The sequence below is a fragment of the Esox lucius genome, chromosome 20, assembly GCF_011004845.1.
Source record: "Esox lucius isolate fEsoLuc1 chromosome 20, fEsoLuc1.pri, whole genome shotgun sequence".
In the NCBI taxonomy this organism is placed as follows: Eukaryota; Metazoa; Chordata; class Actinopteri; order Esociformes; family Esocidae; genus Esox; species Esox lucius.
The window spans coordinates 4,987,988-5,060,076 of record NC_047588.1 but is presented as its reverse complement, the minus strand read 5'-3'; the positions used below and the strand labels follow the sequence as shown (position 1 = coordinate 5,060,076).

At 41.9% G+C, this 72,089-nt stretch overlaps 1 protein-coding gene across 1 annotated transcript; it reads left to right on the top strand.

Annotated features, from left to right (window-relative positions):
• Positions 1 to 23,775: 23,775 nt before the first annotated feature.
• Positions 23,776 to 70,500, top strand: eif3ea (eukaryotic translation initiation factor 3, subunit E, a). Its single transcript, XM_010905497.4, has 13 exons — positions 23,776 to 23,897; positions 24,577 to 24,694; positions 24,980 to 25,097; positions 32,226 to 32,268; positions 35,096 to 35,200; positions 47,886 to 48,011; positions 48,286 to 48,410; positions 51,671 to 51,797; positions 52,774 to 52,875; positions 62,188 to 62,297; positions 67,874 to 67,976; positions 68,635 to 68,769; positions 70,290 to 70,500. The coding sequence occupies exons 1-13, from the start codon at positions 23,808 to 23,810 to the stop codon at positions 70,323 to 70,325; spliced, it is 1,338 nt and encodes a 445-aa protein (XP_010903799.2). The 5' UTR covers positions 23,776 to 23,807; the 3' UTR covers positions 70,326 to 70,500.
• The last annotated feature ends 1,589 nt before the right edge of the window (positions 70,501 to 72,089 follow it).

Here is a 72,089-nt window from a genome sequence, read left to right as displayed (position 1 = left end):
TACACAGACAGTGTGTGGTGTCAGGCCCTCCAGCTGGAAAGGTCTGCTTTGGGTTGACCCCAATCTCCTGGTGCGGTCTCCAGAGACCAGCTCCAAGGTTCCAGTGTCTATTCTAGTCTGACTTGGACTTGGTCCTCCCCTTCTGGAAGGTTCCAGACTGTAACCCATTTAAGGCGAGAACAGAATACATTAGGGTAAATAATTGGCTGTGCATGTTTATGTATGTATTTACACCCTCAGTGTCAAAGGGGGTAGAGCGCGTAGGCGTGCATTCTGCATTCACAAGTACATTTTGAGGAGTCCCCACCACAAAGTTTCCAGACGGAAAGAAGGAACTTCCACAAAAACCAGGGCTCCTACTGAAAACAGTTTTGCCCTTCGACATCACAATTCCGTCACAAGGATTCCAACATGATAGGCAAGACCACCCGTGTTTTAGGTAGGATGGAACTTTAAACCGTTGCCGCAGCAGGCACGGCAGTATATGTTTGGATGTCAACGTTGGACATGTTAGCATTGGTTGTGAGTTATAGCTTCACAGAGTTCATCAGTAAAGTATTGTAGCCTATAGAAGGATATTCCTAAAGTTGTCTGCCCTAAAATCTAAAGACCTCAGAGCTGTTCAAGTCCAAAAAGGCTCAAGTTTAGTAAACTGAAATGACTAATGCAGGCAGGTCCCCTATTTGCTGTGTAAGTGTTTCCCTCTGGTTGGAACCTCAACGTGTTAATCACCTTAGCTCTCACAGTTTCCTAAAACGTCCACCAAACCAAAATTAGGAATGATTCACCAAAAAACACATCATCCTAATTCAGTTTTTCAGAGTAGGGAAATAAACTGGTAAAGAGGTCCAGTGAGGGAAGGTGATATAGCTTTCAATGTAATACTGAAACGTGATATTTGGGTTACATTTTGGAATTTCAGTGATTACATTTGTGAAATTTACATGCTACATTATTCAAATTCAGCTCACTATCCCCCAAAGCTTAGTATCCGTCTAAAGGGAAATGTAAATAACTTCTAAAAGAACATGTTTTCCCTTCAACAGAAAACAGATTCTATGTTTAGAGGAGAGAGTATTGCCTTGCTTGGATTTTTCCTACATACTGCCATGGCACCTTCATTAAAAACACTAGTGGGTTGAAATACGAGAAACTGAAGCAATTTAGCTTTTTTTTCACAATATTCTTCATAAATTAGGATGTAGCATGTGGTATTTAACATATATGGTTGAAAATGATTTATTGGCTGCAGTTTTGTAAATGTACTTTTTCCCTTCTCAAGCATAGTTTGTAAATACTGTACTGTGGCGTGTTTTGTTTTACCTTGAATAATTATGTCAAATAGGTCAAATACAAAATATACTATTATTTGAAAGAAAAGCATACATCGTAACAGTCCATAAGGGTGAGATGTCATAATATTCATAATATTTCACATGGCAAGGTTATAGGTGAAATATATCCTATGATTTCAAAAAATTGAGGAAGACCAATCTCTGCATAAAATAGACTACACAGTAAAACCAAACCATTTAGCTAGTGATTTATTTATATTAAACCTTGAATAATCATTTAACAGGCATTTTCATGGATGGACTGCTAAGCAGGGTGCCAAAAATGACAAAAAAATTTCCCTAAGAGAATGTTGGTATATTGTTTAGGAAAAGGTTTGCATTGTTTTATTATTGTTTTATACTTATATTTTTTCAATATTCATGCTTTATTTTGATTGTGCATAAACATTATACTTTTACCCATGTAATCTTACCTTTAAAACACCTTGGACTGCATTTCATTATAATAAATGTTCTATGGTTATAAACTTTGATACATTTTGATTCAATCAGACAATGGTCCAAATGGTTCAGAAAGGGTGCAATGTGAAATATAAAATGAGATATCAAGGTGCACAGTACTCTGCCTCGGTGTAGCTGCCTTGCAGTGCAGTCATGTCATGGGGGCCAGCAATTTCAATCTCTATAAATTAGATCACAAATGTATTTAATTAGTAAATAAACGATCACTAAGATTGTTAAAACGACTGTTGTCCTAGGCAGGTACAGTGGAGAGAACAACCAAGATTTGATACACTGTATTTGATAAATTTTTCAGGTTTTCCTACGTACAAAGCATGTAAAGGTCTGTAATTTCTATCATAGGTACACTTCAACTGTGAGAGACGGAATCTAAAACAAAAATCCAGAAAATCACATTGTATGATTTTTATTTGCATGACATAAGTATTTGATCACCTACCAACCAGTAAGAATTCCGGCTCTCACAGACCTGTTAGTTTTTCTTTAAGAAGCCCTCCTGTTCTCCACTCATTACCTGTATTAACTGCAACTGTTTGAACTTGTTACCTGTATAAAAGACACCTGTCCACACATTCAATCAAACAGACTCCAACCTCTCCACAATGGCCAAGACCAGAAAGCTGTGTAAGGACATCAGGGATAAAATTGTAGACCAGCCCAAGGCTGGGATGGGCTACAGGACAATAGGCAAGCAGCTTGGTGAGAAGGCAACAACTGTTGGCGCAATTATTAGAAAATGGAAGAAGTTCAAGATGACGGTCAATCTCCCTCGGTCTGGGGCTCCATGCAAGATCTCACCTTGTGGGGCACGCAAGGTCCCCCTGCTCAAGCCTGTCAAGCATGTCCAGGCCCGTCTGAAGTTTGCCAATGACCATCTGGATGATCCAGAGGAAGAATGAGAGAGGGTCATGTGGCCTGATGAGACAAAAATAGAGCTTTTTAGTCTAAACTCCACTCGCCGTGTTTGGAGGAAGAAGAAGGATGAGTACAACCCCAAGAACACCATTCCAACCGTGAAGCATGGAGGTGGAAACATCATTCTTTGGGGATGCTTTTCTGCAAAGGGGACAGGACGACTGCACCATATTGAGGGGAGGATGTATCGCGAGATCTTGGCCAACAACCTCCTTCCCTCAGTAAGAGCATTGAAGATGGGTTGTGACTGAGTCTTCCAGCATGACAACGACCCCAAACACACAGCCAGGGCAACTAAGGAGTGGCTCCATAAGAGGCATTTCAAGGTCCTGGAGTGGCCTAGCCAATCTCCAGACTTGAACCCAATAGAAAATCTTTGGAGGGAGCTGAAAGTCCGTATTGCCCAGCGACAGCCCCGAAACCTGAAGGATCTGGAGAAGGTCTGTATGGAGGAGTGGGCCAAAATCCCTGCTGCAGTGTGTGCAAATCTGGTCAAGAAACGTATGATCTCTGTAATTGCAAACAAAGGTTTCTGTACCAAACATACTTAAGTCATGCAATTAAATGCTAATTCATTATTTAAAAATTATACAATGTGATTTTCTGGATTTTTGTTTTAGATTCCGTCACTCACAGTTGAAGAGTATCTATGATAAAAATGACTGACTTCTACATGCTTTGTAAGAGGGAAAACCTGCAAAATCGGCATGTGTATCAAAAACTTGTTCTCCCCACTATATGTCAGGTTTAGGAGTTCTTTACTTTTTTATCAATGCGTTCATTTGCTGGCACTTATTTATCCATTGATGAGTGTCAGAAGGTATTTCTTTTCCCAATTGTGTCTGAAAGATTGTCTACAATTTTTTTTTATTCAAAATCCAGGGTAGAGGATACAAAAGAGACTCAAGCAGTGACTGGTGTTTTTCTCCAACTCTTTTTTTCATGTTCTACAAGTTTAAAGAGTATTGAATTTGAGCCAGGGTTGGCTGTGTCAGAAGCACCCAGTAAAACAGCATCGGCCACGGTGAGTTGTGTCTGTTTATGACTCATTTCTACCTGCTGTCAGAGGGCAGAGAGAGCTTCACAGTAACAACGGGGCAATTGTTTAGGGCTATAGGACAGTGCTGTGTGGTTGTCAAGCAAACAAAGTACTAGTGGGACCGATTAGAGATGGACCATTTAGTAGCTGATATTGGCTCTTCACTGCTAGGTATGGCCAACACATGGGCATCTTTATGAGGCAGCTGCTAAAGTGAGGGGAAAAAAATTGTGACTTCGCTCAGTCGTTCAGACGCTACTAAGTTTTTAGGCAGAAATCCAACATTATACATTTTCCCGATAATTATTTTTTCGAATTAAAGGGAAAACTTTATGTTTATGTTTATTTAAATGATTTCCTTAGCTTTTTTGCTTTGTGTAGAGTCACAGACTTTAAGGTTTGTGAACTCTGTTTGATACTTGTTGAAGAAACATTGGTGGGTTCTGGAGGAGGGCCAATGTTTAAAATTTCAACAAGTTTACTTGGCAAAAATCTCCCTCTTTATATATGAAATGTTTCACTGTATCAACACTACAGTAAAATTATAGGAATCTTGAAAGGTTTACAACGTAGTGATGGTCACTTTTGAGTGGGCCTATGGAGGAAAAAGGCTGACAACACATTTCTATATAATTGCGCATTTAGGACACACACTGTACATGGTAAAACATCTTCCATAGACATCACTAGAGAATAATTCACAATGGAAGGAGTTGTACACTATTGTTGTATACATATATAATTTACTCTAACTTAATATTCTCATGGCAACTAGGGAGTTCTTCAGATCCAAAAATTGAAAGGTTCTTGACTTCCCAAGATAATCTCCAGATTTGAATCCAATTGAATCAAAGCAAAAGAAAATCTCAAAATAAATAACAATTGAATGTGGCTTTTGTACCGGCCTGTCTCATCAGCAGAAAAGAAACCCTTTCATGATGGACAGCTCCACTATCCACCTCTCAGAATAAACAACCTTTCCTTTAACTAGAGACAGTGTAGGTACTAATTCACTTGTCATCTCACGTCTGGACTACTGCAACTCACTGTTGGTGGGGCTCCCTGGTTGTGCCATCAAACCTTGCAACTTATTCAGAATCCATGATCTCCCTTGAAGGTCTATTGCTCAGGTCTGTTTCCTGTTGAACCTTACATCAACTACAAAACTATGGTGCTTGTTCACAGAGAATCAAACAAAATCTCCCTCCCCATCTTCAGGCAATCCGCAAACCCTACATCCCAACAAACTCGCTACGGGAGGGCAGCTTCGGCTCAGCCGAGTCAAAGTACTTCCCTGACTTTGCACTGGAATGGGTGAACTCTGCCTTAAACCTAGGATAGTACCTGCCCATTTACTTATGGAACCCTACTATTTTGAAGAGTATCTACAATATGGACCATTGTGGGTGGTGAGAAGGTGGGGGGTCAAGAGATGTGATGGATCTGTGGGGACTAAAGTGGGACAAGAGTGGGTTTTAGTTCATCCTTTGAGACTTAGAGACCATTATGCAGTATGTCTTCCTGCTTATTAAGAAGATAAATGCACATTTCTTTATCATTTGCCAATTATGATTTTGTACAATATACATGTAATAAAATGTGGAATACATGTAATTAGATTATTATTTAAAAATACTATTTGTCATGTTTGAGATGAATAAGACAACTGCAGTCAACTGCTGACTGATCAAACGACAAATCTTTTATCATAACGATTCAGTATTTTTGCAGATCAGTCAGCCTTCCATAATGTGGAGGAACAAAACTGCCAAAATCAAAAATAAATGTATGTATCAAGAAATGTCCCTATTTATTTATTTTCTTGAGCATTCACTTCTGTATTTTATTTTTATATTAATTAATTTCCGTAATATTTTTTTTAGTATGCATTTATTTCCACATTTGTTTATTTATGTATTTCCTTGTCCTGAAGCTAATCAGCATCTGTCAATGAAAGTAACTCATGGTGTCACCTTACTCCAATTGGATGAATGCGTACGATGAGTTTACATGCCTTGGTTGCTTTGTCTACATTAGTGCACAAATGGCTAAATGCAGGCAGGTAATTTGATTCTTGGTTAACTTAGCTGAAAATGCTAGGGCTGATTATTTACTTTTACATATGGAGGCTCTGTATGACCATTTGTTCTATTTAGATGTGGACACAGAAATTGACCCTATAGAGTTCAACAATTTGGCGGAAAGGTCATCGCTGGATTATGGACCGTGGAAATCGGCCTGGGTCCAGGGGCCGCTGACCATTGGGGGCCTCAGGCTACAAGGCACTCCGATAACGGCCGATAATGATCCGAGGCCCTTATGACAATCTATTGTGAATGCAAAATGCAAATAGATATAGCTTGAATATGTGAGCCCTTCAACCCATCAAGTGCCCCCTGACTACCAGGGCTCCACTTCAACCCATACCAGACCAAGGTCCCCTGGCTCCACTTGAACCCTTACCAGACCAACTTGCCCTGGCTCCACCTCCACCCATACCAGACAAAGGTCCCCTGGCTCCACTTCAACCCATACCAGACCAAGATCCCCTGGCTCCACTTCAACCCATACCACACCAAGGTCCCCTGGCTCCACTTCAACTCATACCAGGGCCCCTCGGCTCCACTTCAACCCATACCAGACCAAGGTCCCCTGGCTCCATTTCAACCCATACCAGACCAAAGCCCCCTGGCTCCACTTCAACCCATATCAGGGCCCCTCGGCTCCACCACAACCCATACCAGGGCCCCTCGGCTCCACCACAACCCATACCAGGGCCCCTCGGCTCCACCACAACCCATACCAGACCAAGGACCCCTGGCTCCACTTCAACCCATACCAGGGCCCCTCGGCTCCACCACAACCCATACCAGGGCCCCTCGGCTCCATCACAACCCATACCAGACCAAAGACCCCTGGCTCCACTTCAACCCATACCAGGGTCCCTTGGCTTCACCTCAACTCATACCAGGACTCCTCCACAAACAATACTAAGGCCCCTCCACAACCTATACCAGGGTTCCTCCACAACCTATACAGGGGCCCCTTGGTCCAACCACAACCAATACCAGAATGTTTTAGATATTCAATCTATTTAAATGTTAGTATGCACTGATGAACCAAAACATTATGACCCCTCACATGTGAAGCAAGTAACGTTGATCTCCTATCAAGGTGATGAAGAGTTCAAGGCGTTGCCCTGGCCTCCAAATTCCCCAGAACTCAATCAGATTGAGCATCTGTGGAATGTTCTGAACCATCAAGTCCAATCCACTGGAGCTCCACCTCACAACTTACACGGCTTGAAGGATCGGCTTTTAATGTCTTGGTGCCAGATTCCACAGCACACCTTCATGGGTGTTGAGAGTCCATGCCTCAATGAGTTGGCACACGGAGGACCAGCGGCATATTAGACATGTTGTCATAATGTTTTGGATCATCAGTGTATATTATATACAATATATTTTAATAAGATACTGTATTCACATTAATGTGAGCCAATAATAATAATAAATAATATAATTATTATTATTGGTGGTGTTCAGAGCTACTTAGTAGATGTTGTAGTTGTAGTAGTTCTATGCTATGATTGTCCTCAGGCTCACTTGTAAGTCACAAAAGATAAAACAAAGCCTTGGCTAGGCAACTTAATTTTAATGTATATATTTTTTTATTTTAATATGAACTTGATATAAATGTACATTATATAATTTTCAAAATATTAAGGCTATACTAATGCTTCAGATTAGTATGATTTGAAATAACTAACGTGGAACATCACCTCGCTGGCGGGGAAGGAGCCTGAGATCGTGCATGAGGTTGAGAGGTTCCGACTAGAGATAGTCGGGATCACCTCCACGCACAGCTTTGGCTCTGGAACCACACTCCTTGAGAGAGGATGGACTCTTCACCACTCTGGAGTTGCCCATGGTGAGAGGCGGCGGGCTGGTGTGGGTTTGCTTATAGCTCCCCAGCTCTGCCGCCATGTGTTGGAGTTTACCCCGGTGAACGAGAGGGTCGTTTCCCTGTGCCTACGGGTTGGGGATAGGTCTCTCACTGTTGTTTGTGCCTACGGGCCAAACGGCAGTGCAGAGTATCCAACCTTCTTGGAGTCTCTGGGAGGGGTGCTGGAAAGTGCTCCGACTGGGGACCCCATCGTTCTACTGGGGGACTTCAACACCCACGTGGGCAACGACAGTGACACCTGGAGGGGCGGGATTGGGAGGAACGGCCTCCCTGATCTGAACCCGAGCGGTGTTCAGTTATTGGACTTCTGTGCTAGTCACAGGTTGTCCATAACGAACACCATGTTCAAGCATAAGGGTGTCCATCAGTGCACGTGGCACCAGGACACCCTAGGCCGAAAGGTCGATGATCGACTTTGTTGTCGTTTCATCTGACCTGCGGCCGTATGTCTTGGACACTCGGGTGAAGAGAGGGGCGGAGCTGTCAACTGATCACCACCTGGTGGTGAGTTGGATCCGATGGCGGGGGGAGGAAGCTGGACTGTAAGGGTCTGCTGGGAACGTCTGGCCGAGTCTCCTGTCAGAGAGATCTTTAACTCCCACCTCTGGCAGAGCTTCGACTGGATCCCGAGGGAGACTGGAGATATTGAGTCAGAGTGGACCATGTTCTCCACCGCTATTGTCGAAGCGGCCGCTCAGAGCTGTGGTCGTAAGGTCTCCGGTGCCTGTCGAGGCGGCAATCCCCGACCCTGGTGGTGGACACCGGAAGTAAGGGATGCCGTCAAGCTGAAGAAGGAGTCCTATCAGGCCTGGTTGGCTTGTGGGACTCCTGAGGCAGCTGACGGGTAACGGCAGGCCAAGCGGACTGCAGCCCGGGTGGTTGTGGAGGCAAAAACACGGGCCTGGGAAGAGTTCGGTGAGGCCATGGAGAAGGACAATCGGCTGGCCTCGAAGAGATTCTGTCAAACCGTCCGGCGCCTCAGGAGAGGGAAACAGTGCTCTACCAATGCTGTTTACAGTAGAGGTGGGCAGCTGTTGACCTCAACTGAGGATGTCGTCGGGCAGTGGAAGGAGTACTTCAAGGAACTCCTCAATCCCGCCATCACGTCTTCCATTGAGGAAGCAGAGGATGAGGGCTCAGAGGTGGACTCGTCCATCACCCGGGCTGAAGTCACAAAGGTAGTCAAGAAACTCCTCGGTGGCAAGGCAGCGGGGGTGGATGAGATCCGCCCTGAGTACCTCAAGTCTCTGGATGTTGTTGGGCTGTCTTGGTTGATCATATGGAAAACTCCAATGATCCTCTTCAAAAAGCCTTTGAAGCCATAATTGACTCAATGGGTTTCATCCAACATGTCTCAGGTCCAACACATTGCCAAAATCATACCTTAGATTTAGTCCTATCACGAGAAATAGATATTGTAGATCTAATAATTTACCCCCAAAATCCTGGATTATCGGATCACTGTCTTATTACATTTACCGTTAAAACAAGAAATCCACATGCCCCCCAAACAATGAGTTTCAAAAGCTGTACTTTAAATTCTCGGACTACAAATAAATTCCTTGATATTCTTACTAGTTCGCTCATTAATGACAGAGTAAATAAATCTGTAAACGATCAAATCGAGGATCTAAACTCAATACTGCGAAATACATTAGACATAGTTGCACCACTAAAAACTAAAGAAATACGCAACAAGAAACTTGCTCCCTGGTACACCGACAATACTAGAGCACTTAAGCGAGCCTCCAGAAAATTGGAGCGAAAGTGGCGCTCCACCAAGTTGGAAGTATTTAGACTAGCCTGGATAGACAGTACAGTACAATACCGAAAATCACTCACGTCTGCTCGATCAGCTTATTTCTCCAACCTGATTGAGGCGAACAAAAACAATCCAAAATTTCTCTTTGATACAGTTGCAAAGTTAACAAAAAAGCAAAAGCTTAGCAAGTGAAGTGGGTCTTCACTTTAGTTGTAATGAATACATTAACTACTTTGATGAAAAGATCGTCACCATTAGAAAACAAATAACTAACTCCTTAAATAGTTATGGTCCTTAAAAATCTCAGTTGTCCAAAACATTTCCTGAACCTCCCTGACCAGGTGTCAATGGGGACACTTGAATTTTTTGATACCGTATCGCTCGACACATTTACAAAATTTGTAATGAGTTCTAAACCCACAAACTCTCAGCTAGACCCAATTCCTACAAAATTACTTAAGGAGTTATTTCCTGTGCTAGGTCAGCCAATGCTGAACATAATAAATTGCTCCCTTTCCTCCGGATGCGTACCAAACTCACTAAAAATTGCGGAAATTAAGCCTCTTCTAAAAAAATCTAATCTAGATCCCGACATATTAAACAATTATAGGTCAATATCGAACCTCCCGTTCCTCTCAAAAATCTTAGAAAAATGTGTTTCCCAACAACTGAATGCCTTCCTAAAGACAAAAAACATTTATGAAATATTCCAATCTGGTTTTAGATCCCATCATAGTACTGAGACTGCACTCGTGAAGGTAACAAATGACCTTCTAATGGCCTCGGACAAAGGTTCCGCATCCGTCCTGTTGCTTCTTGATCTTAGTGCTGCTTTTGACACTATTGATCACTCCCTTCTCTTAGAGAGACTGGAAACCAATATTGGGCTACGTGGACATGTTCTAGCCTGGTTTAAATCTTATTTATCTGAAAGATATCAGTTCGTTAGTGTGGATGGCATATCCTCTGACAAGTCAAAGGTATGCTTTGGAGTTCCTCAAGGCTCGGTTCTGGGCCCATTATTGTTCTCACTATACTTGCTCCCTCTGGGCGATGTAATCCGAAATCACAATATTAACTTTCACTGTTATGCTGATGACACACAGTTATATATTACAATGAAGCATGGAGAAGCCCCTAAATTAGCTATTTTGGAAGCATGCATTTCAGATATTAGGAAGTGGATGACAGAGAATTTCTTGCTCTTAAACTCAAATAAAACAGAAATGCTCCTTTTAGGACCCAAAAAACAAAGAGCGTTGCTAGCAGATCTCACTGTGAACCTCGACAGCTGCATGGTCGTATCCCAAAAAACTGTAAAAAACCTTGGCGTTACCCTTGACCCTGACCTTTCCTTTGAGGAACATATAAAATATGTCTCAAGAGTTGCTTATTTTCATCTTTGAAACATCGCAGAAATTTTTAACTTTCTATCAAAAACTGATGCAGAAAAATTAATCCACGCTTTCGTTACTTCTAGATTAGATTACTGCAATGCTCTTCTCTCTGGTTATCCAGACAAATGAATAAATAAACTTCAATTAGTGCTGCACACGGCTGCTAGAATCCTAACTAGAACAAAAAAATTTGAACACATTACTCCTGTCCTGGCATGCTTACATTGGCTGCCTGTTAGGGTTAGGGCTGATTTAAGGTTTTACTCTTAACCTATAAATCAATACATGGACTTGCTCCTACTTACCTTGCTGAAATGATCCAGCCATATATACCTACACGTAACCTTAGATCGCAAGACGCAGGCCTTTTAATTGTACCTAGAATTTCTAAACAAACAATTGGCGGCAGGGCCTTTTCTCATAGAGCTCCACTCCTGTGGAATGATCTGCCAATTAAGGTTAGAAATGCAAACTCAGTGCAAACTTTCAAGTGTCTACTAAAAACTCATCTCTACAGCACGGTTTATAATTAGGTGTAGCCTGGCCCGGGGGCGTGAAGGTGACCAGTAGGCTTGATACTGTCCACCCTTGCTGTCTTGCCAAGTGGGCTCTCGTCGCCACTGGGATGCCCTCCCTCCAATGCCTTTCGTGGGAAGAGTCACTGGCTTGTTGTTGACTCTCTGTTGCGCACTTGTGCAATTGGGCTGTACGCCGCTAGCAATACTCGGCCCTCATTCAGGGGGGTTGCGGTTGGTGGGTGTCCCTTTGGTTGATGCCTGGCAATGTGGTTGGATTGATTTCCTGCCTGTTGGGCCCTGTCCGGGGCCTCCCCCGGGTAGGGCCACAGTGTCACCGGACCCCCCCGTCTCAGTTCCAAGGTGTTACGCTGCTATATTATTGTGCTGGGGGATATGAGGGATGTACTACTAACTTTTCTCAGTTTCCTCCAATTTTAAAATTTAGAAGGAGATGAGGTCCTGGTCCACACCTGCGGATTACCTGGTTTGGGGGGCCCGTTGCTGTCCCTGTCCTTGTCCACCTGGTCATACTTCTGACCTAGTCTAAATTCAAATAGACTCTGGAATTAGCCCAGAGAAATGTATTTATTATTCCAATTGGACTCTTAATATCTCACCCGGCACAGCCAGAAGAGGACTGGTCACCCCTCTGAGCCTGGGTCCTCTCTAGGTTTCTTCCTAAAATTCGACCTTAGGGAGTTTTTCCTAGCCACTGAAATTCAACACTACTGTTGTTTGCTCCTTGAGGTTTAAGGCCGTGTGTCTCTATAAAGCACTTTGTGACAACTGCTGTTGTAAAAAGGGCTTTATAAATACATTTGATTGATTGATTGGTTGACACGCCTGGGCAACATTGCGTGGCAGTCGGGGACAATGCCTCTGGGATGGCAGACCGGGGTGGTGGTCCCTCTTTTTAAGAAGGGGGACCGGAGGGTGTGTTCCAACTACAGGGGGATCACACTTCTCAGTCTCCCCGGGAAAGTCTATTCCAGGGTACTGGAGAGGAGAATATGGCCGATAGTAGGATTCAGGAGAAACAGTGTGGTTTTTGTCCGGACTGTGGAACACTGGACCGCTCTATACCCTCTACGGGGTGCTGGAGGGTTCATGGGAGTTTGCCCAACCAATCCACATGTTTTGTGGATTTGGAGAAGGCATTCGACTGTGTCCCTCGCGGCATCCTGTGGAGGGTGCTTCAGGAATATGGGGTCCTGGGTCCTTTGCTAAGGGCTGTCAGGTCCCTGTACGACCGAAGCAGGAGCTTGGTCCGCATTGCCGGCAGTAAGCTGGCCTGGGAACGCCTCGGTGTCCCCCCGGAAGAGCTAGAGGAAGTGTCTAGGGAGAGGGAAGTCTGGGCATCTCTGCTTAGACTGCTGCCCCCGCGACCCGGCCCTGGATAAGCGGAAGAAGTTGGATGTATGGATAGTACATTTCCTAACACCAATTTGGGCAGAATTTGTGCAGGAAGAAAATTGTAGGCCACCGTTATGTTTAAAAAAAATTATAATCAATGAATGCATTCTGATATGTACATTTTGTCCAATCAAATTAAAGTTGCTCTTTGAACATTTTGAGAGTGACAACAGTTAGTTTTGTTTAACTTAGCATGGCATCGGTTCAATAAGTAATTTAAGGGTTGTATTTCTTTTTTTAAAGAAAAGGAAGCAAGATATAATTGGAATTCCCATAGATTTCAAAGTTTTTCATTAATAAACATATGAGTTTGGGGGTGGGTGGGTGGAGGTCCTTCAAAGACACTTGTGCCCGGGGCCTCAAAGAAAGTAGATCCTCAGTGAGCTCAACCAACTTTTGACAGCGATTGAAAATATTTTTTAAGTAATGTAGTCTATACATCCGCAGCTTAGATAGGTTAGATTACATTTTGCTTGACGTTTAAACTGATATTGAAAAGGTATTGTGTTTGCAAGAGCTAACAAATATCTAGTTTAAAAGTTAGCACCCACTTCTTTCTCTAACATCCACCAGCTCCATGATGTCTTCATGGAGGAGTGGAAGAGGACTCCAGTGTCAACCTTCCTTTTTGACTTTTTTGGAAAGGAAAGAAAAAGGTACAGCTTTTCCAGAGCTGTATATATACACTGCGTGCACATTTATTAGGCAAATCGTTTTCCACAAGATTTATTTTATTGTTGAACAAAAGCAATGCTCTCAGTCAATGTAAAATATAATTGAACCTCAAACCTCAATGTTTAACAAAGGAAAAATGAGTTTTGATCTTTCTCATGGGAATACATAATTGTGCAGAATTATTAGGCAAGAATTAGTGTGCAGAATTATTAGGCAACTAAATTACAATTATAATTTTCCAACTCACTTGTTTATTCTAAATCTTTAGAGCAAGTGCAACAAATAAGTAACACAAAATGAAAATTTTCAAAAATATTCAGTATATAGCCACCCTTTTTTATCAATAATTGCCATGAGCCTTCCATCCATGCAGTCTGTCAGTTTCTTGATCTGTTCATGATCAACCTTCGCTGAAGCAACAACCACAGCCTCCCAAATGCTGTTCAAATAGGTCTTCCCTGACTGTAAATCTTAAGTTTGAGAAAGGTCCACAAGTTCTCAATAGGATTTAAGTCCGGTAAGGAAAGGGGTAAGGGGGCCATGTCATTATTCGGGCATGTTTGAGGCCCTTGCTTGCCAAGCCGTGGAGTACTTGGATGCATGTGATGGAGCATTGTCCTGGATAAAGAACATGGCCTTCTTGAATGTTGAGGACTTCTTCCTGTACCACTGCTTGAAGAAAGTATCTTCCAGAAACTGGCAGTAGGTATGGGAGTTGAGTTTCAGTCCATCTTCAACCCGAAAAGGTCCAACTACCTCATCCTTAATGATAGCAGCCCATACCAGTACCCAGGGGCATTGGACTGGGGGGAAAAGGGGTACTAAGTATATAGGGCCCTAATGTGTAGAGGGGCCCTCAAAAATGTTTGAAACTTGAATAAAGTGGGGAGGGGCCCTCAGAGACCGCCTATGTACAGGGCCCAGAATTTTGTGCTACATCCATGCCAGTACCCCTCCTAATGGACACACTGGAGGATAATGTGTTCTTGGTAGTTTCACATTTAATTCTTCACAAGTCTTTGGCAATTCTTATTATTTTTCTTCTCCTTACATTTTTTGCAGTTGACTATTCGCAACAAAACGTGTGAGTGTCTGGTGGTCACGCCTCAATAGTTTAGATATTTCAAGAGTGTTGAATCTGTCTGAAAGGCATTTTACAATTTATGACTTTTCAGTGTCAGTTAAATCTCTTTTTGGCCCTAATAATTATGCACACCTTGATATTAGGTATTATTCACTGTTGCCACACCCTCCCTCATTACACAAATACATGTCACCTGAAAATGATTCAATCCAATGAGCATTCAAGTTTATATGGTTTGTGCATAGAAATTATAATATGATCAGAATACCCTAATAATAAATCTAATAATTGTGCAGGCAGTGTATATATATACATACATTGATCAGCCATAACATTATGACCACCTGCCTAATATTTTATAGATCCCCGTTTCACCGCCAAAACTGCCCTGACCCATCAAGGCATGGAGTCCACTAGACCTCTCAAGGTGTGCAGTGTTATCTGGCACCAAGACATTAGCAGCAAGACACGAGCAAACCAAACAGTGTTCTTTTTAAATGTTTACTTATAAAACACAAAAATATAAATGGTACGCATGGTCAAAAAACTGTGTTGCTTCTAACGTCTCTAACTTCAAACTAAACTAACTACATCCAATCAAATACACTATGATGTAGTGCTATCTGAATGGAAGCTCAAAATACTGAAATATTATCAGACCTAAACATTACTAAATCATGCATTTTAAACTAATACATTTCTTATGAGTTTTCATGAGTTTTTTTGGGGGGGGGGATAATTTTAACTGTTTTTAAACTAAATTATTATTTCAGATGAATTAGTCCCTACTTACATTACCCGGCCCCTAAATGGTTAGGCAGGAGGACTAAACAATTATAATCTTAAACACTGGGAGCCAAACAATTTCTAAATGTTTCTTCTTTCTTCACTCTTCTGACGTCGCCTCTTCCAACAAGCAACGTTTGTTTACAGGCCTTTCCAGAGTGCTGGTCTTAGTCTTTATCTTCACTCTTCGCACTGTTCCATTGGAGTCCGGCAACGTTTCAACTACCTTTCCCATGAGCCAGGAGTTCCGTGGGAAAGAACTGTCGACTAGTAGCACAACATCTCCCGTCATGAAGTTTCTTCTTGGCTTCAGCCATTTCTGGCGCTCCTGAAGAAGTGGAAGGTATTCACGCGTCCATCTAGTCCAAAATAAATCCACAAGATATTGGACTTGCTTTCATCTCTTTCTTGTGTACATGTCATCTTTGCTGAATATTCCTGAAGGCATATTGGGTTGAGATTTCAACAGCAATAAGTGATTGGGTGTTAGAGGTTCTACGTCGTTCACATCATCTGAAACATTTGTAAGCGGCCTGCCGTTGATGATGCTTTCAACCTCGCACATTATTATCAGAAGACAATCATTGTTCAATCCTTGCTCTTTCAAAGGGAATTAAGAATCTCTCGCCAGTCCGAATTTGTCGTTCCCAAACTCCGCAGTGGTGCGAAGCGGCTGGGCTGTTGAGTATCCACTTTATTCCACTTTGGCTGAAAGGCTTTTTTCAATCTTGTCATTGTCCAGCTGTTTGAATGGCTTCTCTCAACTCTCTTTCAGCGGCCACACAACTGATGGGGACTGACCTCTCCTGCACATAAAGCGACAAATTGCATTAATGCAGGAGTCTGTGTCGAGGCTATCTGCAACTTCAATGTGCACCGCTTGGAGAGTGAGACAAGTAAAGATCTACCTTTTGACTGTACCCCGGCCCCGCTTGACATCAAACGGCCTGAAGAAATCAACGCGATGACTGACATCTTCGATCCACCCTTTCCAATCTTCAGCGTGTTTTCCGCCAATGTTCTCGTCCCATCCATATTGTTCTTTACAAAGATCTTTCAGCAGAAGTTTAGCGGGCAAGATGACGGAAGCCTAAAAGCCATGGGGGTCGTAGGTGGAATTCACAACTTATAAAATGCCTCTTCTGGTCATCGGCTTATCTTGCAGCTTCATAATGTATGTGAAAGTATCCGTTTCTGTGTCCCACTGTACACCGAGTGTCCTCTCGACTGGCAAAGCATCATGTCTTAGATCCAGGTCTTTCACTTCGCTGGCTCTATGTCCTTCAGGGATTGACATCAACATCTTCCTGCTATTGCTCATCCACTTTGTTAGAGAGAAGCCTCCGCTGGCACACAGGGTACGAAGACCTCTAGCTAAGGTCACCGCATCTTCTTCTTTAGCTACACTCTTCAAACAGTCATCTATATAGAGGTTCCGCAGGACTGTCTGGACAACTTCTGGAGCTTCAGCCTTGTGATCTTCAGCAGTTCTTTTCAGTGCACATGAGGCAACACTTGGTGAGGAAGTGGCTCCGAAAAGGTGCACGGTCATTCAGAATTCCTCCATAGGCTCGTTCAACTTGCCGTTGGGCCACCAAAGAAAACGGAGTAGGTCTGCATCACGTTCCAGCACCTTAACCTGATAAAACATCGACTCGATGTCCTCCATCATAGTTACTGGCTCCTCACGAAATCTTAAATGGACACACACTAACGTGTTAGTCAAGTCCTTGGAGCAGCTCACTATTCAGAGACCTATCCTGAAATGAACCTGTGCAGTCGAAGACCACCCGCAGCTTTCTTTTCTTCGGGTGATACACCCAGTGATGTGGTATGTAAAACAGCCTGTTGTCGTCACGGTTCAGCTGTTGGACTGGAACTTGGACAGCGTAGCCTTTGCCAATGATGGTCTCCATAAAGCCCTTGTACTCTTCAAAGAATTCAGGATTATTCTTGAACTTTCTTAGCACTTTAACAGGCTATGCGCTGTTCTGCCACACAACGGTTATTCAGCATTTGGAGCTTCTCATTCCTGAGTGGCAGTCCAATGCTGTAATGCCCGTTTTCCAAGGTTGTCGTTTTCTGCACAGACTGCAAAAACTGTTTGTCTTCATGAGACATCTCCTCTCGATCATCGTAGTTACGTTCTGGAAAATCAGTGTTATACTGTTGGACCAGCAGCTTCTCAATCTCCATCCCAGTGATTCTGTTTACTGAAAACATAGGCGTTTCATTCATTGCATCATCCAGTTCCTTTCTTACGGGCTCATTCACAACCCAGCCAATGGCAGTCTTCACAACATAAGGGCCTCCATCCTCAGCATTAACAATGTGCCATGGCTTCATTGCTCTTGAACAGTTAGCTCCAATAAGCAGGCCTACATCCGCTTCTATCTCTGGCAAGCGTACTTCATGGAGATAAGGCCTCTTCTGGATATCTGACTGTTTAGGTATATTCTCGGTGTGAACAGGAATGTTGCTATGAGTGAACACCTTTGGTAGCTCTATGAACTTGGTGTCTTCCAGCCCGCACACTTCCAGGTCTGTTAGGACGAAACTGTTCATGAGCTTCTGTTCTCCAGGTTTGTCTTGACCCATGCTAAGAAGTATTCGTGTTGGTTTCCGTTTAATGTTTAGTTTCTTTTGCAGGTCTTCTGTGCAGAACGTTGCTGTACAGCCCCGGGTCCAGAAAGGCATATGTTTCAAAACACTAGTCACTCTTTTTCGACTTGATCTTCACCGGTACTATTGACAGCACACATTCCGCTTCTCCGGCCCCCGTGAGGCTACAGGACTCTTGTAGAATAGAAACTTGAGCACACGATAATTCACTTCCATGATGACCATCTTTCTTTTTAGGTGAGACAGAACTTTCCTCTTTTATTATGTGGATGTTTTAAAGCACATTCTTTACACTCAATTCTTCTTTTGCAGAATTTGCTAAGATGACCAGGAACTAAGCATCCGAAACATAAGCCCTTTATTTTCAAAAAATTCACACGCTCCTTATGTGGTTGGTTTTTGATTTTGCTGCATGAGGCAAGGGTGTGAGATTGCTGGCAGTACAAACACAGCTTCTCAAAGGCACTCACAGGTTTACTTGAGTTTGCTGGCTTAACATGCGTTTCCTGAGGCCCTTTAGTTTCAGTGGAAACATTGGTCGCGAAACTGCTTCCACGGACCTCTTTCCTTCCATAATGCTTTTCCCTTTGGTCAGTCTTTCCACTTGGAGTTGGGGGGCTGTCTGAGATGTTACCAAAGAGGGGATCCCTCGCTATTCTAGCTTGGCGGTCTATGTAGCTCACCAAATCAGCAAACTTTACGCTCCTGCCTCTTCGCTCTTTCATGTCATAAGCTTCATCACGCCAATGTTCCTTCATTTTGTACAGTAACTTAGACACCACTGTGAGTAGGTTGGTTGGGTTGTCCATCTCCTCTAAGAACTCGATGTCTTCCATAGTATTGCGACATCCAATCAAAAACATTGCATAGGCACTCAATGCTTTCCCATCATCAGACTTCACTTGAGGCCTTTTGAGTGCTTTGTCAATGTATGCGCTGGCAATCCGTAATTCATCCCCACAGTGCTTATGAAGTAGTCTCTTTGCCTCGCAGTAGCCTTTGTTAGGGGTCATGTGAGCACAGCTGCGAACAAGCTCTTGAGTTTCACCGGCCGTAAATTGTTCCAAGAAGTACAATTTATCTTGATCATTGCTGGTTTTCTGCTCTATTGCGTGCTCAAACGACCTCATGAAAGACTTGTATTGCAGGGCATCACCCTTGAACACAGGAATGTATTTTGTTGGCAGATGAGATAGCTGTTGTTTTACAAGTAGCTCAGTGATTACATTCTGTTTTTGCATAACTGCTAGTATGTCATCACCTCTGTTAGCTTGAGCATTAGGCACATAATTGGAGACTGGTTGAGGATGTTGTTGTATTCAGGAGTGCTGTTTGTGGTTGAACATGTAGGTTCGTATTAGCTTGTTGTGGCTGCATAATGCTCGTTCTTTCATTCATGTGTCCACCATCGTGGCCTTTGTGTGGTCACGTAGCTACTCAAACCATCGTCAGATCTCTCATATTCTTTAAGCACCCTTAATTTTGCTTTGCTCTCAACTAACTCTATCCATCTCTAACTCTTCCTTTTCATCTTTGATTCTAGCTGCTTCAAACTCAAGCTGTTGCATATTCTTTAGCGCTGCAGCACGTTCGAGCAGGGCTGCATGTTCCGCTTCCTATTTAGCTTTTGTTGACGATACTCATGACACAGCTGATGTGCGACTTACTTGTGATCCATATGGGCTAACATGTGCAACATCGCTGATCCCCACCTGTGAAACACTGTCATTTGGCTTAACAGTTTCTTGCAAATTATCGACCACATTATTTTCTTGCGATACATTTTCCACTGGCAGTATGGGTTCGTGCTCAGTTGTAATCCACTTTTTTGTCCTTTTCATAAATCCTCTAATTGTTGCCATTTTAGGTTTGAACCAGTTCTCTTCATCATGTTTTTTCATCTTCAGTCAAAAGATTTGCAACTCTGTTGTTGAGCCTGTTAAACTCATTTAGTGACGTTGCAAAATAATTTTCCATTATTTGAGCATCACTCATCATTGTCTCTCTCTCTTTTATTTTGCTTGTCAGAGTTCCTAATGTTCTTCTCCTCAATGCAATGCAATCTCTCTTCTACTGCCTTCTCTATTAGCTTACGTGACATTCCCTGTTCCATTGTATCCTCGATACATTTATGTTCATCTTCCTCAGCCATCTTAAAAATTGCAGAGTTAATGCTCTAGTCGAATGCAAACGTTTCAAGCACTTTCTTTAAAGGCTTTTCTTAATAAACCGACTGCAAAACAACTTCTTAACTGTCGCCTTAACTCCACATTGACTGAATCAGAGCTTGTTATCAGCATATGTTTTGCAGGGAGAAGTTGACCTACTTTCGTTTTCTTTCAAACTCACTCATTATCTTCGTGCGTCTGTATCACGACTTTCTTTGACAATCCACATATTCAAAAAGTAGTATTTGCCACCGTATCTTGGAGAATGCCTTGGAGGATCACCTGTTTCAATGCTGGTTCCTTTGGTAAGTTCCCGACCTTTTCTCCTCCTCTCAGTCTTCTGAAGAAAGCAGTCCACACTTCAGCGTGCAGCGTCACTTCTCCGTTAGCAGACAGGCTAACTAGCTGTTAGCACGACAACTAGCCGTTAGCTAGCGGAGCGAAGGAAAGTCTGACATACAGCGGTAAAACTGCGGCCTGGTGACGGTCCGTAGCGGGCCTCTGGGGCAGACCGGTCCGGCTCCATTGCTCGTTTGTGGCGCTAAAGTCTGATACACTGCTTCCTCATCCAGCAACAAGCTAGCCACGTCCTTCTCGTTATCCCAGTAATCCAGCATAGCATTTTCGTTTAGCCCGTTTTTTGACTAAATGTTGTAGCACCTAGTTGCTTCTAATTCTTCTGTGCCACCTTTTGAAGTCAGTCTAACTACAACCAGTATTTGAAATACGAGCAAACCAAACTGTGTTCTTTTTCTTTTTTTTTTCTTTTTAAATGTTTACTTATAAAACACAAAATTATACATGGTACGCACAGTCAAAAAACGGTGTTGCTTCTAACGTATCTAACTTCAAACTAAACTAACTACATCCAATCAGTTACACTATGACGTAGTGCTATCTGACTGGAAGCTCAAAATACTGAAATATTATCAGACCTAAACATTACTAAATCATGCATTTTAAACCAATACATTTCTTATGAGTTTTCATGAAATAGTTTCTCTTTTTTTTCCTTTTTACCATTTTAACTGTTTTTAAACTAAATTATTATTTCAGATGAACTAGTCCCTATTTGGCTCTTACAGGTACTGACCACTGCAGACTGGGAACACCATACAAGGGCTGCAGTTTTGGAGATGCTCTGACCCAGTCTTCTAGCCATCTCAATTTGGCCCTTGTCTAAGTTGCTCAGATCCTTATACTTGCCCATTTTTCCTGCTTCTAACACATCAGCTTTGAGGACAGAATGTTCACTTGCTAACTAATATATCTCACCCACTGACAGGTGCCATGATAACAAGATTATCAGTGTCATTCACTTCACCTGTAAGTGGTCATAATGTTATGGCTGATCAGTATATATATATATATATATATTTGTTGGTAGTGGGTGACTGAGTTGAGCAGTAGGGCATAGTGGTTGTCTGGCAATAGCTATCACCGCAACACCAAAGGATGTATTTTAGGTTTCCCCATTAACTCAACCTTGTATGTAATGTAGTTAATTGTGGGGTATTTAAATTCCTGTACATAATTATTAATCCCTTAATTTAAATGAAAATAATTACATCTGTTAGCTTTGCTATCAGTAAAGTTTTGTACATTTTATTGTCAGGATTTGTTTTAGCAGGCTTGGCTAACATGATCTCCTAAATAGTCATTGGGTGATATTCAACACCAGTGAAGCCGACAGGGGGGGACAACTGTGAATGTTGGGGGGGGGGGGGGGGCATTTGGTTGGCTTACATATAATTATTAATTTGTCAGTCAGTGTTGTATACAGTTGTCTACTGTCGAAAAGGTTAACCGTTTTTAAACAGAAGAATTGCATTGATGAAGGGATTCATGTTTTTTACTCTTTGCTGTTTTTTTAAACCCTTTTATGTAAAAATTGTTTGTTCTACCAACAGCCAATCAATGATACCCTAACACCTACAGCCAATCAGGGTGATACCCTAAACACCAGTGCCAACATAACTTTGTTAAAGCTGCACTAGATGGGATTTATTTAGTAAAAAAAAAAAGTTAAGTGAGGGTGGAATGTCATTTTTATCATTTTTGGAGCATGCCGCTACTTCCCAGCCAATCGTCTTCTGCGAGGCAGGCTTTTCTCCTAGGCTTATTTTACCAGGATGATATTATATATAGCATAACTATGCCATAAGGGGCGAAGTTTGCTTACTGTTAGAAACTATAATGGCAGCTAGAGACCAGGACAACAAACTGTCAATTCTTCCCTTGTCTACTACAGCATAAATTACAAAATTAGCAAATCTAAAGAAGGCTTAGACCAACTCTCTGTAGCTAACTAACAGAAACACTAAGCTAACATTAGCAAGGCTAAGAAGAACGTCATCGAACTCTGAGTTAGTGCATTTTATTGGAACAGGTAATTCAATTTTTCATATTTTTATTCGGAACATGATTCTCTATTGGCCATTGGTGGAGAATCGCTTTCTGACGGATGAGTAATTGCAAAATGCTGTAATTGTTTTTTACTGAAAAAAAACATACATAGTAGAGCTTAAAAATTATCAAATTTAACCAATAGATGTGTCTAACTACAGTAATGTAGCTATCTGGCTAAAATATTGCTAGCATGCAACCAAAACTAGGAGCACAGAAATGGAAGGACAAATCTAAAAGAGAACGTCTAAATATGTGTAGCAGTTCAGTAATGACTGATTGGGACTGAGTATGTTATTAATTGAAAATATGTGACATCATTAATTACCTGTGTTGAAAACAAAAAGATTTGAATGTGGCCTAGTTATTAATTAAAGCATTAAACAATAAAATGTTTATGACCGTTTTTTGGACAGTAATTTAATTACTATTCATAAAAATTTTGGCCCGTGGTTTGGGTCCTAAATGTTAAATTCTGTCCCAGGCCCTCACATTCCTGTCGGCGTCCCTGTTCAACACATTTTCAACATAGGGACTCGCCAAGGATCCAAAATTGCACTCTTCATGTTCACAGTCTTTTTTTATTTCCCTGTGCTGTGGCTGATTGTTCAAGTCCCGCCTCCTTATTAGCTTAAAGACAAAGAAATACGGATATAAATAAAATAAATAAAAGATTAAGGAAATAGATATATAAAAATAAATGCAGAACTGAATGATCACGTAAATAAATGAATATGGAAATACTGAAAGGAATAATTAGGCAAATAATCATTTAAGTTCAAATTAATTTCACGTTTCACAAATGTGTCAGTAATATTTATGAATTTGTGTAGATTTGCATATATTTCTATTGCTTAATACAATTACCATTAAATATGTATTTAATCATATGTCGAAATCAAAGAAAAATAAATGTCTCATTTATTTATTTTTCTTTGATTTCGACAGTTCCGTTCCTCCATACCCTAACACGAGATCCAAACCGCAATGTAATATGGGTAAATTGCGACCTTTTGACTGATCAACAAATAACAATGAGTGGTTATTTATCGCACAAGGTGATTTATAGATCAGTCGTGGGCAAGTGCATGCCTTCATGCTCATGTCGTTTTGGTTATCTGAACGTAGCCCATATTTCTTCTTTGGCCAATCCGTGGAGGTACTGATGCTGAAAGTGAAGTTAATTGGTCCTTTACGTTACACGTGCACGCATCTACTTCCTCCTTTCTTGCGGCAAAAATGGCGGAATACGACCTAACCACCAAAATTGCTCATTTTTTGGACAGACATCTCGTCTTTCCTTTGCTTGAATTCCTTTCTGTCAAAGAGGTAAATACGTATGATAGGTAAAGGTATATATATCACCTACATTTTGGGTAGGTTTTTGTTTATAACCCATTTTAATAAGGTAAACGCCACGTGGGTGGTGGAGTCGCCCCATGAATTGCCCTCGCGCTATTTCACTTCCAGCAGCACAGACAGCTGAGCAACCTAGCATGCTAACAAACATATGCTTCGTCTATTAGCTTGTGGGCTAACGATATACAGAGTGTGACCTACATTAACAGCTGGTTTCGGGTTATTTTTTAGTTACTTATTGAGTAAAATGTTTAACTACACTAATCCTAATACTGTATATACTTGAATTAGATCCGTAACATTCGTGTTTGCGTAGACTAGTTACTATTAGCCGCTAACTTGTTTTCCAACCCGTGCTGAATTGTTTCCTGAAAGATAGCCTTCTTCTTCTAGCTAGCTACATAACATAACAGAAGCTGGCTATGCTTAATAACAGACCGAGTTTATGATGTTTTAGGTTATGTTTTAACTTCTATAACTAAGTGCAGATCTTAGTGACAATTTACTTTGTATACCATGTTGTGTTAGTTGCTCGTCTCGGATAGTTATCATTGTATGTAATTGTCCGCAGTTCTCCTGAAAACGTGGTAGTTAGAGAAATCGGGATTTCATTCCATTACACAATATCTGACATTTTCATCTTCTTTAGATCTACAATGAGAAGGAACTGCTTCATGGGAAATTGGATCTTCTCAGTGAGACCAACATGGTGGACTTTGCCATGGATGTTCACAAAAACCTTTTCCCTGAGAAAGAGATCCCTGCCAGTAAGTACCCTATTAGCTATGGAACTGTACACATCCACACTCGTGTGTCTAGAAATGTATGTTTGCATTTATCTCAGGATGAGCACTTTTGAGCGCCTAACATGTAAATAAGGTCATGCAGCCCTCGCTGTAGCACTACACACAACTTTGTTTAATTCAGTGCATCAGACACATCACTTAAAACAAAACACCTTTTACTCTACATACCTATTGTCAGAATGTTGCTTTATTTTTCTGTGTATTCCATTGAGCCAAGCCTCTCACAGTGTCTCTGTCCATGTGAAGCCCTAAGGGAGAAGAGAATCACTGTGGTTGCTCAGTTGAAACAGTTGCAGGGTGAGACAGAACCCATTGTGAAGATGTTTGAGGACCCAGAGACCACGAGGCAGATGCAGTCAACCCGGTGAGCCAAACCCTCCCGCCCCGCTATGTGACTGGCAGATGGTGGCAGTAGCATCTTATAGAATGCGAACCATTGATATCTACCTCATGATAATTGATAAAATATTTGAGCTCTTGTGTTTTTGTTGCTGTGTTTTTGCTGTCCAACAAGAAAAAGTATGAGAACCCTTAGCAAATTACCTGATTCCTATGTCTGTAACCTAACAACAACCACAGACAGTCTGCTGTTAAAGTAATGACTCACACAATTACACATTGTAATTTCTTTATTGAGCACACCGTCTAAACATTCAGTGTAGGGTGGAGAAAGTGGGATCCCTTGGATTTAATAACTGTTTGACTTTCCTTTGGCTGCTGTAACCTCAACCAAATGTTTTCTGTAGTTGTGGATCTGCACAACATTCAGGATATGTTTTGGACCATTCATTTATTCCGTACACCAATATCTTTGGATGTCTGTTGTGTATCGATATCTTGAGGTCATGCCACAGCATCTAAATCGAGTTGAGGTCAGGATTCAGACTGGGCCACTCAAAGGCATATTTTCTTCTTGGGAAATAATTGTTCCGTCAATGATAGTGTGCTGTCCAGGCCCTGAGGCAGCAAAGCAGGCCCAAACCATGATGCTTCCTCCAGCATACTTTACATTTTTCTCCACAGTTTTGTGTGTTCCTTCCAGTCAACTAAACTTTGATTCAAACTGTCCACAGAATATTTTGTTGGGAGCCAAATTGAGCTCCGATGTATTGAACGTAACTGGAATATTTCAAAACCAACTTAACTGTATGAAAACAAGAAATCAGGCAAGCCTGGTTCAGTCAGGCCTGCAATAAAACGTGTTCACCGTGGCTGCCCTCTCAAGAATCGAGCCTGGTCGCCCACTTGAAAAGCATTGTCATTAACCATTGCGCCATTGAACATCACACATGCCGGGCATTAGTATAGCCTCATCGCATTATATTATTTTCAAGTTTGAATATTTTGTTAGACACAATTAACTAGCAGTAAACTGAGTAAGGTTTCTTAAGTTTCCCTCCACCACAAATAGTATCTATGAATTGTATGTCTTTTGCCACTAGCCGTTTTAACTGCTTTATAAGCCATTCGTGAGTGACATTGATACAATAACTACTGTATCAATATAGGTGATGATAACTGATTTTTTCGTCAGGTGAAAAGACAAGAGAATCGTGTAGCCAGCAAGGTTTTTGTCTGTCCTGAACAAATCCTCTTTTGCCACTGGCTGTTTTAACAGCTAATTAGCCATTTGTGACTGACATAGATACAGTATCTATCGATATGTGATGATAACTAGTGATGGCCATTCGAGGCTTAATTCGCTTCATTCAAGCGTTATTTTAGCAGCAGGATGTTATGCTGGCAGTGATTTTCTTTATCACAATAAAAGCCGTACTTGAAATGTATAAGGCAATATAGTTAACAATCTAGTCTGTGAAAAAGAACCGACGAGAATAACATTGGAATGGACATTAAACAGAAAATGTACAGACAAGATTAACTATATTAACATATATTTCTATGATGGCTTATTTTGAAAAAGAAAATCTGTTAGCACTGCTAGCATAATATCTTGCTGCTAGAAGAACAGTAATGAAGCCTTGAATGGCCATCAGTAACTATAACTGACTTTTTTGTGAAATGAAAAGACGAGAGAATCGTGAAGCCAGCAAAGCGTTTGTCTATCCTGAACAAATCCTTATATCCCCCAGACCCATTTTATTTCAGGCTTTGTTCAAGTCATCTTTTCTGTTGGTGTGGGGGCGGGGCTTTATCTGGGTATTGAATTATCGATTTTAGCCTTTCCACTTACTGCTTTCCCAATGTAACCTGTGGAGAGAAGTTTAAGAATTGTATACGCTCCTAGGGAGAGTAGTAATAGGGTGGAACTTTCTCCATTTATGGACACCTTTTTTACTGCGGACTGATGAGCATCACATCATTTGCAGATACTTTTCAAACCCTTTCCGGGTTTATGCAATTCAACATTTATCTTAGGTCTTCTGGGATCGTTTTTGTTCAAAACCTGGTTCATATCAGGCAATACTTCTAGTGACTATCAAACCCAACATTTTAGTTTTTTATAGGACATGGCAGCAGGCAGCTCTAACCAACACCTCAAATCTTGTCTCATTAATTGGGGTCAGTTTAATTGACTCCAGTTAGCTTTTGGAGGTCATTAGCAAGGGATCCACCCTGCACTCTGAATGTTTACAAGGTCTGTTCAATACAGACATGAAAACGTATAATTGGTTGTGTTATTAGTCTAAACAGCCTATTGTTGTGACTTAGATGATCAAAACTTCAAATTTAATGCCGACATCCAGGTACAAACACTAATTGAGATGTTTGTCTGGATATCATGCTTTAGCGATGACTATTTAGTAGTGACAAAATTTTTTTTTCCTAATCTTGCACAATGCTCTATCCAAAATGACTTAAAATGTTTTATTGTTAGAAGTGATTCACAATTCCAGTGTGCTTAAGGAACATGTAAAATACAGAGTAAGGAGTAATCGGCAATGGTAAAACATTACAGAGAATCCTGTTGCAGGCAGCTTTAACTCAAGTACGCAGACCGGATCACTACTGAAATAAATAGATTGGCTGGGGATGCGTTTTATTAGAAGTTTATTGTGGATAAATATTTGTTGTGGCCCTACAATGCTTTCTGTACCGGGGCTTTAGGGTTTAACTCAGCAACTGCATAAAAGAAGGCTGATGCACAATTCTGTGGTGAATTCTTATTCAGGTCATTTAGTCAGCTCTGACTTGTCGTGATTATAATAGTCTGGTTAAACTCAAGTCCTCATCCTTTACTCTGCATCTTGGCGCGAGTCGGTTCTGTTCATCAAAGGGCACTTTTCATCCGCATGCCAATCTGGAATTCTTTGTTAAAATGTTGGGGTTTGAGGCATGTTTGTTTATTAAAGCAGACATCTCATACTAGCCATTATACCATTGCAATGGAAGTTTTGAAGCATTGTGAATGTATGTTGCTTTTTCTGGGAGCGCTGTCTGTTGTGCTGCTATTCTGATTTCTGGTTGAGTAATCGTACTTCGCGGGCAGTGTCATGTTTCTGTCTCTTGTTATGCAGGGATTTGTTTGGATACCATTGGATTTGTAAAACAATACACGACTTGTACCGGGCCACCGAAAAACTATCTTCACAAAACCAGAAGGGCATACTAAGGCCCGTTTTAGCGTTACATGCAATTATTTGCTGAAGTTAGGCCCTGCTCTGGATGCTATTGTGTGTTTTTGGTATGATTTGGACTTATACCGATGATCATTGCTGACTGGGTACTGGCACAGAGGTTCAATATTTGAATCCCCTAGTCCTATCCACTTGGGTTAAGGCTGTCAGATTTTCACCTAATTATTTGTGTTGGCGAGACAGCCTGCCATGTAAGCAGCACTGTTTCCAAAATGTCTCATTAGTAGGCCTGTTCTCAAGTTAATATCTCTAGGAACCCAATTCAATATAGCCTTGTTGGCTTAACGTTTGAGTTAGGGGTGTAACAGTACAGTAAAACCACGTTTCGGGTATGTACCTACATTGCACGATTGATATATTGTTTTTAATCAGTCTAATATACATTTTCAGCTCAATGTAAGCAAGCAGGCTTTTCTGGCTATCAAGTCACTCAAAGAAATTGTCATTTGCTATCTCATTTGCTCATTATGAACCATAACAACAAGGAAACGGCAATAGCGTTGCTCTCCACTCACTATTCGACGGACAAAATTTTTATATTCTTAGTCAGGATGACAAGGATGTCTACATTGTCTGCTATTTGGGCAGGCTTGTTTGCTGTCACCATGTCCCCTGCTGTTGAACACTCTTGGTACAGATATCGCTGGTTTTATTTATGTATCACCGTGCCTGCTGGGCTAGTTCAGACTCTCACTCCACCTTCTTGAACGGGGAGTCCAAATTCTTTCCAAACAGGTGATTTAAGCGATAATGGAGGATCTTCTAATTCCTTCTTGCTGTTGCTTTCTGTTTCAACATGTACTTGCCTTAGTTGACGAACGGTTGTATTTTGAATTAATTGGCTGGGAAAACTTTGCCCACGCATAACCTTAAAAAATAACTACAATATGCTATATTTTCACTGAGTTCGGAGACAACACTAGTACTCAACATTTTGTGTTTTTAATTCATTTGCCCTAATGCGCATTTGGTTCACTTTTGTACCTTGTATTGAACCGAGTGGAGTTGTACTGAATGGTTTGGTTCTTAGGTTTGTACTGTTATGGCCTTATAATGAATTAATACTAATGTTCTTTTATTTGTTTTCAGGATTTTCATTACTGTCTCACATTACGGATTTTAAGTTGCGAAAATCATTAAATTTGCTGGGTTTGTCAACCCTTTGGTGCCAACCATAGCTGCAGTTCTGTTCACAGTTTTTAAAGTAATGGCTAACAGCTTATTGTTTAGGGAAGTGTTTCCCGTCAGACTATTGGTTGGGATATGACGAAATACCTTAGCATGAAATTTCACGATTCCAGAATCTGCAAAAAGTCATGCATCATCATCATCTCAACTTGAAGCAAATGCTTGTGGTAAAGTGTATGCGAGTTGGTTTGCTTGCATCCAAAGTTGGAATTTAAATTGAGCATGGGCTGGCCACATTTTAAATCACATGGGCGGCAATCATTTGGATTTTCAGTGAAGACAGGAAATAAGTGTTTTTGACTAGACTTAAGACCATGTGCAAGTTAAGTAAATTGACAATTCCCTACAACAATGCCACCACAACAAAAATGAACGTTATTCAGAAATGAACATTTAAACCATGTACTGTTAAGTGCAATATTAATGCATTGGTTTTCAGAAATACAAGGATTTCCAAGAGTTGATTAAAATAAACGCATGCTTTTGCGCTGTCATTCTTTGTTGTTATTGACTTAACTTTTGTAAACTAAGCTGTACCGTGAGCCCTGAACCATGAAATGCACCAAACGGTGAGGTAAAATAACTGTCCCGTCCCTACCTTCTGTTTAGGCCGCGGTGTGCGCTGCTTTAGCAAGGCAACTGCCCTAATTACTCATGTACGTGCCTCCGGATAAGATCATCTGCAAAATGTCCTGTAAATGAATGTGCAGTACATGCCTACACCTTAACATTTGCATGTGGTCTTCGTGTTGGGACTGTGATTTGGAACTTTGTTTTGGGAATGTCATGACTAGGGTTCGACCAATATGTTTTTTTCAGGACCGATAACAATTATTAGTGAACACGGAAACCATTGACCGATATTTGGGGCTGATATACAATGTCGGAAAAAATTAAGGGACCGTTGCACGTTTTTCTTTCCTTTCCAAAAAAGTTGGAAAGGAAGGTTTTGAGTGAGGAACAGAAGGGTTAAATTTAGGAAACCACTGCAAATTGAACGCTTCTGTTCCTCACTCAGCGTTCCTTTTCAACTTTTTTGGGAAGGAAAGAAAAGGGTGCAGTGGAGCTGTATATTTCCAGTAAAAGTTATTTTTTACCGTAAAAATTAAGTACTAGAAAACAGAACCGTTTATTCATTACATTTTGAAGAATAAAGTGCAGGGAGCTCAGAGCAGAACTTGAAAAATGAATAAAGTAAAACGTTTCAGTAACTTAAACTTTGCTGTGGTGTAGCCATCTGCAATGAAATGGGGGTTTCAAAATAAAATGAGGGTCAAAGAAATAAAACACATGCACAAAAATACTTCACTTATTACGGCACCAAAGCATTGGAAAAACAGTTCTATGAACGTAATGTATTGATATGATAACAGGGAACCAAACAGCATTATTACTGGCTGAGTATTTCTGCCATTGTGTCACACATACAGTATGACCAGCCTTGGTATAAGTGATGTTCAATAATTAACATTGTCAAGTTTTTTGCTAGGCAGCTGTCTAGATTAATGGTAAACAAACTTGTTAAAGTTACACTAGCTGTCACATTCAAATAATGTTAGCTAATTAATTCTCCCTCAACGTTAAGGACTCAACGTTAGCTACTGATGTAACACTCACGTTCATGTAGATTGCTAGGTAGCCAGTGAAGTGTAAATGAGGCATTTGGCAATAGAATTCCCTCACAACTGAGGGGAAATGTTTCACGTTAGCAAAGTTGATAAACCAAGCTACCATCAAGTAGAAACAGAAACTAATACGGACGTGTATTCTTTTATATTAATTGTTACCGTACTAAGAATTGCATTCGCGCTGACGTTGTTACATTAAAATATCACTACATTAACTCAAACCTTAGCGTTAACTATCTTTTAGTGCAACAAAGAGTATTCAGCAGGGACTTTGGCGTATCAGATGTGGCTGATTTGTCATGTTTGCTCTATTAAACAGGGGTCCGGGAAATTCGCTTTCCGAAGTCAGAACATTAGTTCTGACATTTTCCGTGGAGTAACGTTAGTCCACAAAAATCAGTATTTTCATAAAAATACTGATAGACATCGCTCTGCTTTCTTTTTTTCCCATGTCTCTCTCACAAATATGACGTTCAGTGTTGATTGGCTATTTACTTGTGATGTATATGAATTCTGTCTGCGGGACATTGAGCAATACAAACAGAAACCTTTCAGACAGATGTGGCTGCCTGAGAAGCCCTTTTAAAACGAAGTGTTTTATCGGCAATCACATCAGACAAATTAATGCATATACTACGCTGTGACCCTCACCTATATTCAGTCTGTTGTATTAGTTCCTAGAGATTAGATGGTGAGCCGATAGTGGACAAAGTTGGCTTGACCTAAATCCAGAATGGTTTTGTGCATGTGACTAATCTTTAACTGCACTTCCCATAATGCTAGATTTATCTATACCTTAAATGTTGCGTGTTGGATCATGGTAGTTTCATGGTGCCAGTGTTGTTGGTAAATGTTAAGAAGTGCCCACACTAATAAAAAGTACTGTCTTTTTTCAGCATCTTTGAAGTACAAAGTAGCCGCTCAAACTGTTTACGATGAAACTGCCTTTGATTTTCTTGCATCTCCAAATCAAGGACTAGTCTAGTTCAGATATTGTACCTGAATGGGTCTGGACTGGGCCAACTGGCTACTCTAATTGATGCAGAGCCCTTACAGCCTTCTCTTGCTCTCTTTCAGGGATGGACAGGCACTCTTCAACTATCTGGCAGAGAAACACAGCGTAAGTCTGGCCTCACTTCTTCACTGCAATTCCCATGACTCTTTTGTGAACCTACTGTTGTTTTGGGTTTGGGGGTGACTTCCCAAACCTTAACTCATTTTCAGGGTTTTTATGGCTTGCAGAAATGTCTGTGGACATTCACATTCTGTGGTGAATTGTTAAGAATAAACGGAACCGCTCTGGACTCATGGGTCTGGCCGCAAGAATGCCGGGTAGTCTATATTTGGCGTGACGCTTTCTCCCCCCTCCCAGTCGTAGCCTCTCCCAACCTGGCATCTCCCTGACCTGCCACCCTGTCCTCGGGGCACCTCCACAGTCAGCTGTGGGAAAAGGGCGGCCTCCACCCGCATCGCAGTGGCTAGTGCGCACCGCCTGTCAAAGCCACACTGCATCCACAAGTGATGTCAGAGCACCGCAAGTCATCAGGAGTTTTCCTTTCAGAGTAAAAACTGTTCAGTGTACCCGGAGATCAGCAGTGTAGCGTTACAACAGACTTATATGAGCATAAAGACAGCATTATATTAATGCTGTCTTTATGCTCATACCTAGGGTCTGTTGTTACACTGTATTTTATAGGCAGATGATTTGATCATCTTTTGAATTCACAAACAAGTTTACAATGAGCCCCTGGAGCAAACACGACACGATCATCAACGGCTGCACGGGTTGATTTTTAATCTCAATATCATATACTGTTTGCCAGTCAAATACATTGTTCCAAATACTAGCTGGTTTTAACTTGTCACAGTGATTGGGGTTCTGGATCATTAGCACATCGGTTACTGGTGATGTGAGGAAAAGCCTGTAACTGCCCTGACACTCATATCTCAGGGTGGCCTGTTCTTCTCTCTTTGGTTTACAAACTCCAACTGCTGAAGTCTAGGGTGATTTTGATATGTAGTTAAGTATATCCTGAAAAATGAATGGCTGGCCATTGTTGCATCCCCTTTTGAGAGCCATGCCCCTCTCCTGATTAAGCCGCAAAATTGGTTCAATCAAATTGAACAAACTAATCTTTTTAATTTAACTCTTGCTCTGTAGACATGAATGGTCAAGAATTTCTCTAGCAAACATGGGCTCAGGTCGTGCCATGCAACAGACATTGTTAGCAATATGATGTTGACAGAGTAGGCTACTACAATGCCACAAGACGGCAACAAAATGGCCACAGCGAGGTCAAAAGTACAGAACTAGAAATGCAGCTTGCCTAGCCAATTATAGATTCTGATTCACAGAACATGTTTGGAGTATGACTGGGAGTTTTGCTGCGATGAGTGAGCAAAAAGACTGGAACGGTGTGTTTGTCTGACTTTGGGTAAATGAGATGGAAGGAGGGTGCTTCGCCTTTTTTAATCTGAGCTTCAACCGGCTTGACCTACACCCTGCTTATTTTTTCGCACAATACCAAACTAGACAATTTTAGGTTTTGCTCTTCGCCCTGTTAAGGTGAAAAGTGTGCTACACCTAGAAATGACTTTCTGATCAAGGTTTATTGATAATTATGTATTGCTATAGCCTGCTGCTTTTGTCTGAGTACTCTGTAGGGCTGGGCAATATCTGCACTTGCACGCGTCCCAACAACCTTTCCAAGCATTGTTGGTTGATCGTAACCCTCTTCATGGAATGGGCCTATGATCTAGGTGCATGTAGGGGTAAATTGGCAGGAATCATGTTACATGGGTTATTAATGCAGTAAAATATCTTTGTTCAATCAATGCTATGCATAGAGATTTTCTTTTACTATTTAAAAAAATATATGAAAGTATTTTAATATTACTAAGGAAATCAAAATGTTTTCGTATGACAATTGGAAGAGTTAGATTCTTTATTAATGAAATTTTGTATGATGTTGAAAATTAGATAATGGCTGATAGGGAATTATTTTGCTATCTAATGCATGTACTGCAGTTCTGGATGTTAATAAACTGTTCATCGATAACAAATAAACTTGAATAGGCTAACTTGTAATAGTAATATTGCCAGCAATAGAAATAGCCAAGCCAATTGTTAGTTTTTGCTTTAGTTTTTTTGTTTGCCAAGAAGTGATTTTCAGCTGTTTTATAGTCTCTTTATTTTGAGACTGTCTGGCAATTGTTTTTCTCAAAAGATAATTATTTGCAAAAGAATACTTTTTATAACGGAATTTCATTAGCCCAATAGATTTCGGGATTCTTAAAGTTGTGCGCTGGTGGAATTGAGCTGCGTGGGTCAGGTTCTAATATAATAAAACATTGTTTTTGTGATGTCGTCTAGATAAACGGCTGTTGTCCCATCTCCAAGCCCTACATGCCTGCCAGATAAATCTTCACCAGCTCAGGGTTGAAGCTATGAATTTGATTTACAGCTGGCTTGTGAGATCACAGTTCTTGGTTTCAATAGATTGCATTAATTGCTTCTTTAATCAAGTATGATGAGCCTTTTATCATGCAGTAGTTGTATATGGCTCTGTAGTTTGTCCTTAAATTTACCCCCCACCCCAAACATTAACGGTATGGGCATAGGGATGGCACCCAACCCAACACACAACCTTACCTCCCCCGAGACCCATACTTAAACCCTGTCCGGGGGGTGCCATCAGGACGGTCATCAAACAAAATGGGATCCTAGAATCTGATTTGATCCTAGAATCGCTTGTGAATATTTCCTTCCTGTCCCTCTACCCAGTGAGGATAGTCCGGCTTTGACCCGAGTCACAAACGTCATGGCCATAATCTACTACCAAATAACTACTCAAGTCTTGTGAGAAAGCCTCAACTGAACCCTTCAATAGGTGATTGCTAATGCATGACGTCTGATCAGGTCTGACGGGCTATTGTCTGTGTTCCAGTTCCGTCAGGAGTACCTGGATACTCTGTACAGATACGCCAAGTTCCAGTACGAGTGTGGAAACTACTCTGGGGCTGCTGAGTACCTGTACTTCTTCCGTGTTCTGGTAAGTCTCGTTTGTTTCAGGGTACTCTTAGGAAATACAAGTGGTATTGAATGTGGACATTATTTGTATTTTTTTTTACAGCAGTAAATATCCTAAGTTGGTACATAGATTTTGAGTTAATGATTTAGTTAAAGGCAAACGGTGTGAAAATGACTGAAGCTTCACAGAATCTGCTTCTGTTTTGTTCCTTAACCACTGTCATAATTTGTAAAAAGAAAAGTTATATCATTGGACAGCCCCGAACGCTATAAATTACAAGCAGTCGGCTGTACCTCCACTTAGGATTTTTTTGAGTAAGTGTTCCTGTTGGCTGACCCAACAGGAACAGGTTTTATGAAAAATGAAATGTCCGACTTCACTGCTTGTTTGGACAGAGGTCTTTCATCTTTTAAAGGGCCCGCATGTAAGGAAAACACCCTATCAGTAATTGCATGTGGAAAGCTGATGTCATTCTCTTCATTCCCTCCCCTCCCTCCATGAGTTTTAATAGTATAATGTTCAAGGACGTGTTACTTTTTTTTCTTCATGGGGCCAAGTGTTAAATAGCAGTCTTCATAATCTGTCTTCAGTCCTCTTGCTGGGCAGACTGCAGTGGACTTACTGATTTTAGAAGATGTGGCCAGATATTTCCTTGTCATGCTTGAGTGCTTATATGGGTTATCTAACATGTTCTGGTGGGTTTTGGGAAAATGACCTACATAACCAAGGGGAGTCTATAGGCTGGCGTTTAAAACAAAGCAGCCAACCACTCTGCCTATACATTTACAAAGTCAACTAATTTGAATGGTTTTCACCTCGGTTTCTCTGAAAGTACTGCCACAGACTTCTTGAACCTATACACACTGAGCGCACTTTCTGTTGTTTTAGCTAACGAGAGAGGCCGAGGGCCATGGAAGGCTTGGATTAAATAAGGGGAAATAATTTAGAAATACCAGAATCAGTTTTCTGGGGAAGATGATTACAGCTCATTGAGCGTACTGGCAGTATCCTTGTTAAACATACGTCCTTCTCCTTTCCTCTAATCAAAGGGCTAATTGCTTTGGCTCTGGCTTTTCTCCCACTGCACTCAAATGAGTGAGACCAAGATAGGCCCAGACACAGCAGGATTCCATATGAGTGAGACCAGTACAGGCCCAGACACAGCAGGATTCCATATGAGTGAGACCAGTACAGGCCCAGACACGGCAGGAATCCATATGAGTGAGACCAATGCAGGCCCAGACACGGCAGGAATCCATATGAGTGAGACCAATGCAGGCACAGACACGGCAGGAATCCATATGAGTGAGACCAATACAGGCACAGACACGGCAGGAATCCATATGAGTGAGACCAATACAGGCACAGACACGGCAGGAATCCATATGAGTGAGACCAATACAGGCACAGACACGGCAGGAATCCATATGAGTGAGACCAATACAGGCACAGACACGGCAGGAATCCATATGAGTGAGGCCAACACAGGCACAGACACGGCAGGAATCCATATGAGTGAGACCAACACAGGCACAGACACGGCAGGAATCCATATGAGTGAGACCAATACAGGCCCAGACACGGCAGGAATCCATATGAGTGAGACCAACACAGGCACAGACACGGCAGGAATCAAAATGCATTGTGGTCTGTGGATGAGTATATTAGGTTGAAATATATGGGTTTGCTGACATTGGCCTTTTCTGTTGCATTTGTGTTTTTGATAGACCCCTTACATATACAGTAAGGGAAAACATTACTTGATCCCCTGGTTTTGTACGTTTGCCCACTGACAAATAAATGATCAGTCTATAATTTTAGTGGTAGGTTTATTTGAACAGTGAGAGACAGAATAACAACAAAATCCAGGAAAACCCATGTCAAAAGTGTTATAAATTGATTTTGCATTTTAATGTGTGAAATAACTGTTCAACCCCTCTGCAAAACATGACTTAGTACTTGGTGGCAAAACCCTTGTTGGCAATCACAGAGGTCAGACGTTTCTTGTAGTTGGCCACCAGGTTTGCACACATCTCAGGAGGGATTTTGTCCCACTCCTCTTTGCAGATCTTATCCAAGTCATTAAGGTTTTGAGGCTGACGTTTGGCAACTCAAACCTTCAGCTCCCTCCACAGAGTTTATATGGGATTGGCAAGGCCACTCCAGGACCTTAATGTGCTTCTTCTTGAGCCACTCCTTTGTTGCCTTGGCTGTGTGTTATTTGTCATTGTCATGCTGGAATACCCATCCACAATCCATTTTCAATGCCCTGGCTTAGGGGAGGGAGGTCCTCACCCAATATTTGACGGTACATGGACCTGTTCATTGTCCCTTTGATTCAGTGAAATTGTCCTGTCCCCTTAACAGAAAAACACCCCCAAAGCATAATGTTTCCACCTCCATGTTTGACGGTGGGGATGGTGTTCATGGGGTCATAGGCAGCATTCCTCCTCCTCCAAACACGGCGAGTTGAGTTGATGCCAAAGAGCTTTATTTTGGTCTCATCTGATCACAACACTTTCACCCAGTTCTCCTCTGAATCATTCAGATGTTCATTGACAAACTTCTGACAGGCCTGTACAGGTGGTTTGTTGAGCAGGGGGATTGCGGGTGCTGCAGGATTTCAGTCCTTCACGGCGTAGTGTGTTTCCAATTGTTTTCTTGGTGAATATGGTCCCAGCTTCCTTGAGATCATTGACAAGATCCTCCCGTGTAGTTCTGGGCTAATTCCTCACCATTCTCAGTATCATTGCAACTCCATGGGGTGAGATCTTGCATGGAACCCCAGGCCGAGGCAAATTGATAGTTATTTTGTGTTTTTTCCATTTGTGAATAATCACACTGTTATCAACTTCTCACCAAGCTACTTTGCGATGGTCTTGTAGCCCTTTCCAGCCTTGTGTAGGTCTACAATCTTCTTCCTGACATCCTTGGACAGCGCTTTGGTCTTGGCCATGGTGGGGAGTTTGGAATCTGATTTTATTGCTTCTGTGGACAAGTGTCTTTTATACAGGTAACCAGCTGAGATTAGGAGCACTCCCTTTGAGTGTACAGTACAACAAAATGCAGTTTGCGACAATGTATAGACAATTTATAAAATTGTAGAGATTAATAAAATGGAGAGAAAATTAAGCAAGAAACCGGGCAAGCCTAGTTCAGCCGGCCCACTATAGAAAATGTTGCCACCTCGAGTTTCGAGCCCAGGTTGACCAAGTGAAAGGTTGTGTCGTTAACCACTACACTAAGTTGAAACTGAGAAATGTTATTGCTTCTTGAAAAATATGCCAGCAACACATTTCAATAACCAATTCCGGATGAGCGGATGAAGATGAGATGAGTCGTTTCAATAAAGCTGGAACGGGTAGCAAGATTGTTAAAGCTGTGTAATAAAATAAAAAAACTTAGTTGAACATCCTCAATGAATTAGGTTCTTTGGCAACAGATGATAAACATGATTGAGTATAAAAAGAGCATCTAAAAGAGGAGTCTTTTAGAAGTAAAGATGGGGTTGTGTTCACCACTCTGAAAAACTGCGCAGGGAAATATTGCAAAAGAATGTAGACTATTTGAAAATATTTCTTAATGTAAAATTGCAAATTGTTAGGGGATCTTATTATCTACGGTACATAGTATAATTAGAAGATTCAGAGAATCCGGAGAAATCACTGTACGCGAGGGACAAGGCTGAAAACCAACATTGGATAGCTGCTGCCTTCTCTGGGCCCAAGCTCATTTAAGATGGACTGAGGCAAAGTGAAAAACTGTCCTGTGGTCTGACAAATCAAAATTTGAAATTATTTTTGGAAATCATGGACGCTGCGTCTTCCGGGCAAAAGAGGAGAGGGATTATCTGGCTTGGTATCAGCGCACAGTTCATAAACCAGCATCCGTGATGATCTGGAGGTGCATTAGTGCACATGGCCTGGGTGACTTGCACATCTGTGAAGGCACCATAAATGCTGAACTATACGTACAGGTTTTGGAGCAACATCTGCTGCCATCTAGACAGTTTTTTTTTCATGGAATGCCTTGCTTATTTCATTATGACAATGCCAAACCACAATCTGCACATATTACAACAGCATGGCTCCATAGTAAGAGTCTGGGTGCTCAACTTGCCTGTCTGCAGTCCAGACCTGTCACCCATTGAAAACATTGGCGCATTGTGAAATGAAAAATACAGAAAAGGATACCCCAAAATGTTGAGCAGCTGCAATCCTATATCAAGCAAGAATGGGAAAACATTTCACTTTCAAAACTACAGCAATTGATTTCCTCAATTCCCAAATGCTGTATTGTTAAAAGAGGTGATGCAACACGGTGGTAAACATGCCCCTGTCCCTACTTTGTTGAAGCATGATGCTGGCATCGAATTTAAAATGAGCATGTTTTTTCCCCCAAAAACAGTTAGTTCCAACATATGTTGTCTTTGTACTATTTTCAATTAAATATAGGGGTAAATGATTTGCACATCGCATTCTGTTTTTATTTGCATTTTACACAGCGTCCCAACTGGGTTGTAGATGCTCTTTTAAAGAGGGTAGGGGTTTGAAGAATGGGGAGGGACTGGGAGCTGTTCTTCCGTTTTTAAACAGGATGGCCAAGAGACCAAAAGTAACATAGAACTCCGATGTAGGATTTGACCATTGCCTGAACTTGCAGAAGGGCAGTTCGTCTCACTGCTCTGTTGATAAGCACCGTAGTCTTAAGGCCACCATAAATTTTTTAGTTAGCCGTTAACTTCTCACTTTCTGGCCGCAGTTGTATTTCCTGTTGATTGAACAAATGTGCGTATGTTACAGGTAGGGTGGAGGCTGTTAAATGGAAATTCTCTTGATTCAGAATCTGTCTCTTGTTAGCTCTCTTGACAAGCGCAGGTGATGAGCCTGTGGCCACGTGTGCTGCATTGTAGCCTGTAGAGCAGGACTAGGCAACTAGATGGAGCCGCGGGTTGAGTTGTGACAGCGGGTGGTCGGGGGCAGGAACATCAGTAAAATAACTGTGCAGTGTGAATAACTGCAACTAACCCCAATCAACAATTGTTTTCTGTTTCTAACAACAAGTTTTTAAGTGAGAATACTAGGTGAGCAAACACCTTTTCTGGTCAGAGAATTCACCTTTGTTACCCAATGCCAGTGTTTACAAAGTTAATCTTTACCATCAGTGTCCTGTAATTCCTTTAACCAAACAAGCGCATCCAGTGTTTTCCAAGTCTTGTTTTTATTTTATTTTGTCTGTCCTTTTTGAGCTCTGTGGTACAGCAAAGAATTCTGCCAAAGCCAGTCTCAAAAGAGTGAAATCAGCATTTTGCCTATTCTTCAAAATGGTAGACACGACCAACTTAGGTTTCTCATTTTAATTGACATTTGATACTCTCTCATTCAGCCTCTGTTTCTGGATGTCTGTGACTAGTCATGCACATTGGTGATGCTGGTGGACTGTCCTCTTCTGAAAACGAGCCGGGCAGCGACTCTGAGCCATGAGACTAGTGCATGTAAACGGCCTCTTAACCCAAAGCAGATGGGCTCTTCATTTAATTGATTTTGTCAGTTATGCACTCACGTCGAGGTAAGCTAGCGAGAGACTTTGAAGGCAAGGCTATGGCTTCTCTTAATTTAACATGTGCAAAACGTGCTTCCAAATAATCTTCTTTAAAAGCTGGCAGTGGACACACACACACACACACACACACACACACACACACACACACACACACACACACACGTTTACAGCTTTGCAGCTTAGTCTAAATAAACCCAAATTGCTGCTTTTTTTTTATTCCAGTGTTGATATGACTCAAATCATTAGCCCCTCATTTTAGATTCCAGCCAGAACTGGCAATGTAACCAGATACCTGCTGCCTGCCCTTGACAATGCTGAGACTCTCTGCAAAGGGAAAAAAACTGCTTAAAAATGTCTCAGCAATGGGAGTCTTTATACTAAATACAAGCCCCCCTCCCCCTATTTTTTTTCTCTGGTCAGTTGTGGACCTCACATCTCAGACGGTCCCTGTAAGGGAGAGGTGAGGCACCATAAGTCATTGAACGTGGGAAAGCTGGTCAGTTAAACGGAGGAAGCCAGGCTTGCAAAATCCAAGCCTCAGGTCCTGTTACAGTGTGGCCTAGCGCGAAAAGAGCAACTTATTCATATCATCAGCTAATGCAGGTATTGGATGTTGAGAATAAAGATTGAGTGTCCCGACGGCTCTCCAGCACAGTACATTTATTGTTGCTGGTCAGTCAGCGAAAATGTGCCCCATTTCGCCAACTGATGGAAACTAGGTAACTGCTGGAAAAACCCAGGTATTGAAATTATTCTTGCGTGGCCACCGGTGAATGCCAAGCACTGTTTATAAAGCTGCCATAATGACATGGAGGTCAGCCAAACGTAGCAGGCAGGAACTTGCAAAGCTGACAAAGAAACGGGTTGGGGGGACGACAAACAAAACACTTCACGAGATGAAACACCAAACTTTATATTGGCTCTGCGATTCTTTCCCTATTAATAAGATATAATGCAGATCTAATCTTTAAAAGTAATTGAAAGCGATCCACATTGTTTTATGATCAGAACCTGTGAGTGGAAGGGTATGTCCCTGCCCATTCTGTTTCACTGTAGAACACTTATTGCCTGCCTCCTTTCTTTCAATATTGTTTCATTGTTCTGGTGATATGCGGAAACAAATATTTGCCATTCTTGATAAGAGATCCTAACTAAAACTAACTAAAAAAGAATTGTATTTCTAGGGTAATTGGATTTCCTTCTCCAGCATTGGCTCTGTCATGTCTCAGTTCACCCTGCCGATTGTCTGGAGGGGAAGAAAGAGGGCGAGTGGTTTGCGTCTGGGTTTCTGTGGCCGTGCAGCAGACACCCACCCTCACTTCCCAGTTGACTCATGTCACTGTCTGCTGGTGTTTGGTGTTATCATGAGCTACTGTGGGCGGAGGTTCCCATGTGCTATAGGGTGGAGCCTAGGTCCCAAACAACATCCATTTCACCAGTGATTACCATCCTCAGATTCAGAGCACTTTAAAAGCTGCATTTGTTTAGCTGACCATCACTGTATTGAAGGCCTCATTAACAAGAATACTCTATCATACTCTTATTGTTCACCTGTTTAATTTAAATGTGCACTGCATTCACATGGCCACCCACCGAATTCTGCCATTGAATTTGCTCGAATTGGCTAAGTGTAGTGATTACAAACAAGTGCAAAATGTTGTTTTCCGTTCTCCTGGTGGAGATGCACCGCTCATGTGCCCCATGTAGCCAGAACAAATCTTACCACGTTCTGGGTATTAAAGACTTTATCCAGTGTGTACCATGTAAAGCACAGCACAATGACATAGTGATACATTTACCAGGTGAAATAACCTTTTCCAATTATAATGTCCTGTTGACTTACATATTCAGGGTGTTCCACAGGTTGCCTAGCGGATTACATAAAGGCTACTGTACTTTGACCACTGATGTATTATACATGCTGGCTAGGCTAATTTTGGGATTATCCAGTTACCAGAAATGCCAGCGTTTGGTCCGAATGCGGTTTAGTAAATACATTCTTCTGCCCGTGTTGAATGTGTTTCTCCAAGATGTATATCACCATGTAAGATCACTTCCAGAGCAGTTGTTTTGTGTAAGGTAAAGTTAGATAGCTGGAGGTAGCCAGTTGACTGGGATGTTTTCTGAACATACCAAGTGGGGGAAGGATTGGGCCAACGCAGAAAATACCGCTCCAGTTATTAAAGGACGAGGAAACATTTTGACACCTTGTATATTCATTGAAACATTTTGATAATGGGAACAAAGACATCCGATGTTTCTGGAATGCCCCAAAGCTAAAATTCTTTGCAGATACTGATTGCCAAAATGTATTTACCACTATCAGCTGATATTGATGGGGATGTTTTGTTATTTCTGTACCTGTGCCCTAGCATGAATTAAATAGTGTTGTTTCCGATGATGCTTCTTATTTCAACATAAATCCTTAAATTATTTTCAAAATATTTTAATAATGGGAGTCTTTCCACGCATGTAAAATATACAGTTAAGACAAGAAATGTATTGTCATTTATACATTCAAGTTACAGTTAAATAATTAATATGGGGTTAAAGTGCTATTTCTCAGCTTTAATTCAAGGGTATTTACAAGGAACCAGCTGTAATTGGGCAGTTGACTCAAAAGCTGTTTTATGGACAGGTGTGGGCTATTCCTTTATTTCTTCAATTTAGCAGATGAAAGGTCTGGAGGTGATTCCAGTTGTGGCATTTGCATTTGGAAGCTGTTGATGTGAATCCTGAACTTGTGGTGAAAGGAGATCTCAATGCCAGTGGAAGGCTGTAAAAGAAATCCTCACAGACAGCAGGAACATTAGGAGTGGCCAAATCAACAGTTTGGTACATTCTGAGAAAATAAAGAACACTCCGGTGAACTCTGCAACACAAAGCCTGGATGTCCACAGAAGGCAACTGGTGGATGGTTGTAGGATCTTTTCCATGACGAAGAAAAAACTCTTCGCAATATACAGCCAAGTGAAGAACACTCCAGGATGTGGGCATATCAATATCCAAGTCTACCTTAAAGAGAATTAATGAGCGCAAATAGAGGTCACCACAAGGTGCCATTCATAAGCCTCAGGAATAGAAAGGCCAGATTTTGCCAAAAAAGATATCACAGTTCTGGAACAGCATTCTTTGGACAGGTGCTACTAAGATCAACCTGTACCAGAATGATGGTAAGAAAAAAGTATGGAGAAGGTGTGGAATGGCTCATGAGCCGACACATATCACATCTTTTGTCAAACTCTGTGGTGGCAGTGTGATGGAATGGGCCTGCGTGGTTTCCAGTGGCCCTGGGTCAATAATGTTTGCTGATGATATGACAGAAGACAGAAACAGCTGGATGAATTCTGAAGTGTGCAGGGGTATATTGTCTGCTCAGATTCAGTCAAATTCATTGCAGTTGATTGGATGGTGCTTCACTTGACAGATTGACAAAGACCCAAAACACTGTGAAAGCAACCCAGGAGTTTAAGGCAAGAAGTGGAATATTCTGCAATGGCGATGTCAGTCACCTGATCTCAACCCTACCGAGCATGCATTTCACTTGCTGTTGAATAAACTTAAGGCAGAAAGACCCAGGAACAAACAACTGAAGACAGCTGCAGTAAAGCCTCACAAAGGAGGAACCCCAGCTTTTGGTGATTTCCATGCATTTCAGTGTTCAAGCAGTCATTGTCTGCAAAGGTTTCTTAACAAGTATTAAACATGAACATTTTATTAATGCTTGTGTTCATTTGTTCAATTATATTTGAGCCCCTGAAATAAGGGGTCTGTGTATGAAAATGGTGGCAATTCCTAAATGTTTCATATGATATTTTTGTTCAACCCCATGAATTATATCTGAAAGTCTGCACTTCAGTTGCATCGCGGTTGTTTCATTTCAATTACATTGTGGTGGTGTACTGAGACAAAATTACGAAAATTGTTTGTGTCCAAATATTTCCAGACCTTTCTCTATATATGGTAAATACACATTTCCTTTCTGTAGTTGTATATTACACAATGCCTCGGTATAAATTTACCAAACAAGGTATTTAATCTTACCAGCCACTCATTCTTGCAGCCAGCCCCCTACCATTTACACCATAAAATGTTAAACGAATGAGTTAGCTGTGTAAGGATTTGAAGAAAATAAGTATTTCTAGTAAAAAGCTATGTGGTATATTGCTAAGAACCTTGTGACGTCACCTGCGTGTAGTAAAAATTCAACATATCGGGAATGTCTGGCGGTGCCATGATAACGGAGAGAACCGCACTTGCGTCCGTCGGTCTGCTGCAATTCACTTCAATGTTTCCCAATACTGGTCCTTGGGCCCCAGAGGGGTGCATGTTTTTGTTCTTGCCCTAGCCCTCACGCACCTGATTCAGATTACACATGATGATAGGTTGATTACATCAGTCAAGTGTGTAAGTGGTAGGGCAATGTTTGAATCAGGTGTGTGAGTGCTAGGGCAAAAACAAAACATGCACCCCTTTGGGTCACAAAGACTATGATTGGGAAACACTGCGCTAGCTGACTAGAATCTGACTCTCCTCTTGTAATTTGATGCTGTCACTAGTAAAAACAGACAATGGCTTCAGGAGATGTTCAGGTGTAAAGTATCCTGTGTTGGAAAATCTGCTTTCGTATCAACCTCTGTAAACTAAGGTACTCTACATTGTTGCTCTGTGTTCTCTTCCTCCCCCGTACTGAAGACCATGCCCCTTCTGAAGTTGCTCTTGTGGCTGCTCTGCATAGTGTGCTAGATTCGTTGGCTGGGTACGAAGACAGTGTGCTCTGTGTGTCTCAAGTCGCACATGAATATAATCACACTAGGAGCTCTATAACCTCAACCGATTATGTATATAACCAGAAAATGCAATTATATTGTCTAATGAGAAGTATATTTTACACGGGATTGATCAGTACAAACATGGAGGCTTTGCATAATGAAAGAGAACAGATTTTTTTCCCCCTCCAAACATTTTTTTCTTTCTAGTCCTTCAGTTGACGTTCATGTCTGGTTACTCAGAGGTCTCTGTCTCTGGAAGGCACATTTTAAGAACCTAAAATCATTTTCACTAATTTCACCTCCTCCCATACCTTTGAACTGTTTAAATTGTGGGATGGTCTGAAATCCACTTTTGAACTTAATACTATAACCCTATCTGCAAATGTTGATTAAAATGAATAGCAATAGACTTCTAAGTTATCGGATACTCAGTCTCACTGTTAAAGGCTTGTGAGGTGTTCAGACGGTCCCACAAAATCTGCAAGAACATAATTATATAGGCTGCATGTAGCCTGTGGGAGGACCGTCAACATTCTGTTCATTACATTTGAGTAATGGCTGATGCAACGGGACAAGTATTTTTTGTTCAGGCATTATACAAATCAGTGTTTATTGCGATCAAAACATGAGAGCGTAACTTCACTGATAAAACATGTGAAAAACAAACTTAATGTCTACCAGTAAATATTTGCTTATTTTGTTTCTTGGTTACTGTGGAATAAATGGCTCTATAAATGTTGGTATTCATTACTTAGATGTGGTGATTTTGTGGCCATTATGTTGTGATTGGGTGTCCAGAATCTGTCCTGAAGACATCCAACTGTCCTGTATATCAGGGACTAATTAGCATGTAATTTAAGCCGCTATTGTCTTATGATTTGTGATATGTATTGTTTTGCTTTGACTGTTTGAGAATGCACATTCCTTTACTAAACCTGCATGTTCCGTCATGATGAAATTCACCAATAATCCTGTTTGAATTTTTATCATAAAGTCAGCCATCCAAACAACATGTATTATTTTGCTATATTTACCTGACATGGAGTAAATTGTCCGGACTTCTGTTAGTGACTCCAAGTTTGACCATATAGCATTGTTGATCAAAGATCTCAGACGTTGTACAACACCACCTGAGGTGGGAGGGGCGTACATACTTTCCCTTCAGAAAAGGGTAGAAGACCAGAGGGTTTTCAGAGAGCAGGGATTGTCCTGCTCATACTTAAATGGGTGTTTTTTCCCTCTTAAGAGGCCTACCATGCCCTCCCTCTCCTCCCCAGTCACTGCCTGTGGATGTCTCCAGTGTTATGTGCAATTGCAATTTATTGTACTGATAAGTTAAACATTCAGCCAAGAACTCAAATGAAATTGAAGGAAGTGAAGTCATTTTAAGGCTTTGATCATATTCTGGTCCAGAATTGCCTACCAAGGCTTTTCCAACCATAATTTCCCCCTGTGAGAGAGAATCTGATCTATGGCCATGACAATATCAAAGACAATTTGAAAAATAAGCCTTTGCCCTATTTAAAAATGTTTACCATATAAGCAATTGCCGATTGAAATAAGCAAAGTGTTATTGGCTGTGCCTTTCAAATAAAATGTATACAATTAATAGGTTAGCGAGTAAAATTTAATGTTACCTAACTTTCCCTATGGACACATTTATGGCAAACTCAAGGACTGCTTAATCAATGAGCTGGGAATCACAAGAATCCTACAAAATGCATGCTGGGCCAGACGTGCCCTAACTTCTGGTCTAACTTGGGCCCTCTCTGCTCACATACTCTGCCAGGTAAGAAGAGTTAGGTCAAATAACCAATTTTGTTAAAACAGAAAGATCAAAGCTGAAATGCTCTAGGCCTGTCTTGGAGATGTGCCCATTAAGAGTTACCACAATAAGATTACATTACTAATGAAACGCTGTAGCTCTGTCACTTTGTATAGATGTGCTCACATATCCTTCAAATGTGCTCATAGTCACCCTGTTAATCTCAAAGGAGCGCAAAACATTATATTTTGCAGTTGAGCAGATTCCGCATCGGTGTGCAGCAAATTACGTTTTTTGCTGTCTTTCATGATCCATTTTTCTTTTTGCCAAGGCCCATTCCCTACAGATGGTATTATATGTTTATCCAATCAAATCCAAGTATCTCCTGAACCAATGAGGACCCAAGCGCTGTCAGGGGCCTCTCATTCACTGACTTTCCCTGACCGTTCGGGTGTGTGAAAACAACACACGTTGTTCAGAGGCATTTATCAGGATTAAATCTGCCATGGCCTGCTCAGCTGGCAGGTGTATTCCGGTTGGCTGCTGTCTGAGACATGATGCCTTGTTTTACATGTACTAATGAGTTTGTCCTGCTGCCTTTTACCAGGTCCCGGCCACCGACAGGAACGCCTTGAACTCCCTGTGGGGGAAGCTAGCCTCTGAGATCCTCATGCAAAACTGGGAGGCTGCGATGGAGGACCTCACCCGCCTGAGGGAGACTATCGATAACAACGTAAATGCTGCAATCTCTCAATTTGACATTGCACTTGAATTCCCTTACATAGAACCCCCCCCCCCCCCCCCATTGACTGTTTTGTGGCTTGATAGATTTCCATATCTGGTAAAGTTGAAGTGGTGGGGGCTTTTTCTTGGAAGGGAATTTTGTTTTGTTTTCTCCCGTCTAGAGACCTCAAGTTCATGAAAGTTTTTTTTGGACTTTTAAATTCCTTCATGGCATACTTGTATTGCAACCTCCGATAGTCCTGTCTTTTTGTGTTCCTGTCCAGTCGGTCAGCTCCCCTCTTCAGTCCCTTCAGCAGAGGACGTGGCTGATCCACTGGTCACTCTTTGTGTTTTTCAACCACCCCAAAGGCAGAGACAACATCATTGAGCTTTTCCTGTATCAGCCTCAGTAAGTACACTCCCTCCAACACACCGTCCAATTGATCTGTATATTGAAACACTGGCAGCATATGACTAAGACTCATTAACACATTGGCTTGTAGAAGCGGCCTTCTCCACACTCTGAGGCGCCGTGTTTTCACTGATCCACAATAAACTTGAGTAACCTAGGAGGCGATTGTTAAGATGTTGCCCCGTTGGCATCTTCAAGGAGAGGAAGGGAAATTATCTTTAAAGGCGATGCACAGTAAAGGGGCTGAACCTCAGTTGAACCTTTGGACCCCAGGGTTTATACCCAAACAGGTTTCATAAATTCAGCTGGCAGCTGCAGGGGCTTGGTCCTGCTACAAGTGGATAGAATCAGATGCATTCTTTTTAGACTAAAATTAAACCGTTTACTCTTAATAGCATTAGTAAGAAGTCTGAATCACCCCCCCCCCCCCCCCCAAGTGGTTTCATTTATTGTGTGGTCTGTTTACTCTTTTCTTTGAGTTAGTCCATGTGTATAACAGATCAGATACCGATAGCCTATACTGTTTGAAATTTGCACACTACTACTTATAACCCCCCATATTCTGATAGGTGGTTTGTGTAATTGAACAGAGGATTGTAGTCAACTGAATGTATGACAGGCCACCACAACATAGCAGATTAGGATGTCTGGTTCTCTCTTAGTTTTTTTAAATTTTATTGCAGATGATAAAGCCTCCACAATAATTAGTCATGAAAAGCTCACCCAAACATCTGTGTGAACAAACTTCAGGGAGTTCTGTATGCTTTGCAGTTTCAGGAGTCAAGAAACCACTTCTGCTGTGAGGCTTGGCCTCCTTCCCTCATCCCTTGACCATTACTTCCTTTGGCTAAAGTTGGTAACCAGTTGCTGGGCCTTAGTTTGTGGTTTGACCTCATTTACCTGTGCAGTCAGCGAAAGTTGTGCCAGAACTTCCTTGTGTGTTAATTCTAATCTCTGTATTCAAGGGCATTCACTGTGAGAATATTGTTATTTTAGTCTGTCAGTTAACATACCAACAAGATAATAAAGGCGGACATCAATGACCTTCAATAATACACATCTGCAATCATGTTACTCGAAAGGGCATTATAAGTATTACACTGAAATGGCAGTAAAGGCAGGTAAACAATATGCTAAAGGTAAAGCACTCACTTTAGTGAGGCGTTATGGATTGTTCTGGAATGATGACTGCTGGACAATGAATTGTTAGGTCTGATGAACGTGGTGGTTGCCATAATATAATTAGCTAGTGACCCCAGTTCAGTTTTGCTGGCAGGTTATTTGGCAGCTATTTAGGGCACTTTCCACTTGATATTTAAGTAGATATAGTTCATTGAATAATTCACAACGACACCATAATAATGGTAATTTAGGCCACATTAAATAATACCTGACATTTTTTTCCACACTATTTTTCTGTAATTTCTAATTTTGGTTTTGTCATTTGAAGGCTAGGATTTATTTATATGCAAAAATACTGTGTACCACAAGCAAAACAAGCTACTGACATTGCTTTGACACCCTTTGCATTGATCAGAAATTCAACTAATGATACATGCGAGAAGACTCTTATCTGTGTAATAAAAAGTTAATGATCATTCCTTCAAATGCAGATAATTTGATCCATTGTTTGCAGTCAAACTGTAGCCAGTTAGGGATTTATATCTAATGTGAGGCTGCAGTTAAAACAACCCTAATGCTAGAACCATCTTCTAGTTAAAAATACAATATTGGATCGAAGTGTTTTTGAATGTTAGATAAATATTTTTAATATTTGGCTAGATGGAGAACAGCATGTTCATCATTGGACTGTGTTATCTTGACTGCTTGGTCACTGACATTCTGGCTGCTCTGTTCAAGTAGCTTATTTGAAATTCCCGGCCTCACTGGAATAGCTACGATGAGGGTTTGATCATGTCAGCTGTTTAATATGTAGTATGTGAGCTCGGAAATAAATAGGGCACCTAAATTCGGAGTGGGATTTTAATTTCCAAGCAGAGTTTTTCTTTAGACTTGTGTCAGGGATAGATAATCTGCTCTCACCTAAATACTACTGCATGTGTTATTAGTTTGATCAAAAAGAGTAATAAAACTCTCAGTAACGGAGTAACCTTTTGCCTGTCCCTGTAACTTTATCACCGTCAGACTGGCATAGCAACTGAACAGAGGGCGATATGAAACTACCAGGTTCTTGGCTCAATTCCTTGAATGCGTCCCCCTCCTAAAATACAGCAACAATGTTTGCCTCAAGCTCCAAAATGATTTGGTCCCCGAAGTGGGGTCGGGTGAATGTTACAACTTGTATTTTTTTTTTTACCAGTCCCAGATATGACTCATGCAGTATGACTTGCTATTGGAGACCCCTGGAGAGGGAGAGTAGGTGTAAGTTAATCGGGAACACTGCACAGAGTGTTGTGATCTTACACAGAGTCAGATGAGTACAAAGCAAGAGGAGGCTTCTCTAACTGATTTGCCCACTGCCTGCACTGTTCTTTGCTGTTTGTAGACCCTAACGTCATAAGGGGCTCCTCTTTTCCTTTTTTCAATTGTTTCGTCTATTTAAACCGTTGTTGATGGTGCTTCCTCTTTGCCCTGGACATGTTTCTCTGTCCTAATCTCAATGCCAGCATTGGCAGGAAATCTCTTCTTCCTCTTTTCAAATGTAATTTGTTTGCCGGAGGAGGAGGATTCTATGATTTGGGGACAAGGGTCGATGATCTCTATTCAGATGAGGGGAAAGAGCAGTTCTACAGTCTACTTAATACATTTTTCTATTAAAGTGTTAGTAAATGACCTGAAGCACTGTCTGTTGAGTAAGAATGGTTGTCTGAGGTTTTAATCGGCCTTTGACAAGGCCCACATCCGTGCTCAGCCCTTAGTCAGTTGACCTGTGTCTGAGAAACAAGGACCTGGTGGATTGGGTTTCAGCTACTGGGCAGGTCCTGGACTCAGTGATCTGTGTCGGCTGCAGAGTCCAGGTTTCCTTCCTCATACAAGGGGTGAAAAGGAGTTCTTAAAATCTGTGCCATGCAGAGTGTTCTGTCACCAGGGTATTTGGTTGAAAATGTCAAAACATAAATAGAAAAATATAGTCTATTTGCTTACATCCATGCATTAAAGTCTCTAAGTTAACTATGCCTAGCCCTCACTAAAGGTACCGTGTTGTTGTTGTTTTGCTGGGTACTTTTTTCTGTCCTTTCCAGTTAAGAACCCTGATTATTTGTTATGTTTATGACCTTATTCAACCTTGATTTTAGGTACCTCAACGCTATTCAGACTATGTGCCCCCACATCCTGCGTTATCTGACTACGGCAGTCATCACAAACAAAGATGTTCGCAAGCGGAGGCAGGTCCTGAAAGACCTGGTCAAGGTCATACAGCAGGTAAAAAAAACATAAAATATGAACGCTTTCCTTACCAGAGTCATTTTGGAATACATTCCCTACTGTGCCCCCCCCCCCATTTCCTGCCCAGTAAAATGTTTAATGCACTGACAGGTGTAGGACTATTTATTTAACACCACAGAGATGGAACATTGAACCTGGGTAACCCATTAATGTATGTGCATTGGCATTTTTACTATCTTCATGTAGTCAACTTAGAGGGACTTGACCTCTTTAGCTGTTCCCTGCTAATGATCCTGTCAGTGTCTTGTCCAACTGATCAGGAGGGATCAGCCAATCATGAAAAGGATGGACACCATCAAAATTGATGGTGCGTCTCTGTGTGGGTTGATATGTCGTAATGGCACAAAGACGAGACCTCATTCCGTCTCTACGGATGTGAACGACTGTTACTGCTCCTGGGAATCTCTATACACATCTGAGGAATTTAAGGCCTTGTCTGATAGGGGTTTACAGTACTTGGTAAGATCAGCGATTTTCAGAGCTCTGGTCCTGGATAGAGAAGTCTTGAACCCATTACATTTGATGAATGGCAGTGGACGGTCTGATTGTAGTGTACTGACTTCTTTGCCATAGCCAACGACAGTAGCTTCTTCAGAGATCAGTGGCTCTGAAATCTAAATAAGCACTGTCTCGGTGGGCTCGGCATAATCACTAAAACATGTGCTCTAGGCTCGTTCTGTCCTCTGGCCATGGGTCTTCTTGGGTCTCTCCCCCATAGCATGGTTTGGAACTGTTTATGGGACTTTTCTGAATCTGTTTTATTCACTGTTTTGTAAGTTCTACTATTTACTTAGCCATAGCCCTCCACTTTGGACTTTTTGATATTTTTTTTGTAAGTAATGGGTTATAGTCAGGCTGCCTTGCTTGTTGAGAATGCGTGCTCTGTACATTACTGAAAAATAAAGACCTAGCACACCCCATGTGCAAGTTACATTTTCTTTTTCCTTTCCAGGAGTCCTATACCTACAAAGATCCCATAACAGAGTTTGTGGAGTGCCTGTATGTGAACTTTGACTTTGACAGCGCTCAGAAGAAGTTGAGGGAGTGCGAGTCGGTAAGTTGCAGCTGTCTGTCTTTTTCTTAGTTTTTCTTATTTCATGCGACATCCCCAAGCTTTTGGATTTGGAACCTTGTCCTGGTCCCCAACCATCTCACAATTAGTTTTTTTGCCAGACCACATAAATGGAGCTGCTCAAGATGAGTGATTGTATCTGAGTGACTGACTAACTACCCGTCGTTAAATAGAGTAGTGGTTAGTGACGCCGTCTGCCACACAGGAGACTGGGTGTCACATTCGACCAGGGACAAAACAAATTAGGATTATTTGAGGATAAACTATGGTTTCACTGGCTACAAGCCATATATAGTAGCTAGCTACATAATTAAAAAGTTTCCATTGAAAAAGAATGAGCCGCCCCTTTCACCGCTTGCTGTCTGTAACCACCTATCACAGTAAACCAAACTAGAACAAACATAGCTTGATTTTTTTAATATACTATGGGTTTACGCCATTGAATTCAGTTTTTCATTAGCGAAGGCAGGGCCGTGTAGTCCGATCTCACAGATGAGCTACTGTAGCTCAAATTGCTGACAAAATTAAGGCTAGTCCTGAGAAAGGTGTCAGAAAACACCTGTTGGGTATGGGGATGCATAACTGCAGACCAGTCAGGGTGACCATGCTGACCCTATCCACTGTTGAAAGTGCCTACAGTGAGCACATGAGCATCAGAACTGGGCCACGGAGCAATAGAAGAAGGTGGCCTGGTCTGATAATCATGTTTCCTTTTACATCACGTGGTTGGCCAGGTCGCATACCTGGAGAACGCATGGCACCAGGATGCACTATGGGAAGGATGCAAGCTGGCAGAGGCAGTGTGATGCTTTGGGCAGTATTCTGCTGGGAAAACTTGCACCCTGCCATTCATATGGATGTTTCTTTGACACATGCCACTTACCTGAGCGTTGTTGCCGACCTTGTGCACCCTTTCATGGCAACAGTATTCCCTGATGGCATTAACCTCTTTCAGCAGGATAATGCGCCCTGCCACAAAGGAAAAACGGTTCAGGAATGGTTTGAGGAACACAGAGTTCAAGGCATTCACTTGGCCTCCAAATTCACCAGATCTCAATCCAATTGCGCATCTGTGGGATATGCTGGACGAACAAGTCTGATCCATAGAGGCCCCACCTCGCAACTTACAGGACTTAAAGGATCTGCTGCTTATGTCTTGGTGTCAGATAGCAGAGTATGCCTTCAAAGGTCTAGTGAAGTCTATACCTCAATGGGTCAGGGATGTTTTGACGGCAAAATGGGGACCTACACAATATTAGGCGTGTGTTCATAATGTTATGGCTGATGGGTTTATGTCTACTGGCTGCCTGTTATCCAGACTTGGCCAATAAATAACTCTTCAAGCCCCCTCCCTGGCTCAGCAGTCACCAGTTCTACTTGTCGTCCGACTAAACTAGGCATGCCTTGTTTTTCTTTCTTGTTCCTTTGGCAATTCCAACATTTTTGTATATATAAGTAGCAATCTCTGTCATTTGGGTAACATGACAAGCTTGGTTATACAATAGGACTTTAATAAGTCACTGCAGACAAATTATTGGAGCCATTAACCCAGTTCAAAAATACAAATGTAAAACATTAACTTCAAGGGATAGTTCGATCTTGATTCTTATTTGGGGGAAATTCTTTTAACCCTGAGTTTGTTCGTGTAGGCCCGCATTCACCTATGTCCCAGCTAGGTCTGTTACGATTGACATTTTGGTTAATTGATTGTCGCTCAAATAATTGCAATTAACAGTTTGTCTATATGGTAAATGTTATACCACTATTATAGTGTAAGTCTAATGATATACAAATAATTGCAATTTAATTTGCTTTTGGTGGTAATAATATAGGCTTTATCAAAACCCCTTGGGCAGTAAAAGAGTTGGGGTTTCCATGATTCTCATCTTTTCACTTGACGAGAAAGTCCATTTCATCACCTATAGTTATTTTTTCAATGTAATTCACAAATGAAACTTTTTGTGCCATGAAATGAAATAGCTTTGTCAGGGAAAAGTTCATATTCAATCTCGCTGGAAATTACTCAATTCTTATGACTATTCCTAGAAAGTTAGTATATACTAGTAAGCCTATTACTGGCTAATAAGCTGTTAAAACGGCCGATGGCGAAAGCCATAGTTTATAGACGCTCTTTGTGGTGGAAGTAAACTTAATAAGAAACGTTAGTTTAACACAATGCTGAATGATGTCTAGCAACTAGTAAAACGTGTAGCGCCTTGGTGTAGTGGTTGAAGGTGGGAGACCAGAGTTCGAATCCAGTGAGGACGGTGATATTTAATAATTTTAATTGTGGGCCGCAATAAAACTATTCACGGTTATAGTGCAACTATTTCTTGTGGAATTTTGAAGTACGCATGTATTTTGGGTCAGGATAGATAAAAAGCTGGCTACAACATTCAGCAGCTACGTTATAGTAAGCCTCAAGTAAAACTGTTTACGGGTATACAGTATTGCGACTATTTGTAGTGGATTCCACGATTCTCCTGTCTTTTCACTTGACGTAAAGTCAGTTATCGTCACCTAGTGATGGCCATTCAAGGTTTCATTAACGTTATTTTAGCCGCAAGATATTGCTAGCAGCACAACAATATCACAATCCCAATAAAAGCCATAATTGAAATGTATAAGGCAAAATATAGTTAACAATCTAGTCTGTGAAACAACAGACAAGAATTACATTGGAATGGACATTAAATATAAAATGTACAGACTAGATTAAATATATTACCTTATATATTTCAATGATGGATTTTATTTTGAAAAATTATTTCTGAGTTAGCACTCCTAGCATAATATCCTGCTACTAGAAGAACGGTAATGAACCCTCGAATGGCCATCACTATTGTCACCTATATTGATAGATTCTCTATCAATGTCATTCATGAATGGCTAATGAGCTGTTCAAACAGCCAATGGCAAAAGCCATAGAGTTCATAGATGCTATTTGTGGTGAGAAATGTTACAGAATTATATAATGTCAAGAGGCTATACCGACACTTGGCAGATGTATATCTTGGTGGCGTGGTGGTTAAAGACACAGCCTTTAACGTGGGTGATCCGGGTTCAAATCTCGGGAGGGCAACCACAATCTACGCTTTTTATTGTGGGCCGGCTGAACTAGACTTGCCTGGTTTCTTTTTTTTATACTCCTACATCCAATAAACTCAGTTTTATGTGTTGATAAATATTCACTTTAATTTCTGTAGCAGAGTTATTTTTGTCTACCACACTGCTTCCTCCATATGCACGCTCGCTGTCTTGTCGCACAAATGGCCATTACGCTAATGTTTATGGGAACTAGACCCACTCTTTTTGCGGTAGTAGTTGTTAAAAACGTGTATTTCGGTTGACCAAATACTATTAGAATAATACCGCATGCTATTTGGATAGTCAACTCTTGTCCAGTGCACATCCCTACTGTCAAATGCTTAGACATCTAACTGATGATAAACTGACATAACGATTCTGGAATCAAAATATTATGCAAAAAGATTTCAAACTGACACTATGCAAACTATTTTCTGTAGCCACCAGTCAACACAAAGCAATCTACATAAAACATGTCTTTAATACAGAAAATTTCACTGAGTTACATACTAAAATATGGTTATGTTTTGGCCAGCTGACTACTAGCTCAGGAATTTGTTTCAAGGCTGAACTTAGTTGCCAGTCCCAGCTTTACAGCCACTGGGTTCTAATTTTGTTGCTTATCAGTGACCCGATCTGTGATTTTTCAACCGGTATACAGAACAACGGCTATGAGTTTAAAGAACAACTCTTATGGAGATGAATGTGCCTTCACATGTCCCCCCCCTTCCCACACCATGTGCATTACAGGTCATTTCTCCTTTTTAGACAACTATTTTTGTGTTGGAGCATTTGTCCTTTGTGTCGTGCTCTGAAGATTCCTTTTAAGCAAGGATTAAAGTTGGCCATTACTCCCAGTGTTCCCCTATGGCTTGTGCTGAAATGAGCACCATTGGGTATGATGCACGAGCGAACCTTTCCAACTTTCTCCCATAGACTTAATACATTGAAATCTTTTAATAACTTGGTCCAAATATATTACTTGATTGTAGTGTTGTATTGGGTCACTTGTGTGATACAGAGGTTCTCTGGGAAACCCTGTGACTCATAGGTCTGGACAGATTTTTATGATGGCCTGTAATTGTCCATCAGCCTGGTAGTTAACAGTAAAAGCTTTCTAAGCAAAGGTCTATGCAGAGGGGTTTAGACGCTCATTTAAGAGATGTCTGTCATGGACAGCCATTGGGAGCATTTATTTCCATTTCGGTTTGTAATGGGTTGAGGTGTACTACCCTTAAACTCTCAGCTAAATGCATCTGCTAAAAATAACATATGCACTTAACTACCTGCAAAGTTGAATTTCAGCTAGGCCATGTCCCCACAAACAACACAAGGCAATGTGAACAAACCAGCCATTTGTCAAAAGGTGTTGCTTACTCTGTGGACTGCCCATGCGAAATTATTCCAGAATGGGCTAATATCTGGCGAACTCCAACCCACCAACATTTGTAATAGACAGTGTTGAGGTTTACTGACGCTGATTGCCAGGATGCTTTAAGTTGACGGTCTCTGGATAGTAATCACGCAATACATTTTCATAATGATTCTTATCACAACTAGCTTGTTACTCGCCGTTATGTGTAGCTAGCAAGATGTATTGCTCTGGTGTATAACTCATGATCTATATATTATTGAGCAGGTAATGGATGTTTGAGATCTGCTGACAAAATCCAACATTTCTGGTAGCAAACTGAATTAATAGATGGCTAGCTGGTAGTGCTGTTACAGCTGACTCAGAAGCAAACTGCGTGTTAATTTGGGTCAAGCTGGCTTGAAATCCCCAGCCAACAGAATTTGCACAAGCTCTAGTATTTTTGCTTAGACGATGTTCGATGACCACTAACCAATGGCGAAGACGGGTCATTTAGGTCAAACTAAATATAGATTGTAGCTAGCTACTTAATGTCTAACTGTCTTCAGGTTGGGTATCTCAATTTCACATTGAACAAATGCAGATCTGTTTTACTAAAACATCGCCCCACAAAACCAAACGGTCGTATTTACTCCCTCTCTTAAATGGGATGCCCAAATTGATGAGGAAGCTTGAGGCCTTGATCTTGCAAATGGAATAAATAAGACCCAATCAAAACACTTTCTGAGTAAATGTGTTTACAATTGACTCCTGCCCAGAACAGCATATCATACCTCTCCTATCTCCAACTTGTCATGGCTCTCCTTTTAGTGGTGCCAAAAGTTCAATGACTTTCATCACACAATTACTTCTAATAGCACTGAAAAGAGAAATGTTTTATTAGTCACTGGTGTTTGTATGAAATTTAAGTGTAGTTTTGCATAACCCACTCTCCCTGAGAAAAGCTTGGTAGTTTGGGTCACGACCAGGGAACAGTTATTTGACATTGACCCTGGAGCAACTAGGGTTACCTACTTTGCTCAAAGGCAGGTAGACAGATTGTCCAATCTGTCTACCCGCCAACAGAAACAAGCACACACTGCACCATCTACCAGAAGGTTACCAACAAAATGAAGATTGGAGATTACCACATAAAGAATTGGATGGAATTGAAAGCTGCACCAGAGTACAGATTTGTTCTCCAAATACTGTGAGGTACAAGGGAAGCTCCTTTGGCGACAGTAAGATGGAATACGTGCGTAGAAGGTGGAAAGGTGAGGTGAAATGAGGCACTTACTTTTTTCCTACAGCGGCTGATTTGAAGATCTCCGGCTCCAAATATTTCGCTTGAAATTAATATGCATTGTTCAGCACCAAGATCAATAAAGCATTTAACTGAAAGATTAATCCTGGCAGCTACGAAAGGATCCAGTTGTTGTGTTAAAAAAGGGTTCACTTGCTAGACAAAAAGCAGTAGGAATGCAAGTGTTTCTAATTGTAACACAGCTCTCAAGGCACTCCCCTGGAAATCAGCATGGCCACTGTTATAGTGGCCTCTAAGTTTGAAATGAGTTTTCATGGCATAATTTTACTTAGTATGAGGATGAACAGTTGGACAAACTGTGGCCAAAGAATGTTTAAAGTTATGATTTCATTTTCTTTAAATCTCAAGCTAAATACCCTTTAAGGCTGGGATCCTTAATTTTAAAAATAACAGTGGTCTCTCCACCTGTGTTTTGGTTAAAAGCTGAAGAATGGGTCTGGGTGAAATGTAAATTCATAGAGCTATGAAAGCAAGGCCTGGGTATAAAATACAGTTTTGCGGGTATACCCTGTTTATTTGCATTTACACTCTTTTCAACCTAAGTAGAGCAAACTTTATTGAGGGTTCTGATATGAGAATTAAACTCATTAGAGATGTTGTGTTTTTCAAGAATCAATATGTATGCATCATATCATTTATATACAAACAAAGTGGATGTTGAAACTCAGTCCTAGCTTTAAGGGATAGCTAGTGGTCACTTTCAAGTTTACATGGCATACTGAAATACTTCAATAGTTTAATAGTTGAAAATGTCCATAGATGTGCAACTTGTGGTTTGTTTAATTTATCCTGAATATATGTCACTTTCACAAGCATGAGAAAATGAATAAGTAAACCGTCGTCTATGGCAAATTTCTTGGCGCTTTGATTGAATATGCCCAAGAGGTGGCTAATTTACTGACAAGCGGCTGGATAGGTTTTGGAGACCCTATCACTGGGCAGCAATCAGGTTTGGAGTCAGAGCAGGTGTGCTAATTGGTGCAGTGCTTGGGGTATGTTCTTCTGAAACCTGATCTCCCCATACTCATTCCTTGCATAGAAGGGTGTAATTGAGATTTCCCAAATGATTTGATAATTTGGACCTGCATAAAAATAAAAGGCTAAACTTGGGGCTATTTTGCTCTCTTTTTCATCTTTGCTTCTTGACGATAAACGAACAGAATGGAAAACATCTGGCCTGATCAAATGGCTCTTTTTGCAGAAGTAAATGTTTATAAATCATGTCAGTGGTTTACTGAAGGTCCCATTTTATCCTAATCTTTTCTCAAACTAATATAAAGAGCCTGCAGCTCCCCAAGTCAGCATCATAACAAATCAGGTCCCTATACTCATTTGTGCTCTCTTATTTTTTCATTAATACTTCCTGCTCCCCCAAACGTGTGCTCTGACAGAGCACCCAACACATGGCCTCCAAAAATAAGATATGTCCTTTTTAAAATGCTTCGGGTGGTTCTCGTTAAGTCACAGCCTGTACCACCAGCAGTATTAGGACTCATCCCATTTCAGCAAAGACATGACACATTCTCAATCACCAAGCTCGTTAAACACTTGCATACTTTTAAAGAACCCACGGTTGGCCTTGACCTCCCTGCCATGGGTCTTGTTTACAGAGGGACTGCACTTGGTCGGGGCAGACATTGCTCCCCGCCTCTTGCTTGGGTCAGTGCCGTTTCTCCTTAAGGTGTTTTAGCCACGTTGCATCAGGGGCCGTTATCCTTTTTGTCTCAGTAGAGCAGGCCCCAGCACACACAAAGGCCTTAATCGGAGCGTGCCCTGTTCACACGCCTGTCTGTTGAGGTGAGCGCCGGTGTTGCACCTTAGTGTGTTACGTGTGAGAATCTTCACCAAATGGTCTCATTTCAAAACAAGGCCAAGGGGGAAGGGCACAAAACTAAAACATCCATCAAGAGTTGAAAGGATATTCTGTATAATGTCAGCGATGGCCCAGAGGTAAGAAGATATTCCATCAGGGGTTAGCCTTGGTCTCGACGAGCATGTGTAATGCATCGGCTTGGATTTATTGGAGAGAACAAAAGAGCCGCGTCACTCTAAACTGTTAGGCACTTATTCATTGGTTTCTTACACGGTCTCATATCAGTATTGTTTTTGTACTTCACTGTCTTCCCTGCACTCATCACGGCGACTGGCAATTGATTTGGAAGGTAAAGTGGGTATCCAGACATTTGAATTCCTCCTTGAAATGGGTATGTGCCTGTTGAATGTTTCTTCTTGCAGGTGTTTTTCACCCCTCCCCTGTGCTAGCTCGGATCACTGTCAGATGTTAGCGATGTTTGCTAGGCAAAAAAAGGGTAGGAAAACCACCTACTTGGGCTTTAGCTCCTCACATGCATGAGGCCACTTCAGGCCCTTTTCAAAACTTGTTTGAGGACATAGGGCCCTGAGTCCCAGATGACCGTGATTAGTGCACTTAGCTGTTGGAAGTTTATCATGCCTAGATAAGCGTTGTCATAGTCCAAATGTGGAGTTGCCTGATAGCGCCATGTAATTGGGATTCCTTCAAGTGGAACCCGAAGGAGATAGCAGCTCTCTAAGCAAACAAAGATTTGGGAGAACTTTTTGAAGACAGAGGCCTTGTGAGCTGAACCGTGACTGAAAATACTGTAGGAACGCCGTAATAACCACAAAGGAATGTAAGCGTTCTTGACATGACGTTGAAGTGGGGTCATGAGCACTTACCGTAGAACTCTCTCACTGCGATTTTATGGCGGTTGCATCTTAATTTGCCTGTAGCCCCTGTCAAGTGTGTGGAATGGCTGGCTGCAGGTGAGAAATGTGGGCAAGCCTGGTCCATGGTTTCTAATGTTGAGCATATGGTGTTCTTTTCTCCCTGGTGAGGTCGTAGAACCCTTTGAGAGTATGGTGGTGTGTAAATTGGTTGCTCATGCGCAACACAATTGACCTTCTAACACTGGGGCCAGATGAGTGGTGATAAGTCACAGCCACCATGGTCAGTCGATTGGCCGGCTACATTCTAGCCTTTCGTTTCATGTGGCGACAGTGGATTTCAAAGATCTGTGGTACGTTTGGATCACCCCAAGTAGCTCCTACCTACTTTTCTTTCCCTCCCCTTTCTACTTAAAGGCTTTTGCCAAAGTAAACTGCCCATGTAACTTAAATGTAGCTAGAGCAAGACCCCATCCCCCTTTAGTCCGCATGTTTAGCAAGAAAGATTTATCCTGCTCTGTTTTCATTTGACTTGGTTTGCAGTGAATTGAGTTTTCCCACAATTGAATCAGGGCTTCAATCTCATAACGACAGCAAGTGGGGGGAACCTGTTGCTGCTGCACTCTTATGCCTCTCCAAGACCACTCAGACAGAAAGGCCAATCTCGATTGCAGTAATGAGTTTCCAGAAAGCTCCACACTCTGTCCTTGTTTAACTGCTTTATCTTTCCAAAAACCTCCCGTGAATATGTATAATTTTTTTTGTCATTGTTGCTTGTCTTAGAAATGAGTGTATGCATATTAAGTGCTAGGTGTCATATTTGTTCAAGATGTTCTCTCTCTTCCAGGTGCTTGTAAATGACTTCTTCCTGGTGGCTTGCCTGGAGGACTTTATCGAGAACGCCCGCCTGTTCATCTTCGAGACTTTCTGCAGAATCCACCAGTGCATCAGCATCAGGTGAGACAGAGAAATAAGGCCCTCTGAACTTGGCCAGACAAAGGGCCTTTGACCTCTCCATCCAGGCACTTGACAGGCGGCACTGCAGTGGCCAGCCCCGCCCGCTTATTAGTCTTTATTGCTCCCTTCACCCGGTCAAATACTCTCCCATCTCCGTCTAAACATCTTAGGGATTAGGCATTGGGTGCTTTAACCGCTTTCAGGTCTCCACTGGTTGTTCTGCTCACTAAACTTTAAAGACCACACCTGTCTAAGAGACCCAAATCAGGGACATGTTTCTCCCTGGAAGAGGTCAGTGTTTGGATGGGCTTCGATGGCTTTAGAGGTTGCCAGCTGCCGCAGGGGGTGAGGGGAATGGCACATCGTCACTCCCCTTCAGGTCGTCCCGGGTCGGGATGGCTTGAGGCAGGGGTTCAGGGTTCGCTTCTCAGCTTCCTCCCTAAGTCTTATTACATCCACTAACACAAAACTTGCTTTGGATATTCACCAAAACCAAGACATTTAGTCAATGCTAATTACGGTGAGCATTGGGGAAAGGGGGGCGGGGGTTAAACTGTAATTGCAGGGAATTAGGAAGGATTATAGAATTGGCTGCCTCTCGTGCATCAGTTCTAGGAAATAAAATGTATTAAGATGAGGCACATCTAGGGCTAAGGCTAGCATTAGCCTTCGTTTTACTGCAGACTTGGCTCTAGTCAGATGGCTATTACATTAACAGGTGATGTTTAGTGTACCGTGAACATTTGGAAAATGCATTTCGCTTTACTGCAGTACAGCAAAAAGGGCTCTTTTCAACTTTGAATGGAATATTTGGAGTACGGCATTGTGAACACTGACTCAAAAGAGCAAGCAAATTACTACTTTTGATAGGAATTATTTCACAGATTTTTGCACAGAGCTGTGGAGGTCTGTAGTCAAGGTTGAACCGTGGAACACGATCGCTCTCTGTCGAAATCTCCAGTTGCAGATTGTCTGGAATTGATTAGTAGTCCCGGCTTTTACTTTTTTCTTGGCAGACTTGCTGCAATTGGATCCATTTACTTGTTAAAGACCACAAAGGTTAGTGGCAACACTGAAATAGGAAGTTGAATTGTGATTTTTCTTCTTTTTACTCCCCCTCGTGTTTGTCGGTCTGTTAGCTGAGATCGTGGAGGACAAGCTACACGCACACGGTGGCACTCGGCATTGTCAGGGATTTCTGTATTTCTGTAAACCGTCGGGATGACGCTGGACAGAACGTGTCGTCCATTCTTGACAAACGCTCAAATTCCATGTCATTAGTCTGCTACCCTTGAAGCTCCCTGCATCCAAGCAAATCAATTTGATGCCTGTTTTTAATGAGGACATTTTTACAGCTGTTGGCTATGAAGGTTTCGCAGATATTTTGCTTGCTTTTTTGCCCACGGCATAGGACGAAAGTAGTTCAGAAGTGCGGGTAATTGAGTTACTTTATGCAGAAAGGCTCATGAAAACAAAAAAAACAGAGGCAGTAAAAATGAGACTCCACGATTTGAGCTTTGCAGTCCATAATTGCATCCACATATGCGTTTGTCTACCCTAGGCTTACGGAATTTTCCTGGGCATGTTTTTCAGTTTTGAGTTTTTAATTCTTTGGATTCACAAATCTTTTCCCATCACCACCACTTTCCCCCAACACTTAGGTTCCCCCGATAGTTTGAATAGTATTGTTATGTCCTTGAATGTAAAAATGTAACGTCTTTCCACTTGTTTACAGAGGCATTTGAGAGACATGGCAATCATTTAGCTTGCCCCAAATAAATTGACTTTACCCTACCATGTTGAAAAGTGAGGAGGGTCACTCACAATGGCTGTGGATCTGTTCACACTGTCATATGGTAGTATTTAACAAGGCCTTCAACTTGTTCCGGGCCGTGTTAAGAAGGGGGCACTTCTGTTAGTTTTTCAACTCTAACCCGGTCATCCTGACCCCTCTCCCAGATCACCGGGGTGGTTGTCCCCCTCAGTCTGAAATTGAACTCTGAGGAGGCAGAGTGAGGGGGTTGAAGTGAAAACACTATCTCACTCTCTAGGACCTGGGCTACAACAGCTGTGTAAAACAAAACCAGTCAGGAAGGCTGTCTAGTTGGGACATGTGAATAGCTTAGCTTTTAGGTCTGTCTGCCCCCCCCCCCCACACTCTCTTTCCTTCCTCATCTCCTGAACTTCCAGGTCAGGATCAAAGTTAAAACTCGGTCCATAAAGGGGCAGATGAAGCAAAGTCTATTGTAAAGGCTACACCCGAATGCTCTTCACCAGGAAAGCATTGCCAGATTTTCCTTCAGGAATTAGATTAGAGGAGGTTGTTACTCCTGATGTTGTCCCGAGTGCAGGAAAGGGGGCTGCCTTGGGGGCATTTCAGGGCGCTCTGGTACACTTGGGAGATGGTGTTCTGGGGCGAGCTGTCGTTGAGGCCAACTCCCCCCATGACCAAGCGGGCTTATGTTTGTTTTGATCTCTGATTTGACTGGTCTTGACTGACGTGCACCCTCTAGTTGATCCACTTGCCAAACAAATACCTCTGCGGCAATCACAAATCTCCTGGGTTTAATGTTGAAACCGGAAAAATTTTGCGGATCATTTAATTCCAATGCAAGGAGCTTACTGATGACTCTTAGGTCTCCAAGAGAATGTCATACACTAAGAGCATTTGTCCTCACCAACAATGAATTGACAGTTTTTCTATGCTGTTTTCACACTTGCTGAAAAAAGTGGATAAAAGGTTTGATACTGCCTGCTACCGCTCAACTTTGTTCAACCCCGTTTCAGTTTTCTATTAATGAATTGACTTCATCTATGAAGTATATGGTTCCCCTTTTATGCTCGATGAACACACATTTTAAACCTACTCTAAAGAACTGTTTCCAGTCCATGTTCTCTGAAGCATTGACTGTATTCCTGACACAGACACGCGCTTCCCGTCAAGGTCCAACACTGCGATTGAACATGCTCATCCGGTCGCTGAGATCGACAAGAGCAATTTCATATCGTTTTCCCCGGTGTGTAAGCCCACTCCGCTGTACAGGCGAGGCACCGGGAGGGGTGAGCAGGTCATTTAGTCATTTGGGTGTGGGGATTTGGCCGTTAATCAATCCTTAACTGGTGTTTCTCTCTCGGCCTTCACCTCCTCCATCGCCGCTGTGGTGAGTGGTGATGGATCCTCATGCTCTGTTACTTGGCAGACCGCGAGGCCGTGTGCCTCTTATATGCTGAGGTAATCCTGTTTATTTGTTGTTGGGCTTCTTCTTTTTTTTAATGCCTCTTCCAGACACTGATGTCATCCCAACCCCTTCCGTTACGTGGTTTTTCAACGTTTTTCAGAAACGACGACCAGTTATGGTCAGGGAGCAGAGAGAATGTGTTTTTCGCTGTCTGGGGGCCTTGAGGTAAGGCAAACATTATCCCAAATGAGGTTATTTCCAAATGCACATTTACGAGGAAGAAAGACTTTTTGAAGAAGTCAGCGTTTGGGAAGCGACAGGCGAAAATGGGCCCACTGTTGTGGGCTGAGTCTGACCCCATAGCGTGAGAGGTGGTTTTGGTCGACGAGGGTCTGGCTTTCTCACCGATTGCTCTATCCCATCGCCGAGGTGAAGTAACTTGATAAATGGAGCAGGAAATGATAATTAGTGGGGTGAAATGTTTTTATGCAGGCCTCATAACCCCAAGGTTTACACGCGTGCGTGCACACACACACACACACACACACACACACACACGTATCTATATTGGCCAACTGGTCCAGTAATGAGGGTTGTTGAAAGCGCAGTGTGTGAGGTGGCTGGGATGTGAATGAACTGGCTGTATTTGTAGTGGTGGTATGTATGGAAGACAAGGTGGGGATATTTATAGACCCCTTATTTGAAACGGGGTCTGGGGGGTGGCAGGAAACGTGAGTGGGTGGAAAAAAAGATGGTGGTGGTGGTGGTGGTGGTGGTGGTGGTAGTAGTAGTAGTAAGAGCAAGGGGGTTTGGTTATTTTCAAAGCCGCGAGGGACGCCAGCTGCACTGGAAAAGGCTTTGGATCAAAGGAGCTCCCCCAGCCCGCCGCCTCCTCCTTCGGTGACACATCCCCATCCCTCCATCAAAGAGCACCCCGGCGGCAGCAACCTGGCTTTCATTTGGGGACAGTAGCTTGTCCTGCTTGGCCCTCTTGTTTGGCTGGTCCCCTGGGCCAGGTGGCGGGAGTGTGTCCAGGAGAAGATGTCAAAAAGAGAAGTGACTGACCGGCGGGGGAGGCCGGGCTCACGCTGGTTCCTAATTGAGTCGGCCCTGTGTAGTCACTAAATCTATCGTTCTCCTTCACAGAAGGCCCTTTGCTCTGGGTCCTTGAGCAGCTTCATTAGCGTTGAAACCCATGGGCCTTTTAGCCTCAGTGTGATGTAACCTATCACATTGTGTCGCTAATGGGGATTCGTGGCGTCGTCAGACCATGTCTTTTGAAGAGATTGTCATCAATAATCCCTTCACTGTTTGTGATCCATGCTATTTCACCTGTGGAGGTGTTGAGTTGTTTTCTACTTCTGTACATTACCTCCTGGTAAAGGTCTTCATTGGATCTGTCCAGAACTAAAGCCAAACTGTATCCTTGAAATTCCTAACACCCATGAGATCCGTCACTTTCTGTAATTTCACTAGCCAATCCGAGTGAAATTCGAGGTTGGCCATATCTGGTCTGAAAGTATGCCTTTGATAAAGGTTAATCAGATCTAAATTGTGTTGGACATATCAGACTGAAAATGGATGTTCTATTCCAATTTTTTTTAACATCAACTTTTCACATGCCTTTTGTGATCGTTCGGCCGGTGAAATACATGGTTTATGCTATGCCATTGTCTCTCATTTAAAATATTGAGACCAGTGGCTACTTGAATTCAAAAAAATTGCCAATTGAAACAGTATTACATGTTTCATAGAAGTGCCAACCTGAGAAGACATGCTGAGAAAATTAAAGCTCAAATAGCATGCCCTTAACTAAAGTGCAAAGCGTAGCAAAAGTGAATTCAAATATTTTTTTCATATGATATCAATTCAGGTACTGTCAGTACATCACATTATCGCCCTGATCAGTGATCCATGACCACCATGGTTGATCCAACTTGGGACATAAATGTCAACTACATAATGTTGTATCCGGCTCTGTAAGGTAAACAATCGGATTTTGGATGTACCAGTGATGATATCTACCTGCTGGGGTGCTTTAACGCTAAACGAGGTCCCCTAAAAGCACTGAAATATTTCTCACTGTACAGAAGGTGGCACACCTCCCAAGACAGTCAATTACTTTTTTTTCCCTCACCCCAATTTTGAAAAGGCACTTTTTTTGGGGGGCTTAAGTGTGAGGTTTTAGTCTAAAGTTGGGGTTAAGCTTAATCAGGTTTAGGGTTAGGCATTAGGGTTCATTTTTGGCATAAAATGTTAGGTTAGGGTTTGGAAAAGTTGGATTTTCACTAAAGCCCCATTTTGATGGTAAGGTCTTAGCTGCTAACGTTCTTAGAGCACATGAATGTGTTACTGCCCTTCTCCTGGAAAACTCTCAACTCTCCTTTTGCTCCTCAGCATGCTGGCAGACAAGCTGAACATGACGCCCGAGGAGGCCGAGAGATGGATCGTCAACCTTATCCGCAACGCCCGACTGGATGCCAAGATAGACTCTAAACTGGTAGGACTGATGCCCCATCTGCCTGCAGCATCAATCAATGGCCTAAGCTCCCACTGCATTGATTGATTTAGTATCATTCTTGTCATTTCCTAATCTGGAAATAAAAATGTTCAGTCTACCATTAGATGAGGTACTTGTACCGAGCCGTTGAGTGACTGACACAAGGGTACTTTGGTAATCTTATGCCAGTAATTGGTTGCCGGTTTGAATCCCAGTGCCAACAAGGTTAGAAAAATGTGCCCTTGGGCAAGACGCTTAACGTGAAATGCTTTTGTTAGGCGCTCCGGATGAGAACGCTTGCTACCGTGACGGCAATGTGAAGCGTAAACACGCTGTTGACTAAACACCGTGTTGAGCAACCACAATACCTTTGTCCTTTTAAGGTCCCTTGTTCTCATCTGGTCCGCTCTACATTGGGTCTTGCAGGTTTTGGCATTTCCCGTCATTGCACAGAGTTCTCTGTAATCAGCAAATCATAGCCTCGCCGCTGCCCCTGGAATGACATAGAATTACCTAGACATGCACTGACATTTACATAAATGTGGCATGAGAGGTTGGCATTTTTGGTGAAGTGATGTTTCCATGAGACCCGATGCTATTGGCTCTCCACGTCGTGTGGTCAGGCCTAACTCTGCCCCCCCCAACCGTTCTTTTCCAGGGTCACGTTGTGATGGGGAACAACGCCGTTTCGCCGTACCAGCAGGTGATCGAGAAGACCAAGAGCTTGTCTTTCAGGAGCCAGATGCTGGCCATGAACATTGAGAAGAAGATGGCCCATGCCAACCGGAACGAGGTGAGCCAGTTCTCCCATCAACGCCCCCCCCCCCACCTGTCCATTTGCGAATGACTTAGAACAACCATCCTTTCTCCCAACCAATCAGCTCTAACGCGATCGGTGTAGTTCAAAGCAGTTCAAAGCCCTTTTCGTAATCATCGTGAAGAATGCAGATTAAGTACCATCGGCAGTCACAGCAAAATATAAAGCTGCCCTTTACACGGCATTGGCCAGTAAGAGCAAGTTTTAACTGAGCTAGCTGATGCTTTCATCATCCCATTGATCTTCAAAGGGCTAATGACAAGGTAGATGTCAACGCCGCCGTAAAACTGGGCCGGAGCCCTCTGACTCAGTGGTCGCTGGCGTGAATAAGGTGCGTTCTCACACCCAGCGTCACCGGGCGTTACTCAACCTGCCGAGTTCCCTGCACTTAAGCGCAGGTCCCTGCAGATGTTTGGCTCGGGGTCCAAACTTCAGCCTGTGTTTTTGATCTCAACTGCGTGTCTGAGTGAGCGGTATGTCGTTGACAGTGATCACACGCATCCCAGAGCCCCACACACGTGCACACAAGCAGTGATCCTTCAAGAGAGGACAAAAAAAAGTCAAGCAGATTCTTACTCTTTTTAAATGTGTCATTCTACCGCTGGCCCTTACTCACGTGCCCGCATGCCTGGGCCAAGGCTGCGGTGTTACGACGTGGGCTTTTAAAAGTCTTCTTTTTAACTGTGCCGTTTCGAGTAGGTATCTTTTGATGTATTCAATTACCTCTCCCCCGTCCCTATTGTTTGAATATCTGCTGGAGGAGAGCTGCTATAATTCTGTCCAGTAAAAGCATAGAGGCCCCTCATTAAGATATTTCTGTAATTAGACCAGAGAGGCTGGAGACAACTCATTGAGTGTGCCGTTACATTCTCCCTGTCCTCAGGGCTACAAATCACTTCCATCTAATAGGGTTACTGGCCATCTGGATGGGCTGTGGGGGGGGGCATCATGCACGGGCACACGCTTGCTTAAATCTACAAGTCACTTGGATTTTTTTCTTTGCGAGGTCGTCTGATTGACGTCTTTAATCCGGGAACGGTTTTTGAATAAATCTACGGACATGTACATTAAATTAATGACATACCCGTTCGATCTGTAAGGACTGGAATTTCTGAGATTTGTAAGTTTAGTTTGACTGTCGTCCCCCATCCCAACACCGAGTATATGCTTGTAGTACTGTGTTTGTAAACAAAGCTAATGTAAGCAAATGCTGCAGCCTCATCGTTTAAAGTCTATTTTGATATCCTCGATTCTCAAGGCATTGATTTCATAGCGGCCTCCGAATATCCGGTTAGTTAAATTCTCTCCAGACCCCCATCCTTTAGCTTTTAAATGTTTTTATTTATTTTTTACCAGAACACAGCTTTGTTGTGCATGAAGGATCCCAGTTTTAAACTCCTGAAATAAGACACTGCTTGTGTTGACCTTTGTGGCTGTCACCTGGTAGTCTAACCTCTCCTCTCTCTTCTGACACCTTTTTTTTTTTCTCTTTCCAGACACCCAACTGGGCAGGTCAGGAGACAGGCTTTTAGGGAGTGGGTGCCAAGAGAGACGGACGTTTTCATTCCCGTTTCGACAGCGCATTCCCACACAGCAGCAGCATCCTGTTTTCTTTCTTTCCTGCTCGTCCCACAAAGAGCAGATAGGATTTGTCTTACATTCGTTTCAAGTCATCAGTTATTCAATAAAAACGATGTACAAAAACAATTTTCACCCATGATTGCTTTATTTCTGGACATTACCAGTGGCGGTTGAGGCTTAAGTGGTCTGACTTTTTTTGCATTGGTAATACTTGATGAAGTTTTAATGTGCGTATTGAGTCACTAAGCTGGACAGTTAAAGACTGTTTTGTGTGATGCGGCTCATGTATGCGCAGTAATGATGAATGACTGTTTAGTCTCAGGTTTTATGGTGTTTTAGTGGCTCGGTTCACCGTGGCAAACACACAGGAGGAGAAGGAGGAGGAGGTGGCAGCCGGAGGTGATCTACAGTTAACAGTGGTCATATTTTCTGCCAGTCATCTTTCCTATTCAGGACACAAGGGCCTCATAAACCACCATTAGCCAGACTCAATCATTTTAATGTCTCTTTCCCTTTATCCAAAGCTCCACTTCCAGTGTTCTTGACTTGTTTTAACCTTTAGCCTTTCAACATCACCATGATCTAGACAGGTATATGGTTTCAAAGCCAACAACTTTAGTGTGGACATAAGAGCTTAAAAATGTGTAGCATTGTACAAATTAGAATTAATAAGATGTGAATTGCAGGGTGAGTAATAAATTGATGGGACCAATTTCATGAGGAACCCTTCACCAGGAACCACTACTGGCTGGAATGATTTGGCAACTTATTTCCTTATCGGTTCGAAGTTGACCAGGTACTTGTGGGTGTCTGGGGTGTGTCCTCGGAGTGACAAATGCATAGGCCGCTAGGTCTCTGGAGAGAACAGGAGAGGTGCTGCCAGGGCCTTCGGCACCATGCCAGATGAGACGGAACTCTGACGTCACCTCGGACCAGGGCCGGCAGTGGGATATAATGATTGGTTTACCGGTCTACCACCATGACACACAAAAAGGAAAAAGTTCTAGCTCTTAATGATCACATTCACCTTAGCAGTGTACTCCCGTGTTGTTTTAGTAGGATGTCCAGACCAATACCAGACTTGAGGCTGACAGCCTTACTGACCACGCAGTCTGTCACTGCTCTCCGAATAAAGAGGCAAGAGGTCACTATCGGTTTTGGTCAGGATATGTCCATGGTTCTTTTATGCATATTGTCCAAGATTTTCCCACCAGAAAAGGTCTGCAAGCAGTCCCAGTAGGGAAATGGAAAACTTGCATTGTGTTTTCTTTTTTTTTATTGCTTGAGGTTAGAGAGCTCTCCCTCTTCTGTCTTGTATAAAACCAGTGTCAACAAAATGTGTAAAATAAAATGTAATGTCATTGAAGGTCTCTGGTTTTCTGTGTGGTGGCAGTGCTATATAAAGGGCAACTCCTAATCCTTCCATTGTCTGGAATAGATCATACTATTTCCAGCTCGGTTCCATGGCTTTGCAATGTGTTTTTATAACCCAAGGTTGATATTTGTGAGCACAAATGTTATAATGGGTTTATCACTACAATAACATGCCTTTACTATACTCATAAAACATTAATTACAGAATTAATTAATGACCAGACTGAACTGACCTTCTGAAAGTTAATCTCAAATGTGTAGGTATTTTACGTGAGGGCAAGGTAGTGAGCTATCCTATGGGGTATGTAACCAATTAATTTCACCAATGTAACTTCTGCGCT

Coding starts and splice junctions, on each gene's coding strand:
- eif3ea (XM_010905497.4), top strand. CDS start 23,808: ATGGCGGAATACGACCTAACCACCAAAATTGCTCATTTTTTGGACAGA. Junction 32,269..35,095: donor ATCTGGCAGAGAAACACAGC/GTAAGTCTGGCC, acceptor TCTGTGTTCCAG/TTCCGTCAGGAGTACCTGGA. Junction 35,201..47,885: donor TGTACTTCTTCCGTGTTCTG/GTAAGTCTCGTT, acceptor GCCTTTTACCAG/GTCCCGGCCACCGACAGGAA.